The 72,089-nt window shown below is 43.1% G+C and overlaps 1 protein-coding gene, 1 long non-coding RNA gene and 1 pseudogene across 2 annotated transcripts; all 3 read right to left on the bottom strand.

The window, feature by feature from the left end:
- Window positions 1-10,776: 10,776 nt before the first annotated feature.
- LOC124700072 lies at window positions 10,777-12,176 on the bottom strand. Its single transcript, XR_007001615.1, has 3 exons — window positions 11,860-12,176; window positions 11,629-11,732; window positions 10,777-11,103 (listed from the first exon to the last, which is right to left on the bottom strand). It is a non-coding gene; the product is annotated as an uncharacterized LOC124700072 (long non-coding RNA).
- Window positions 12,177-38,161: 25,985 nt separating this feature from the next.
- LOC124697068 lies at window positions 38,162-43,767 on the bottom strand (annotated as a pseudogene).
- Window positions 43,768-56,441: 12,674 nt separating this feature from the next.
- On the bottom strand, window positions 56,442-58,144 carry LOC124700071 (non-specific phospholipase C4-like). Its single transcript, XM_047232262.1, is given in 2 exon segments — window positions 56,442-57,663; window positions 57,666-58,144. Coding segments are annotated over 2 exon segments (1,545 nt in total). The 5' UTR covers window positions 58,066-58,144; the 3' UTR covers window positions 56,442-56,518.
- Between the last annotated feature and the right edge of the window lie 13,945 nt (window positions 58,145-72,089).

Genomic DNA, 72,089 nt, shown 5'->3' with positions numbered 1-72,089 from the left:
ACAGTACTCAAAAAACTTCAATCCACTTTAGTTATGTAGTGACACATTGCAAGAACTTAATAAAACATTAGCTACAGCTCTCCACGTCTAGAAAGCCTTACTTAAAGTCCACAAGAGACAATGCAAAAAAACAGAGACAGAATCTGTCAAAACAGAACAGCCACTAAACATGAATTTTTTCTAGGTACTTCCGTTGCTCAAATCAGAAAACTCAAAACAAATGAAAGTTGCGTACATATCTGAGGAACACGCATGAAATTTTGCAGAATTTTTAGAGTCTCCTACAGAGAGATCTACTCAAATTCGTGACAGCTAAAAATCTGTTTCTGCGCAGAAATCCAAATCTAGCATCAACTTTATATTAGAGACTTTACTTGGCACAAAAATGCAATAAACATGATAAGGAGAGCTTGCTACAGTAGTAACAATTTCCAAGACACAACAAAACAGTAGCAAAATAAAAACATGGGTTATTTCCCAAGAAGTGCTTTCTTTATAGCCATTAAGATGGGCTCAGTAGATTTTAATGATGCTCACATGGAAATAAGAGTTGAAGCAAAAGAGAGCATCAAAAGTCAAATTCGAAACACATTTAAGTCTAACCCACTTCCTATGCATAGGAATCTTGTACACAAATAAATTCATGAAGAACAAAGTGACAAGCATAGGAAGATAAAACAAGAGTAACTTCAAAAGTTTCAGCATATAGAGAGCTGTTTTTGTTGGAGATATGCCCAAGAGGCAATAATAAATGGTTATTATAATATATCTTTGTGTTTATGATAATGTTTACATACCATGCTATAATTGTATTAACCGAAACATTGATACATGTGTGTTATGTAAACAACAAGGAGTCCCTAGTAAGCCTCTTGTATAAACTAGCTTGTTGATTAATAGATGATCATAGTTTCATGATCATGAACATTGGATGTTATTAATAACAAGGTTATATCATTATGTGAATGATGTAATAGACACACCCAATTAAGCGTAGCATAAGATCACGTCATTTAGTTCATTTGCTATAAGCTTTCTATACATAGTTACCTAATCCTTTCGACCATGAGATCATGTAAATCACTTATACCGGAAGGGTACTTTGATTACATCAAACGCCACTGCGTAAATGGGTGGTTATAAAGGTGGGATTAAGTATCTCGAAAGTATGAGTTGAGGCATATGGATCAACAGTGGGATTTGTCCATCCCGATGACGGATAGATATACCCTGGACCTCTCGGTGGAATGTTGTCTAATTAGCTTGCAAGCATATGAATGGTTCATAAGAGACAACATACCACGGTACGAGTAAAGAGTACTTGTCAGGAGACGAGGTTGAACAAGGTATAGAGATACCGATGATCAAACCTCGGACAAGTAAAATATTGCGTGACAAAGGGAATCGGTATCGTATGTAAATGGTTCAGTCGATCACTAAAGTCATCGTTGAATATATGGGAGCCATTATGGATCTCCAGATCTCGCTATTGGTTATTGGTCAGAGAGAGGTCTCAACCATGTCTGCATAGTTCGCGAACCGTAGGGTGACACACTTAAGGTTTGATGTCATTTAAGTAGATATGGAATATGGAATGGAGTTTGAAGTTTTGTTCGGAGTCTCGGATGGAATCCAGGACATCACGAGGAGGTCCGGAATGGTCCGGAGAATAAGATTCATATATAGGAAGTCATATTCCAAGTTTGGAAATGATCCGGTGCATTTATGGCGGGTTCTAGAAAGTTCTAGAAAAGTCCGGAAGAAATCACCATGGAAAGTGGAGTCCCGGAGGGACTCCACCTTGCATGGCCGGCCAAACCCTAAGGGGAGGAGTCCCAGGTGGGCTCCACCATAGGTGGCCGGCCAACCCACCACCTTGAGTAGGACTCCCCCCTTGAGTAGGTTTCCCACTTTTGGGAGTTTTTGTTGTTGGGGTCTTATTCGAAGACTTGGACTACAACTCTTGGGGATTTCCACCTATATAATGAGGAGCATAGGGGAGGGGCCGGCCACACCTTGCCACCCTTGGCCGCAGCCCCTAGTTGGCCGGCACCCAAGCCCCCTCTCCCCAAACCCTAGCTACCTCTCCTCCACATATAACTCCCGCATACGCTTAGGCGAAGCCCTGCCGGAGTTCTCCATCACCACCGCCACCACGCCGTCGTGCTGCCAGGATTCCGAGGAGGATCTACTACTTCCGCTTCCCGCTGGAACGAGGAGGAGGACGTCGTCTTCATCAACACCGTACGTGTGACCAAGTACGGAGGTGCTGCCCGATTGTGGCACCGTCAAGATCTTCTACGCGCTTTTGAAAGCGGCAAGTGATCATCTTCTGCAACAACGAGATCTAATCTCGTAGGCTTTGGAAATCTTCAAGGGTTAGTCTCGTTCATCCCCTCGTTGCTATCATCTTCTAGATTGCATCTTGGCTTGGATTGCGTTCTCGCGGTAGGAAATTTTTTGTTTTCTATGCTACGAATCCCATCAGTGGTATCAGAGCCGTGTCTATGCATAGATTGGTTGCACGAGTAGAACACAATTGTTTGTGGGCGTTGATGCTTTGTTATCTTTAGTTCGAGTACTTTGCATCTTTGTGGCATGGTGGGATGAAGCGGCTCGGGCTAACTTTACATGACCGCGTTCATGAGACTTGTTCCACGTTCGACATGCAACTTGTATTGCATAAGTGGCTTTGTGGGTGTCTGTCTCTCCCACCATAGTGAAGATTCAATTTACTCTTTCTATTGACAACACTAGTATCACCGTTGTGGTTCATGTTCGTAGGTAGATTGGATCTTACTCGAAAACTCTAAACCACGTAAAATATGCAAACCAAATTAGAGACGTCTAACTTGTTTTTGCAGGGTTTGGTGATGTGATATGGCCATGATGTGATGATGAATATGTATGAGATGATCATTATTGTATTGTGGCAACCGGCAGGAGCCTTATGGTTGTCTTTAAATTTCATGTTGAGTAGTATTTCAAAGTAGTTGTAATAGTTGCTACATGAGGTGAACAACCATGAAGACGGCGCCATGGACCTTGACGCTACGCCGACGATGATGGAGATCATGCCCGTTGATGATGGAGATCATGTCCGTGCTTTGGAGATGAAGATCGAAGGCGCAAAGACTAAAGGACCATATCATATCACATATGAATTGCATGTGATGTTAATCCTTTATGCATCTTATTTTGCTTAGAACGCGATGGTAGCATTATAAGATGATCCCTCACATTAATATCAAGATAATAAAGTGTTCTCCCCTCGTATGCACCGTTGATATAGTTCGTCGTTTCGAAGCATCTCGTGATGATCGGATGTGATAGACTCAACGATTACATACAATGTGTGTAAGCCATGTTGCACACACGGAATACTTGGGTTTGCTTGATGAGCGTAGCATGTACAGACATGGCCTCGGGATAACGGAAACCGAAAGGTTGAACACGAGTCATATGGATGATATGATCAACATGTTGATGTTCACTATTGAAGCTACATCATCTCACGTGATGATTGGTTTTGGTGTAGTGGATTTGGATCGTGTAACACTTAACAACTATGAGGGATGTTGTATTAAGTGGGAGTTCATTAGTAATTAGATTAAAACATGAACTAATTATCATAAACATAGTCTGAGTAGTATTTTGAATTAATTTTGTAGTATTGGCATCCATTTTCTACCATGCGCTAGTCTTGTAATTGAGATTGATATACTGTTAAGTCTGACAAGAAACTTTATGGACTGGTACCGTATTGTTAAAGAATCAAGAAATGATTAAGTCCTATTGCGAACTTTTAGTAAACCTCACATTGTTGATTCAAAGAGTTGTCGTTTCAATTGGTACCTAAAGTTATCTTGTCTCCATGAAACTTGAAGTTCAAATCTGTTTGAAAAAGTAAGGAGCTGAAAATTTAGTTTTCAGAAATAAGCAAGGTATGAGATATATGTGATATCGAAGACCTTATTGCAAGATGATAGAATCTAATCTAGTGAGACTACATAAACTCATAAGTTTTATGGGAATGTACGAAGGTTGAAGACGCCCAGCGTCTGATACGTCTCAAACGTATCTATAATTTCTTATGTTCCATGCTACTTTTATGATGATACTCACATGTTTTATACACACTTTATGTCATTATTACGCATTTTCCGGCACTAACCTATTGACGAGATGCCGAAGAGCCAGTTGTTGTTTTCTGCTGTTTTTGGTTTCAGAAATCCTACAAAGGAAATATTCTCGGAATTGGACGAAATCAACGCCCAGGGTCTTATTTTTCCACAAAGCTTCCAGAAGACCGAAAGGGAAACGAAGTGGGGCGACGGGGCACCGACCCCATAGGCCGGCGTGGCCAAGGGGGGGCCCGCGCCGCCCTATGGTGTGGCCCCCCTATCAGCCCTCCGACTCCGCCCTTCCGCCTACTTAAAGCCTTCGTCGCGAAAACCCCAGTATCGAGAGCCACGATACGGAAAACCTTCCAGAGACGCCGCCGCCACCAATCCCATCTCGGGGGATTCAGGAGATCGCCTCCGGCACCCTGCCGGAGAGGGGAATCATCTCCCGGAGGTCTCTTCATCACCATGATCGCCTCCGGATCGATGTGTGAGCAGTTCACCCCTGGACTATGGGTCCATAGCAGTAGCTAGATGGTTGTATTCTCCTCATTGTGCTATCATGTTAGATCTTGTGAGCTGCCTATCATGATCAAGATCATCTATTTGTAATGCTACTCGTTGTGTTTGTTGGGATCCGATGAATATTGAATACTATGTCAAGTTGATTATCAATCTATCATATATGTTGTTTATGTTCTTGCATGCTCTCCGTTGCTAGTAGAGGCTCTGGCCAAGTTGATACTTGTGACTCCAAGAGGGAGTATTTATGCTCGATAGTGGGTTCATGCCTCCATTGAATCTGGGACAGTGACAGAAAGTTCTAAGGTTGTGGATGTGCTGTTGCCACTAGGGATAAAACATCAATGCTTTGCCTAAGGATATTTGTGTTGATTACATTACGCACCATACTTAATGCAATTGTTTGTTGTTTGCAACTTAATACTGGAAGGGGTTCGGATGATAACTTGAAGGTGGACTTTCTAGGCATAGATGCATGCTGGATAGCGGTCTATGTACATTGTCGTAATGCCCTGATTAATCTCATAGTACTCATCATGATATATGTATGTGCATTGTTATGCCTTCTTTATTTGTCAATTGCCCAACTGTAATTTGTTCACCCAACATGCATCTATCTTATGGGAGAGACACCACTAGTGAACTGTGGACCCCGGTCCATTCTTTACATCTGAAATACAATCTACTGCAAACATTGTTCTTTACTGTTCTTCGCAAACAAACATCATCTTCCACACTATACATTTAATCCTTTGTTTACAGCAAGCCGGTGAGATTGATAACCTCACTGTTACGTTGGGGCAAAGTACTTTGATTGTGTTGTGCGGGTTCCACGTTGGCGCCGGAATCCCCGGTGTTGCGCCGCACTACACTCCTCCACCAACAACCTTCACGTGTTCCTTGACTCCTACTCGGTTCGATAACCTTGGTTTCTTATCGAGGGAAAACTTGTCGCTGTACACATCACACCTTCCTCTTGGGGTTCCCAACGGACGTGTGTCTTACACGCCATCAAGACAGTTTTCTGGCGCCGTTGCCGAGGAACTGAAGAAAAGTTACACCACAAAGATTGCCAACTCCCACGGCAACAGCAGTTTTCTGGCGCCGTTGCCGGGGAGATCAAGACACGCTGCAAGGGGAGTCTCCCACACCCAATCTCTTTAGTTTGTTTTTGTCTTGCTTTATTTTATTTACTGCTTTGTTGCTCTTATATCAAAAATACAAAAAAATTAGTTGCTAGCTTTACTTTATTTACTGTCTTGTTCTCCATATTGAAAACACACAAAAAATAGTTACTTGCATTTACTTTATTTACTACTGCTAAAATGAATACTCCTGAAAATACTAAGTTGTGTGACTTCACTAGCACGAATAATAATGATTTCCTATGCACACCTATTGCTCCACCTGCTACTACAGCAGAATTCTTTGAAATTAAACCTGCTTTACTAAATCTTGTTATGAGAGAGCAATTTTCTGGTGTTAGTTCTGATGATGTTGCTGCCCATCTTAATAATTTTGTTGAACTTTGTGAAATGCAAAAGTATAAGGATGTAGATGGTGACATTATAAAATTAAAATTGTTTCCTTTCTCCTTAAGAGGAAGAGCTAAAGATTGGTTGCTATCTTTCCCTAAGAATAGTATTGATTCATGGACTAAATGTAAGGATGCTTTTATTGGTAGATATTATCCTCCCGCTAAAATTATATCTTTGAGAAGTAGCATAATGAATTTTAAGCAATTGGATAATGAACATGTTGGTCAAGCATGGGAGAGAATGAAATCTTTGGTAAAGAATTGCCCTACCCATGGACTGACTACTTGGATGATCATCCAAACCTTCTATGCAGGATTGAATTTTTCTTCGCGGAACCTATTGGATTCAGCTGCAGGAGGTACCTTTATGTCCATTACTTGTGAATGGTAGATCTAATGTTGATCCTAATAATGTTCCTTTAGCTTCATTGGTTGCCCAAGAAGAACATGTTGATGTGAACTTCATTAAAAATAATAATTTCAACAACAATGCTTATAGGAATAATTTTGGTAACAACTATAGGCCATATCCTTCTGCTAATGGTAATAGTTATGGTAATTCTTATGGGAATTCTTACAACAATAATAGGAGTGTACCCCCTGGTCTTGAAGCCATGCTTAAAGAATTTATTAGTACACAAACTGCTTTTAACAAATCTGTTGAAGAAAAGCTTGCTAAAATTGATATTCTTGCTTCTAAGGTTGATAGACTTGCCTCTGATGTTGATCTTTTAAAATTGAAAGTTATGCCTAATGATAATATAATTGTTACTACAGCAAACACCATCCAAGTTTGAATTAATGAGAATATTAGATTGATGGCTGAATTGCATGCTAGGTGGGAAAGAGAAGAAAACGAAAAACTAGCTAAAGAGAATAATGTAGCTAAAGTTTGGACTATCACCACCACTAGTAATGATAATGTTTCACATGTTGCTACACCCCTACTATCAATGGTAAAATAATTGGTGTTGGCAATGTTTCTACTCCTAGTGCAAAGCATGCAAAACTGCCTGAAACTGCTAAAACTGCTGAAACTGTTTGTGATAAAACTGCTGAAATTTTTCAGAATGTTGGGGACAATGATCCCATTGCTGTAGATCATAATGGTTTAGATTTTTATGATTTTCACATCTCTGAAGTTATAAAGTTCTTACAAAAACTTGCTAAAAGTCCCAATGCTAGTGCTATAAATTTGGCCTTTACAAAACATATTACAAATGCTCTCATAAAAGCTAGAGAAGAGAAACTAAAACTTGAAACTTCTATTCCTAGGAAGTTGGAAGATGGTTGGGAGCCCATCATTAAGATGAGGGTCAATGATTTTGATTGTAATGCTTTATGTGATCTTGGTGCAAGTATTTCCGTAATGCCTAAGAAAATCTATGATCTCGCTTGACTTGCCACCATTGAAAAATTGTTATTTGGATGTTAATCTTGCTGATCATTCTATAAAGAAACCTTTGGGGAGGATTGATAATGTTCGCATTATGGTTAACAATAACCTTGTCCCCGTTGATTTTGTTGTCTTGGATATTGAATGCAATGCATCTTGTCCCATTATATTGGGAAGACCTTTTCTTCGAACTGTTGGTGCTACCATTGATATGAAGGAAGGTAATATTAAATATCAATTTCCTCTTAAGAAAGGTACGGAACACTTCCGTAGAAAGAGAATGAAGTTACCTTATGATTCTATTATTAGAACAAATTATGATGTTGATGCTTCGTCTCTTGATAATACTTGATTCACACTTTCTGCGCCTAGCTGAAAGGCGTTAAAGAAAAGCGCTTATGGGAGACAACCCATTATTTTACTTCTGCACTTTGTTTTATATTTGAGTCTTGGAAGTTGTTACTACTGTAGCAACCTCTCCTTATCTTTATTTTATTGCATTGTTGTGTCGAGTAAAGTCTTTGATAGTAAAGTCAATACTAGATTTGGATTACTGCGCAGAAACAGATTTCTTGCTGTCACGAAATTGAGCAGCCCCTGCTGTAGAAAATTTAGAAAAATCTGCCAATTTACGTGCGTGATCCTCAGATATGTACGCAACTTTCATTCAATTTGAGCATTTTCATCTGAGCAAGTTAAGTGCCCCTGAAAAATTCGTCCTTACGGACTGTTCTGTTTTGACAGATTCTGCCTTTTATTTCGCATTGCCTGTTTTGCTTTGTTGGATGGATTTCTTTGTTCCATTAACTTTCAGTAGCTTTGTGCAATGTCCAGAAGTGTTAAGAATGATTATGTCACCTCTGAATATATGAATTTTCAATTATGCACTAACCCTCTGATGAGTTTGTTTTGAGTTTGGTGTGGAGGAAGTTTTCAAGGATCAAGAGAGGAGGATGATACAATATGATCAAGAAGAGTGAAAAGTCTAAGCTTGGGGATGCCCCCGTGGTTCATCCCTGCATATTTTAAGAAGACTCAAGCATCTAAACTTTGGGATGCCCAAGGCATCCCTTCTTCATCGACAACTTATCAGGTCACCTCTAGTGAAACTATATGTTTATTCCGTCACATCTTATGTGCTTTACTTGGAGCGTCTGTTTGTTTTTGTTTTTGTTTGAATAAAATCGGATCCTAGCATTCCTTGTTTGGGAGAGAGACACGCTCCGCTGTTTCGTATGAACATATATGTTCTTAGCTTTACTTTTAATGTTCATGGCGAAGGTTGAAACTGCTTCGTTCATTGTTATATTGTTGGAAACAGAAAATGCTGCATGTGGTAATTGGTATAATGTCTTGAATAATTTGATACTTGGCAATTGTTGTGCTCATATAGATCATGTTTAAGCTCTTACATCATGTACTTTGCACCTATTAATGAAGAACTACATAGAGCTTGTTAAAATTTGGTTTGCATGATTGATCTCTAGAGTCTAGATATTTTCTGGTTAAGGTGTTTCAACAACAAGGAAGACGATGTAAAGTCTTATAATGCTTACAATATGTGCATATGTAAGCTTTGCTGCACCGTTTTATACTTGAGTTTGCTTCAAACAACCTTGCTAGCCTAGCCTTGTATTGAGAGGAATTCTTCTCGTGCATCCAAATCCTTGAGCCAAATACTATGCCATTTGTGTCCACTATACCTACCTACTACATGGTATTTCTCTTCCATTCCAAAGTACATTACTTGAGTGCTACCTTTAAAAATTCTATCATTTGTCTTTGCAATATATAGCTCATGGGAAAATAGCCTTAAAAACTATTGTGGTGAAGAATATGCAGCTATGTATCTTATTTCTTAATAAGTTGCTCGTTGAGCGGTAACCATGTTTCTGGGGACGCCATCAACTATTACACCTTTGTTGAATATCATGTGAGTTGCTATGCATGTTCGTCTTGTCTGAAGTCACTACAACAAAACCCCTCCTACAACAACGCATATATCTGTATCTAAATACCAATATAGGCGTTGCTAGTGCCTCTACCAACGGATAATAATGCGTTGCGTTTTTTGGTGTTGCAAGGGTACAATGCAACGCATGTAGGTCCGTTGGTAACGGGGGCGTTGCTACGCAGCAACATATAGAATCATGGGTGGGCAACACTTACATATGTTGGTGCTTGCACTGCCCAATTGAATTCATGACCGGATAATATTTGTTTTATCAATTAAATATTTGCAAGCTTGTAAGCGATGGTCTACATATAGCATCCAGATTTTTTTTGCAATTACCCTGAATTGGGTCCAAGCCGTGATTTGTAGACATACGTGAATTGAGAAAATTCAATATCACTATTTATATAGAAGAGAGACATGTTATTGAATTAAAATCGTTGCATTACAAGAGGAACACCATCGATGTGGTACATATATAATTACTATGTTTACAACATCACTACTCTCCCACAAATAAATAAAATAGAGAGATGTGAAGTAGACTATCTAGAAGCAGCATTGTCCTCCTTCCGTTCAACTTGTCTCCCATATCATCATCAATTTATCTTTTGAATCTACAGTAAAAAGGCCAAACTGTTAAAACAATAGTGGTAGTAGAAGAAACAGGACACACTGAGTTACTCTTTGCTTGTCACCATGTAGGGGGTTTGTTTTCTGGTTCTGAATTGTAATACGTCAATAAATACCGATAAAAATGTGATACTTCAAAGTTCAAAATCTTGCTGATCCCTAGAGAAATTCAACAAAAAGTAGTACCATTATATATACGCACACAACTTATAGACCATCCACAAGACCAAAGCAATAGCAGTTTATTTACAGATATTTCAAAATTTCAACAACCATAGTAATTAACCACTTAGGCATCTTTTAACAACTGCAGAGGTAACTTGGTTATTTAGAATTATGGAGTAGACATGCATAATTGCATATTCATGACTGTTAGCTACAGTATCAGTAGCAGCCTACTCAAATTTCAACAGTTACTCTTCTCAAAATAACATACGATTACTCAGACTTAAGGGTGTCAAGTGGGATCCCACTTTTATCCCACTTGTAGTATAATTTGATTTTTTTAGTACAAATTTTGACATCAAAATTTGAACTACATAGTACAAAATGACATCCCACTGGGATCCCACCTTGACACCCTACTCAGACTTACAATGGCAACTTACAGAAGAAAAAATACAAAAGGCCAAATTTTAATTATAGGAATTGGAGGAAACAGGGGAGGAGGGAAACTTACATGTGGTCAGCACCGTCAGTGGAATCATTTCAACAACATAAAAATGCTCATCATGGGCTCATGGCCGCAATTTGAAAATCTTATTCTGTACACATATATATCCTAGAAATATAAGGTGATCCGAATTGTACCTCAAGCATGAAACTATATGCATTTTCGAATTTTATCAAGAAAAGATGGCAACCTAAAGATGAAAAAAATACCTGTACATTCAAAAAACTCAGTGACCTGATTGCAAAATTCCTTTGCCCAATTGAACTGCAGATGGGTAGAGTATAATTGTAAGTCAATTTAGCAATCAATATTAGTGTCTAGGACTGCATGATCAGAAAATAAGAAGTGCAAGAATTCCTCCGTCCTATTAGGAAAATTTGCAGCAATTAACCGATCAAAAAACACTTGCTAGTCTGCTACTAACTAATCGACATCTAGCAAAACCATGGCAAGAAAGCCTGATATTCAGTCTATACCTGTGGCAACAACAAACAATTTAGGACAGAAGAGCCCGTACCTAGACATGTTACAAGATGCTTTACTAAAATCTGGTAAATAATAAATAAATAACTTTCTGAAAGTACGGCAAATAACAGACTAGCACAAGCTACTGTATCTCACACAACACACGCACTCGCTCACTCCAGTGCTTGTTGGAACACGAATCCACCCAGTACTTATTTTAAGTAGGTGATAAAAGCTTGCATATTGTAAGTATAAAGAGCGCAAATTTGTTGCAGATAGTGGTCATCGCATCTCTTTCTCGTACTGAATACCAAAAGTACTTACTGTGGGTGATCTGGTCTATGCAGTATGCACCAGGAGTATCCAGGGCTAACGTATACATGTAATCAATAGCGATTGATCTCTTCAACGATGCAGGAAAACATGAACTGTAGATTATCAGCGGCCAATGGCCATGCGATGCGGCAAGGATGCCCAAAAATTCTAGAAAGATTATTAACGGGTCAATGATGGGGAAAACGAGAGGAATTTAGAAAGGGGGAAGAGAAGTTGCACCTGGATTGCCCCTGGTCCGACGTTCCCCATGTGTTTCACCTTGCTGCTGCACTCCGTTTCCTTGCCCCGCGTTGCCGCATCGTTCAGTTCGTGGTCGCCGATCAGAAAGGGCCTGAAGAGCGCCAGATAGCCTCGCAAGAGATAGGCGCCGCGCCATCAAGAAGCCTGCGGAGATCCCCGGAAAGTGGAAGCCATGTCGAGGGAAGGAATCGCGAATAGCTCTCGCTCGACGACCTGATTTCCGGCGGCGCGTTGGTCCTGTTGCTAGGGTTAAGATTTGATTTATGAATGGGGATCGAGAGTTTTTTAGATGGGGGAGTAGTTAGGATGTGGCTACGTTTGTGGCTGCAGAGGTGGGAGGATAGGTAAATATTAAAAAGGACCCAGTCGCTCGGTCGTGGGGAAGATCGTGGATGGTAGATACATATAACGTCACCGTTGCAGCGTATGTGTAGCTGTATGCCTATGCGTGTTGTAGTGAGTAAGGGCGATTTTCATGATTAAATGGTCTGAGTATGCATATTGTTAGAGAAGAACATTGGGCCGCTAACTAAAGCCATGATCCATGGTGGAAGTTTCAGTTTGGACAATCAATTCTCAATCTCTTATGAGAATATTATCTGTTGTTCAATGCTTATACATTAAAGAGGAGTCCATTATCTGTTGTCTATGTTGTCCCGGTATGGATGTCTAAGTTGAGAATAATCAAAAACGAGAAATCAAATGCGATCTTTCTCCTTAGACCTTTGTACAGGCGGCATAGAGGTAACCCTTTGTGACACTTGGTTGAAACATATGCTATGCAATGATAATCCATGTTAATCCAAGCTAATTAGGACAAGGTGCGAGCACTATTGGTATACTATGCATGAGGCTTGCAACTTATAGGATATCTTATACATAACACATACGATTTATTACTACCATTGACAAAATTGTTTCTATGTTTTCAAAATGAAAAGCTCTAGCACAAATATAGTAATCCATGCTTCCCTCTGCGAAGGGGCCATTCTTCTACTTTATTGTTGAGTCAGTTTACCTACTTCTTTCTATCTTAGAAGCAAACACTTGTGTGAACTATGTGCATTGATTCTTACATGTTTACCTATTGCACTTGTTATATTACTTTGTGTTGACAATTATCCATGAGATAAATATGTTGAAGTTGAAAGCAACCGCTGAAACTTATATCTTCCTTTGTGTTGTTTCAAAGCTTTCTACTAAGAATTTATTGCTTTATGAGTAACTCTTATGCAAGTCTTATTGATGCTTGTCTTGAAAGTACTATTCATGAAAAGTCTTTGCTATATGATTCATTTGTTTACTCATTGTATTCACCATTGCTTCGAATCGCTGCATTCATCTCATATGCTTTACAATAGTATTGATCAAGATTATGATAGCATGTCACTTCAGAAATTATCCTTGTTACCGTTTACCTACTCGAGGGCGAGTAGGAACTAAGCTTGGGGATGCTTGATACGTCTCAAACGTATCTATAATTTCTTATGTTCCATGCTACTTTTATGATGATACTCACATGTTTTATACACACTTTATGTCATTATTACGCATTTTCCGGCACTAACCTATTGACGAGATGCCGAAGAGCCAGTTGATGTTCTCTGCTGTTTTTGGTTTCAGAAATCCTACAAAGGAAATATTCTCGGAATTGGACGAAATCAACGCCCAGGGTCTTATTTTTCCACGAAGCTTCCAGAAGGCCAAAAGGGAAACGAAGTGGGGCGACGGGGCGTCGACCCCATAGGCCGGCGCGGCCAAGGGGGGGCCAGCGCTGCCCTATGGTGTGGCCCCCCTGTCAGCCCTCCGACTCCGCCCTTCCGCCTACTTAAAGCCTTCGTCGCGAAAACCCCAGTACCGAGAGCCACGATACGGAAAACCTTCCAGAGACGCCGCCGCCACCAATCCCATCTCGGGGGATTCAGGAGATCGCCTCCGGCACCCTATCGGAGAGGGGAATCATCTCCCGGAGGTCTCTTCATCACCATGATCGCCTCCGGATCGATGTGTGAGTAGTTCACCCCTGGACTATAGGTCCATAGCAGTAGCTAGATGGTTGTCTTCTCCTCATTGTGCTATCATGTTAGATCTTGTGAGATGCCTATCATGATCAAGATCATCTATTTGTAATGCTACATGTTGTGTTTGTTGGGATCCGATGAATATTGAATACTATGTCAAGTTGATTATCAATCTATCATATATGTTGTTTATGTTCTTGCATGCTCTCTGTTGCTAGTAGAGGCTCTGGCCAAGTTGATACTTGTGACTCCAAGAGGGAGTATTTATGCTCGATAGTGGGTTCATGCCTCCATTGAATGCGGGACGAGTGACAGAAAGTTCTAAGGTTGTGGATGTGCTATTGCCACTAGGGATAAAACATCGATGCTTTGTCTAAGGATATTTGTGTTGATTACATTACGCTCCATACTTAATGCAATTGTCTGTTGTTTGCAACTTAATACTGGAAGGGGTTCGGATGATAACCTGAAGGTGGACTTTTTGCATGCTGGATAGCGGTCTATGTACTTTGTCGTAATGCCCTGATTAAATCTCATAGTACTCATCATGATATATGTATGTGCATTGTTATGCCTTCTTTATTTGTCAATTGCCCAACTGTAATTTGTTCACCCAACATGCATTTATCTTATGGGAGACACCACTAGTGAACTGTGGACCCCGGTCCATTCTTTACATCTGAAATACAATCTACTGCAATACTTGTTCTTTACTGTTCTTCGCAAACAAACATCATCTTCCACACTATACATCTAATCCTTTGTTTACAGCAAGCCGGTGAGATTGACAACCTCACCGTTATGTTGGGGCAAAGTACTTTGATTGTGTTGTGCAGGTTCCACGTTGGCGCCGGAATCCCTGGTGTTGCGCCGCACTACACTCCGCCACCAACAACCTTCACGTGTTCCTTGACTCCTACTGGTTCGATAACCTTGGTTTCTTACTGAGGGAAAACTTGTCGCTGTACACATCACACCTTCCTCTTGGGGTTTCCAACGGACGTGTGTCTTACACGCCATCAGCGTCCCAATCCTCCAACAAAGTTGGACACTAAAGATATTCGCATATCTATGAAGTGATCGTCCTTAGTATGCACCGTTGCTAAGACTCGTCGTTTCGAAGCATCTCGTGAAGATCGGGTGTTATAGATTCTACGAGTGCATGTAACGGGTGCAAGTCAGATTTGCACATGCGAATACTGAGGTTAAACTTTACGAGCCTAGCATGTACAGACATGGTCTCAGAAAGTCATCATGATAAAATGGATAAAATTATGAGTGAAATTGTTCATCATATTACAAGGTTACTAATAGTGAAATCCGGAACACTTGTCATATGATGATCAACTTCAAAGTAAGAACCTCAAGGTTATTGGTATTTGACCAACAAACCTAGAAGTTATTGATGTTGAAGTGTTTTTCTGAATAATGAGGAAAGCTAAAAGAGAAACTACAAAAGATTATTGGCGAAAAGAAAGAAAAGACTAGAAAGTCTAGCTCAGGTATATATAAATGATATACATGTTATGGATGTATTCCTCGTTTGGTCACACAATGAAATTCTTGGGTATTTGTACCATATTGGTTGGTATGAAGTGTCATACAAAACAACGCAATACAAAAATACAATGGCCTAAGTGACTGACAAGGAATATGATAGGAATGCACGTCTGGAACAAAAATAAAGTGTTATTATGTTCATCGTTGGCATTCTATCTAGCCCTTAGAATTTATAATAAGGAACTTAATAATTGTTATTTTGCTCTAGTCAAATGAAAACAATAAGTTGTTCAAATTATGACATTACTCCATGTACGATGGATAAGTTATTATAAATCTTAATGGTGAATCACACATACATAATACTGACGCTAAAATGCCATAAGGCAAATGATTTGAATTCCACTTATTTGTGGAACCGCCATTTAGGTCATGTTAGAAAGGAATGCATGAAGGAACTCCATGCAAATGGATTTTTGGAGTCATTTGATTTTTGAATCGTTTGGCGCTTGCAAATCTTTTCTAAAGAGAATGACTAAAATACCGTTCATAGGCCAAGAGTTGAACGGGCAACTAACTTAGTGAAAACATACATGATGATATATGTGGTTCATCGGGCATAGTTGTGTGCGGGAGATTCTTCTACTTCATGAAAACTTCCAACAATGAATTGAGTATATATATGTGGATATATTCGATAAGGAAGAAGTTTGAAACATTTGAATGGATTCAAATAAATTTCAGCATGAAGTGGAAATCATCGTAATAGAAAAGTCAAATATCTATGATTGGATCATTGGGAAAATATTTGAATTACGAGTTTTAGTGAACATCTAAGAGATATATGAAATTGTTCCACAACTCACATTTCTTGGAGTATCATAGTGATGATATAGTATCCGAGAGATGTATCCAAATCTTGTTGGGTTAATGATGAGATAAAAATAAAATGATGCTATTATATTTTCGTGGATTATGCTTTAGTGACTACCGCTTTTACACTGAATAGAGCATCATCATGATCCGTTGAAATGACACCATACGAGTTATGGCATGGGTATGAACCCTAATAGTTCTTTCTTTAAATTTTGGTCTAAGAGTTTACAACCAAAAATGGATGACTGTCTTTGTTGGTTATCCCAAAGTATTGATTGGGAATTCTTTCCACTATGGATACGAAGACAAAAGTGTTTGTCGATGTTTCTTATTTATTTCCAAGAAATTGTTTTCTAGCAAAGTATTTGAGTGGGAGGACAATAGAATTTGATAAGGTTTATGAACCTAAGCATAATGATCAGAGTAGCGCAGCATCGGAATTGGTTCCGGAAGCGGCCACGACGATTATGGCTCCCATGACTACAAAATGTTTTAGCCATGGAGATCAAAGTACCTATTGAACCTTGTAGGTATGATTTACTTTGTGATCAAATAAATGATTTGTGGACAAAGGATTGTTTTTGAACAATGATAAATCAACTACATACAAAGAAGTTATGATGGGCCCTGACTCCGTTAAAATGGCTATACGCCATGAAATCCAAGATAGATGAATATTTTTTGAAAGTAAATGGATCTATAAAATTGATGGACTTGGATGGAATATCCTTGAAGAAGCTTGACTTGTCGAAAAGTTGTTTACGACAAAGTTCAAAGAGTTGACTACGATAAGATTAGATCTTTCGTAGCAATGCTTAGTCTATGTGGATTATTCTAGTAATCGCTACATATTTCTTTTATGAGATATGCTAGTAGGATGGCAAAATACATTACTTAACAGAAGTGTGTATTAAAGGTGTATACAAGATACAACCAATTGTTTTTGCTAGTCCGTGGAATACTAGATAGGTATACGAACTTCAATTGGATGAAGTGAGTATCACGGAGTTAGAATCTTCACCGGATAAAATAGTCAAAGAGTTTTTGATTTCATCAGAAACGATGAAGAGGCTTGCATTTGCTAGAAATTAAGTGGGAGCGCTAAGACATATTTATAATACTTTATGTAGATGACATATAGTTGGTTATAAATGATGTAATTATATACTTGATTAAAAGGTTTCATTGAGAAATTAACTTCAATGAAAGGATATAGACTGAAACAAATTTAGTGTCAAGATCTATGAAGATAGATTGAAACACATAATAAGTTTAAGTCAAAGTACATAGAATGGATATTGAAGTAGTTCAATATAGAAATATTAAGAAAATGTTCTTGTCATGTGAAGGTTTAACAAGATTTGAGTGTATCTGACACTAAATAAGTAAAAACACATGAGTGATAATGGATCACGAATAATATGTACACAATCAGATGTCCTGTGCTCTAAAGTGTAATGAGCATGTACCAGAATGATTCATGTGATGATCATTGAAAAACAGTAAGAATATTCTTGAGTACTTAAGAAGAACCACGGATATATATATATATAGTTTTGTATGGAGAAATGACAAACAAATCGCTGTAAGATGTTGCACCGATATTGGTTTTGTCACATATAAAAATAAAAATTCAATCTCAAATTGGACTAAGTGTTGTTTAAAAGGTAGCACAATGAGCTAGAAGTTGTCTATGCTAGATTTAGATGAATTCTAAATATTGTGACGGATTCTACAAATGAAGGCAGAGTATGTCATTGTTTTGACAATGACTGAGGATGTTAAGTCAAGAGGTTCTTTTAGAACTTGGTGTAGTTCCGATAGTGTCAGAACTTTGAAGCTATATTGTGTGTGACAATATTAGTGACATATTTCAGACCGCGGAATTAAGGTTCCACCAGAAGACCAAACATATTTAATGCCGACTCATTTGGAAAATGAGTAATGCGTTGAGACGCAAATGAATTGCAAAATACATACGTTTCTGAGCTTGTCAGATCCGTTGACTAAAACTTCTCCCGTGAGCAAAACATGATAAAGCACCGGAAGGCCAAGGTGTTATATCTTTACATATTTAAACTAGATTATTGACTCTAGTGCAAGTGGGAGACATGCCCAAGAGGAAATAATAAATGGTTATTATAATATATCTTTGTGTTTATGATAATGTTTACATACCATGCTATAATTGTATTAACCGAAACATTGATACATGTGTGTTATGTAAACAACAAGGAGTCCCTAGTAAGCCTCTTGTATAAACTAGCTTGTTGATTAATAGATGATCATAGTTTCATGATCATGAACATTGGATGTTATTAATAACAAGGTTATATCATTATGTGAATGATGTAATAGACACACCCAATTAAGCGTAGCATAAGATCACGTCATTTAGTTCATTTGCTATAAGCTTTCTATACATAGTTACCTAATCCTTTCGACCATGAGATCATGTAAATCACTTATACCGGAAGGGTACTTTGATTACATCAAACGCCACTGCGTAAATGGGTGGTTATAAAGGTGGGATTAAATATCCAGAAAGTATGAGTTGAGGCATATGGATCAACAGTGGGATTTGTCCATCCCGAAGACGGATAGATATACTCTGGGCCCTCTCGGTGGAATGTTGTCTAATTAGCATGCAAGCATATGAATGGTTCATAAGAGACAACATACCACAGTACGAGTAAAGAGTACTTGTCAGGAGACGAGGTTGAACAAGGTATAGAGATACCGATGATCAAACCTCGGACAAGTAAAATATCGCGTGACAAAGGGAATCGGTATCGTATGTAAATGGTTCGATCGATCACTAAAGTCATCGTTGAATATGTGGGAGCCATTATGGATCTCCAGATCCCGCTATTGGTTATTGGTCGGAGAGAGGTCTCAACCATGTCCGCATAGTTCGCGAACCGTAGGGTGACACACTTAAGGTTTGATGTCGTTTAAGTAGATAAGGAATATGGAATGGAGTTCGAAGTTTTGTTCGGAGTCTCGGATGGAATCCAGGACATCACGAGGAGTTCCGGAATGGTCCGGAGAATAAGATTCATATATAGGAAGTCATATTCCAAGTTTGGAAATGATCCGGTGCATTTATGGCAGGTTCTAGAAAGTTCTAGAAAAGTCCGGAAGAAATCACCATGGAAAGTGGAGTCCCGGAGGGACTCCACCTTGCATGGCCGGCCAAACCCTAAGGGAGGAGTCCCAGGTGGGCTCCACCATAGGTGGCCGGCCAACCCACTCAAGGAAAGGTGGGAGCCCCACCTTGAGTAGGACTCCCCCCTTGAGTAGGTTTCCCACTTTTGGGAGTTTTTGTTGTTGGGGTCTTATTCGAAGACTTGGACTACAACTCTTGGGGATTTCCACCTATATAATGAGGAGCATAGGGGAGGGGGCGGCCACACCTTGCCACCCTTGGCCGCAGCCCCTTGTTGGCCGGCACCCAAGCCCCCTCTCCCCAAACCCTAGCTACCTCTCCTCCACATATAACTCCCGCATATGCTTAGGCGAAGCCCTGCCGGAGTTCTCCATCACCACCGCCACCACGCCGTCGTGCTGCTGGGATTCCGAGTAGGATCTACTACTTCCGCTTCCCACTGGAACGGGGAGGAGGACGTCGTCTTCATCAACACCGTACGTGTGACCAAGTACGGAGGTGCTGCCCGATTGTGGCACCGTCAAGATCTTCTACGCGCTTTTGAAAGCGGCAAGTGATCATCTTACGCAACAACGAGATCTAATCTCGTAGGCTTTGGAAATCTTCAAGGGTTAGTCTCGTTCATCCCCTCGTTGCTATCATCTTCTAGATTGCATCTTGGCTTGGATTGCGTTCTCGCGGTAGGAAATTTTTTGTTTTCTATGCTACGAATCCCATCAGTTTTAGTACCATGCAAATTTCTACAACCATATTTTTCTCTCTCATAATAATTTTCGGTAGCTTCATGAATAAACTCAACAATATAACTATCACATAAAGCATGTTTTTACATGATCTATAAACACATAATTTTTATCAAGCTCAAAAATAATAGGATTAAAACTTTCAAACCCACTTTTATCAATAATATAACAAGATGATTGATTAATCTCAAAAAATATGGGACTCCTAGATAAATTCAAGATCTCTCCAATCCCATTTTCATTAGTAGTACAATTAATATTATCAAGTAACATAGGACCATCATCTAGAGCTTTATCATAAACATTTGCTAAGCAAAACTCTTTAGTACCATGCATTTTGATATCAGGCACAAACAAAGCATTATCATAAGATTTATTAAAATAGCATGGATTATCGTAGATAACAGTAGCATAATTATTCTCACAAGTTTTACTCATAGGGAATATTTCAAGAGAATCCACAGGAACATAACATTCATCCTCTTTTGGTAAGCATGGAGGACAAATAGTGTAAGAGATAAAGAGTTACTCTCATTAGAAGGTTGGCATGGGTAGCTAATCCATTCTTCCTCCTTTTGTTCATCACTCTCCTCCTCTTTTTCATCCAATGAGCTTTCAGGTTCATCAATTTCTTCTTTCACGGGTTCCTGCAAATTGTGAGTGCGTTCCTGTGCATGAATGAGTCTCTCTTTATAATCAATGATATAAGGATTATTGTTGTAATGTTCTATGCAAAAATCAAGGATAGAAGAGACATAATCTTTAAGGTCCTTACAAGCAACACAGGTTTCATAATTTTTAGACATGAAGGATTCTATTTCAGAAGCTCCCATAAATAAAACAAATTGTTCTACTTCTTCGAACCCAAGATGAATATAGTTATTCCACTGATAGTTCATAATTAAAACTTCTTCACTAAAGCCACATTGGAATTTAAGATGTTTAGTTTCCTGCTTAGAGCAACAATTTATATCATGGCGTTTAAGCAAGATTTTAGCAATTGTATTCAATTTTTCTAACACGGCACTCATGACTTTACCCTTTCTTGATTCTTTATAATTCATATATAATTCAATAAGCTCCATATAGGTTGTGGGTTCTTCCATAACAACAGTTTTTAATTTTTCGGTTTTTCAAATTTTTATGGATTTTCGGGTATATAGGGAAAATAAAACTAGACAAAAACAAACTAGACAAAAGTAAACTAAGCAAAATAATACTAGACAGAAATAAACTAAGCACAAATAAACTAGACAAAAGTAAACTAAGCAAAACAAAACAAAATAAAAACAGAAAGAGACGTAGAGTGTACTCCCCAGGTGAACTTATGAGTAGAGCTATGCCTCCCCGGCAACGACGCCAGAAAATAGTCTTGATAACCCACAAGTATAGGGGATCGCAACAGTCTTCGAGGGAAGTAAAACCCAAATTTATTGATTCGACACAAGGGGAGACAAAGAATACTTATAAGCCTTAACAACTGAGTTGTCAATTCAGCTACACCTGGAAAATCACTAGTAACAGGGGTGATGTGAAAGCAGCGGTAATATGAGAGCAATAGTAATAGTAACACAGCAGCAGTAGCAGTAACACAGAGGCAATGGCACCAGAAAATAGTTGATACTACTTCTAATGGCATATAGGACCGAGTGAATATTTGATGATGAAAGATGGACCGGGGTTCCCAGCTATCTACACTAGTGGTAACTCTCCAATAACAAGTGTTGGGTGAACAAATTACAGTTGGGAAATTGATAGGATTGAAATAGCATTAAGACAGAACATCAAGTCTATTAATCATGTACGCATGTTTCCCATATATAGTCGTACGTGCTCGCAATGAGAAACTTGCATAACATCTTTTGTCCTACCAGCTGGTGGCAGCCGGGCCTCAAGGGAATCTACTGGTAATTAAGGTACTCATTTTAATAGAACACCGGCGCAAAGCATTAACACTTGGTGAAAACATGTGATCCTCATATCTAAGCCATCCCCTCCAGTTATCCCAGTTGCTGTCACTCTGGGGCCTCGGGTTCCGGACATAGATATGTGCAAACAACTTGTAGATACAATCTAAGCAATAATTATAGAGCTTAACTCTAAGATCATGCCACTCGTGCACTAGTGACAAGCATTAAACACAACAAGATTGCAGCAACAATAACTTCACAAACTTTATAGATAGACTGATCATAATGTAACAATTCATCGGATCCCAACAAACACAACACCGATTACATCAGATGGATCTCAATCATGTAAGGCAGCTCATGAGATCATTGTATTGACGTACATGGGAGAGAAAATACCAACTAGCTACTGCTAGAACCCGTAGTCCATGGGGGAACTACTCACGGAGCATGATGGAGGTGGTGGCGTCGACGGAGAAGCCTTCCGGGGGCACTTCCCCGTCCCGGCGGCGTGCCGGAACAGAGATTCTGTCCCCCGAAACGGAGTTTCGCGATGGCGGCGGTGCCCCTGGAGTCTTTCTGGAATATTATTGATTGATATAGGGTTTTCGCGTCGCGAGGAATATATAGGCGAAAGGGCGGCGCGAGGGGGTGCCCGGGGGGCCCACCCCATAGTTGGGCGCGCCCCCCTCTTGGCCGCGCCGCCAGGTGGTGTGGGGCCCCCTTGGCCCCTCTCCGTCTCTCCTTCGGTGTTGTGGGTCCGTCTCGGTAAAATAGGAGGTTTGGCTTTTGTTTCGTCGAATTCCGAGAATATTGCCCGAACAGCTTTTCTGGAACCAAAAACAGCAGAAAACAGGAACTGGCACCTTGGCATCTCGTTAGTAGGTTAGTGCCGGAAAATGCATAAAATCATTATAAAGTGTGAGCAAAACATGTAGGTATTGTCATAAAACTAGCATGGAACATCAGAAATTATAGATACGTTGGAGATGTATCAGGTCATTAGGGTCATAAGAGGACCAATCGATGTCGGAGGATTCGTCCTCAGTGGCGGCCACCTCCCTGCAGCATTCCATCTCGGCGTCGAACGTCGCGTGGGCCGTCTGCTCCTCCTCTGCTTCCCGCTCCACATCAGCCATGAACCTCGTGTGCCTGGCCGCGTTGAGGACGTTGTTCGTGCTTTCGTCCTCCTCCAACTCCTCCTCGGAGCTCTCGACAGGGGGAGGTGGAGTCGGAGGTGGAGGCGTAGTAGCCTGGAGGCGCCCGACGCTGCTCATGGCATAGGCCGAGGGATGTGTGGAAGTGGCGCTACGATGGAGGTTGTGCAACTGCTAGGGTTTTGTGTGGGAGGAGATGAGATGCGCGCGCCATCTTTATATACGTCGGAGGCAGGTGACGGGCTCGCCATGCGTGGCATCGCCATTACTTCGTTGGTAGAGGTGGGCGGCAGCCGCTCGGTAGGCGAGGCATCGCCATTAACATGGTCGCAGACTGCCGAAGCGACACCTTGGCGCCAGTCACTGGCACGCTTGACAAGACACATCAAGCCTGGGTCACTGGTAGGCGGGCCCGACGAAACGTCCGCCAGACGCAAGCGGCCACTTTACGCGTCCGAGGCGCATATTTCGGCTAGGTTTGCGTCGTTGCGGACGGTCCGGTCACTATGCGTCGCCCCACTGGAGCAGGGTCCAAACGCATTTTTTGACCGCGCGGACGCAAACGGTCATTCTACGTCCGTTTGCGTCGCCCTGTTGGAGATGCCCGGCAACACGAGTGGCATCCACGCACTGTTTTGCTATCCGGCACACACCGCCTTCTCCAGGGTGTTCGGCGACCTAAGAGCATCTCCAGCCGCGTCTCCCAAAGCGGCCCCCAAAGGGATTTGGGGCGCACCGGACAAAATTTTGTTCCCAGCTGCGCCCCAAAGCCTCCTTCCGTCCGGCGGGATCCAATACGGTGTCCGGCGCCCGAGCTCGTCCCTGCTCCACAGGGGACGCTCCGGGCACGCCAGACACAACGAAATACGAGGCGAGGAGACTCGGGCCCGGCGCGTCAGCGGCACATTCCAGTTTAACCTAATTGTCGCCTACCTCGCGACGGTAGTTATTGGCGCGTAGCGACGGTGCATTTTTCGCAGAGGCGTAGCGAAGCGTCTCGTCGTGCCTAGCTGCCCGTGTCTGCGTTAATGAGCGCCACCGCTCTCCGCATCCCTCCGGCCTATAAAAAGGAGTACTCTCGCATCGTCCATCACACATTAACCCTAGCGCCTCTCTCCCCTATCCTAGCCGCCACCATCTCAAGAGTCGACGCCATGGCTGGTAGAGCAATGGCCGAGGTCGCGGCCGTGGTCGTGGTCGTGGCCGCGGAAGAGCTGCAAGGTCGCCGTCGCCTGCGACATCGTCGTCTTCATCGTTGGACCTGCAGGAAGAGAACCAGGTGTTGTTTGAGTTTGTCCTCGTCCTCAAGGTCGACCCACTCGGCATCCAGAGGCTGCCGGACAAGTTCGTTGAGTTCGTCGCCGGCTACGAGTTGGCCGCGCTGCATCCACGGGAGACTGGATGCGACTGCTGCCGGTGGCCGGTGGACGTGCTCTTCGACGGGCGCGACAAGATGACCTCCACACCGGTTGGGAGAAGTTCGCGCGCTATCACGATCTCGAAGCTGGCTACGTGCTCACATTTTCAAAAATGGAATTATATGTAAAAAAAGTTAAATTGTTTGATTCATATTGAAAGTAAATTTTCAAGGTTTCTTTTTTTGTCACAGTTCATTGCTGGTTGACCAAATTTACGGTCAAACTCTCGAATCGATGACATAAATAAGACCAAGGGGTAGTAAACATAAATTTGTCTCAACTTCGCATGATACCTTGCTATTTATTAATGGGCATCAAACCTGAATGCAAAGTCCATGTATGCTATTTACAAAGTACTTTTTTTGTGGAGAAGAGGAGACCTAGCTCTCGAAGGTGACTCGCATGTGACTAGAGTTTCTTTCCTCCTTTGCCCAAATTTGTTCAGCTGGGGAATCATTTTATTTTACGGTTAGGGTCTCTCTCTTGCGTTTTCTAGGACATCAGAACAAAAACTTTGGGATTACTTCTCTTGAGTAAGTTGATCTCATCGCCTAATCCCCGCTAGGGTTTGAACTGCAAGGTTCAGTCATGTCCACGAGTTTAGCTTAAAGTTTTGTAGATCATGCCAGTGGATTGTAGAAGAAGAAATCTGAGGGACTCGATGACATACTTTAGCGCTTGGGTATTGAGGAAGGCGAGGCCGATGATCTGATTTCCGAGGACGAATCTCATATTTTGAAAGAGGCATCAAGTAGATGCCGTGCGAGAGTTCATACACAGACAGACTGTTGGCCTCATCACGGCGATTAACAACGGGTCTCAAAACCTCTCCTCCATCAGGCCATTATCTCTGAAATCAAACTACTAGCTAATGGCACTAGAAATGTATCCTTTGTAAAAGTGGATCGTTCGCAGAATATGGTTAGCCACTGTCTTGCAAATTTTGCAAGAACAGAATCTAGAACTATGATTTGGATCGGTTCGACTGTTTGCTCTGGTTCACGATCAAGATGTAATCCCTGCTGCTTAATATATCCTCTTTTACCTGCAAAAAAAACTTCCGTCCGCATATATTCGAGCAACATATGCGAATTGCGTGTAGCCCTGGCAAAGAGGTGAAATTTCAACCTTTGTAAGAGAACCTATTCACTATCCAGTGTTGGCGTGCGCTTCCATAGATCCCAAGGCTGAAACGCTTTCCTGAGTGAAACACAAGGGTGGCTAAGATTAAATGATAGTATATATTTGGGATGAGAGGTAGGGTGACTGAGATTAAAAAATACCACGATGTCTCTTGAGGTTTACACTCTTTTGAGATTTGGTGGTAAGCATGAGCAGTGTCTCCGTCTTGGAGATCGTCTCAAGGCAGAACAAGGAGAGCCCTGGATATTTTGTCTTCACATATTGTTGTTATAAACGTGACAAGCAAATAACGAAGAACGATAAAAGAAAACGCAGCGGAGACACGAGATTTAACGTGAAAAACCCCTTCCAACACAGAAGGGGAAAAAACCACGGATGCCAGCCAGCAAAACTTCACTCTATCGGGGAGTGTTTACAAACACCGTTGGTTATCTTATAATCTGATATACCCTAGCTGGCGGCTTACAAGATGTATATATAGGCGGTAGAAACGATCCGTACGCTTCGGCCCAAGCCTACCGACGACGGATCTCGCTCCGCTCGTCAGAAATTAGCCTCCTTTTAGTATATGAATTTGGATCACAATATAACAAACTCCACCTTGAGACAAATTCCATCTTGTAGCATGAATTTTAACAATCTCCTGAACAACAAAGAAAAACACTTGCTGGCGCCGACAACCACTTGGGCTAAACAGTTATACCAACCAAGCTTGAGCAAAGCTCAAACTTGGAAACAGGAAGTGGCTTTGTCATCATATCAGCAGGATTATCATGAGTACTTATCTTGCATACCTTCAGTTTACCTTGAGCAACAATGTTGCGGACATAATGGTACTTGATATCAATGTGCTTTGTCCTCTCATGGAACATTTGATCTTTAGTAAGGTATATTGCACTTTGACTGTTAGAAAACAAGTTAATGCAAGAATCATCTCCACAAAGCTCCGCATACAAACCTTTCAACCAGACAGACTCTTTGAAAGCTTCAGAAATAGCCATATATTCTGCTTCGGTTGTAGATTTGGCAGCAACATGTTGTAACGTTGCCTTCTAACTCACAGAACATCCACCAACAGTGAACACATAACCTGTGAGGGATCTTCTTTTATCCAAATCGGCAGTAAAATCTGAATCCACATAGCCTATGAGTCCCTCGCCGGTATTGCCAAATTTCAAGCAAGCTTTGGATGCCACGAAGGTACCTGAAAATCCACTGAACAGCTTTCCAATGTTCTTTACCAGGATTAGCCATGTATCGACTGACCAAACTCATAGCATATGACAAATCAGGGAGAGAACAGACCATGGCATACATCAAGGAACCAATAGCACTAGAATATGAAACTCGTGACATGTACTCAATATCTCCATCGGTACTAGGATATTGCAATGCTGACAACTTAAAGTGAGGAGCAATAGGTGTACTAACAAACTTTGCATCATGCATATTAAAACGATGAAGAACTTTCTGAATGTAATTTTGCTGACTAAGAAATAACACACTAGATTTTCTGTCTCTTGTAATTTCCATACCTAGTATTTTCCTAGCAGCATCAAAATCCTTCATCTCAAACTCACTACTTAATTGTGACTTTAAAGTAGTGATCTCTTTCTTGCTCTTGGCAACAATCAACATATCATCAACATATAACAGCAAGTATATTGGTGATCCATTAACAAACTTTATATAAACACAACTATCATACTGTGATATCTTAAACTTATGTGCAATCATAAAAGAATCAAACCTTTTATACCACTGTCTTGGAGACTGTTTCAAACCATAAAGGAACCTCTTCAACATGCAAACAAGATCCTCCTTTCCAGGCACAACAAAACCTTCAGGTTGGTCCATGTATATCTTATCCTCAAGCTCTCCATGCAGAAAAGCAGTCTTCACATCTAACTGCTCAAACTCAAGATCATGCATAGCCACAATACCAAAAAATACACGAATGGAACTATGCTTCACAATCGGAGAGAATACATCATTATCAATACCTGGAATTTGGCTGAAACCTTTTGCTACTAACCTTGCATTAAACCTCGGAGGCTCATTGGGAGACAAACCTTCCTTTCTTTTAAATATCCACTTACAGCGCACAACCTTCTTTTGTTTAGGCAAGGGCACACCATCCCATGTGCCATTCTTGTCAAGCGATTGCATCTCCTCTTGCATAACAGTAATCCACTTCACGCGGTCAACGGATGCAATAACCTCAGTATATGTAGCAGGTTTAGTATCATGTTCCACCTGTTTAGCACAACTCAAAGCATGGTGAACAAGATTACATTCTTCAATTAAACGAGAACGTGAACCTTTGTTACGCATCGGTCTATCAACAGCAATGGAACTATTTGTTTGCTGCAAAACAGGTGGTGAGTGCTGAACAACAATGTTATCAATTTCAGCAACATCATTTTCTTTCTCCTCCACGTGCTCCACCTGCACGCTGATCCTCTGTTGCTCATCATCAGAATTATTAGAAAAATCAACAGCATCAGTAACATCTGTAGATAAACTCTTATAAAACATGACAGCCTCATTGAAGAAAACATTCCTGCTATGCAAAACTTTCTTAGTTTCAGGATTCCATAACTTATATGCCTTAACTCCTGAACCATAACCAAGAAACACACATTTAACAACCCTAGGCTCTAGCTTTCCATTATCAACATGAGCATAAGATGTGCAACCGAAAACTCTCAACTGTGAATAATCAGCAGGTGAACCAGACCATATCTCAATAGGAGTTTTCTTATCAAGCGGAATGCAAGGTGACCTGTTTATCAAGTAACAAGTGATGGAAGCTGCTTCAGCCCAAAATCGTCTATGCATACCAGCATTGGACAACATGCAACGAGCCTTGGAGATGATGGTTCTGTTCATCCTCTCCGCCACACCATTGTGCTGAGAAGTATATGGGATGGTGTGGTGCCTGACAATGCCTTCGTCGCTGCAATAATCATTGAAAATAGTAGAACAAAACTCCATTCCATTGTCAGTACGGATCAATTTAACTTTCTTTTCTTTTTGCTTCTCTACCATAACTTTTCACTTTCTAAAAGCATCAAACACATCAGATTTATGTTTCAGAAAGAAAGACCACACTTTTCTAGAGTAATCATATATGATAGTAAACATGTAATTTGCACCACCAAGAGAAGTCTTGCGGGAAGGTCCCCACACATCAGCATGCACATAATCTAAAATGCCTTTAGTGGTACAAACGGAAGCATTGAATTTAACTCTCTTATGCTTACCAAAAATATAGTGCTCACAGAACTCGAACTTACTCAAATTGCAGCCATCTAGCAGGTCTCTCCTGTGCAGTTCTGCCATGCCATGTTCACTCATATGTCCAAGACGCATATGCCACAGATTAGTTTTACTAGGTTCATCAGGAATAACAGCAGCAACAATACCAGACAAAGTGCTACCTCTAAGAACATATATTTTTTGCAGAATTCATATCACCAATCATGTGAACGAGAGAACATTTTGATACCTTCACAACTCCGCGAGAACCGGAGTGTTTGTACCCTTCAACATCAAGGGTACTGAGAGAGATCAGAGTTCAGGCCATGCCAGGTATGTGTCTCACATCTGTCAGAGTGCGTGTCATGCCATCATGCATCTTGATCTGAACGGAGCCAATGCCCACGATCTCACGTGGGTTGTTATCTCCCATACGCATCTCCACTCTGCACAAACTCATAAGAATCGAACCAGTCTTTGTTACAGCAAATATGAATCGAACATGCAGAATCAAGGATTCACTCATCATTACAAGAAACACAACCAGCAAACACAACTAGGCAATCGCCATCAGAATTATCACTAGAAACAACAGCAGCCTTACCATCACCATCAGTTTGTTTTTCAGTTGGTAAGTACCGTTTCTTTTTTCTTTGTTCTGCAACTTCCAGCAATCATCAATATTGTGGTTAGTTTTCTTACAATACTTGCAGAACTTGCCATCTCGTCCTTTGAACTTTGAGCGACCTTTGTCGGTCTTGCTCTTATCTCTGTTGTAGTTGTTGTAGTTGTTGTGTTTCTGTTCTCGGTCCTGCCTCGGACCTGCAGTGCTTCTGCCTTAGATGACAAACCCTTTGCCTGCAGCATAGATTTCATCTTTTCCCTCTGCTGGAGGGCCTCATAAACTTCGACAATGGTTAGTTCATCACGGCTGTATAACAAGGTGTCTCGAAAATTCGCAAAAGAATTAGGCAATGAGACTAACAGTATAAGAGCGAGATCCTCATCCTCATAACTTACTTCCATGGACAGCAAATCAGAAACGATATCTCTAAAGATCGACAAGTGATTCATCATTGATGCACCTTCTTGCAGCTTGTGCGAGAACAACTTCATCTTCACGTGCATCTTACTGGTTAGATCTTTGGTCATGCAGATCGATTCCAGTTTCAACCACAGCGCCGCTGCAGATTTCTCAGACAACACTTCCTGCAAGATATTTTTGGATAGATGAAGCTGAATTAAATAAAAAATCTTACGGTCTTTCCTCTTTTCGTCGTTGGTCCAGGTCTTGGCATCTTTCTCGCCAAATCCATCAAGAGCTTCATCCAGATAAGAAGATTGGGTAAGGATCGTCCTCATCTTCACTTTCCATAGAAAAAATCTCGTGGTATAATCCAGTTGCGGTAGATCGAACTTCAAGGAAGACATGTCGCAAACCCTAGATTGAAACACGAGCTCTAAGACCACTTGTTATAAACGCGGCAAGCAAATAACGAAGAACGATAAAAGAAAACGCAGCGGAGACACGAAATTTAACGTGGAAAACCCCTTCCAACACAGAAGGGAAAAAACCCACGGACGCCAGCCAACAAAAGTTCACTATATCGGGTAGTGTTTACAAATGCCGTGGGTTATTTTATAATCTGATAAACCCTAACCGGCGGCTTACAATATGTATATATATAGGCGGTAGCAACGATCCGTACGCTTCGACCCAAGCCTACCGGCGACGGGCCTCGCTCCGCTCATCAGAAGTTAGCCTCCCTTTAGTATATGAATTTGGATCATAATATAACAGTTGTTATAATTGAAAAGCATGATGGCTTGGTCTCCCATAGGCCCGTGCTCCATATATTTGAACTCGATCGTTGTTTGGATTCAAAACCATAAACTACTGGTAGGCTACATGAATAAAGCTTTGATCTCACGGAGACAAAAATTAGCGGAGCTCTGAAGGTAGATCTGAAGTACCCGGTATTTGTAACTTCATGCGTGTTTGAGTGAAGATTGATGTCATGAAACATTTGTGTCATGTTAATTGCCACGGTCTGGAGGGGTGGACAGGGAGAATTGTGCAAATTCAGTATGAGAAGGCGCCATTTTTTTTTTGGTGCACGTGGTTTCTTAGGACACAGTCGAGGAACACTCACCTCGAGTGTGAATCTCTAAGGGCATCTCCAACGGGGCGACGCATTTCGGACGTTTAAATTGTTCGTTTGCGTTCGTTTGCGTTGCCTAACGAACGCAAAAATGACCGCGAGGCACAAATTATCCGTTTGCGTCGGGGGCACTCCCAGCGGTTCGACGCATTTTGGACACCCCGTTGTTTTGTTTTCGTGTTTCTTCTTTTCTTTTTTGAAGAACTCTCCAATTTCTACATCGGTTGTAACGAATCGTTGAAAGAGTAAGTTCAAACGCGAAAACAAGTGGTACTGATTATAAACCAATTCTCGAATCGAACAAGTTCAAACATATTTAACATACAAACTAGAGAACAAATTTGAAAACAAACAAATTATAAATTAATTCTTGGCCTTCTTGTTAGAAGGCCCCGCCTCGTCATCCTCACGGACGCGCCTCCTGCTTGCCACCTCCTCCTACGAAGAGGTACTGCCGGACGATGCGTCCGTTGAGCTTGAGTTCCAGTAGGACGACTGGTCAGTGGGGTCTTCGTCGTCGTCGGTGAACGGACGACGACACTCCGCCTGTGCCCGCTCCTGCGCCCTCGCCCGGGCCCTTGCCTCCTTCCTTGCCGCCGTCGCGTTGTTCGCCGCCTCCAGCGCCTCTAGCCGTGCCCACTTGGCGTCGGAGTGCTCCTCCTTCTACACCACCTCCTCCTCATGGCCATCGATGCCAACGGCACCTCCCCCCTCCTCGACCTCCCTCGGCGGGGAGCTAGGATCGCTGGGCGTCGCAGCACTATCCCACCAATGCCGCCATCCCGGCGGCTTCCCCTCGCTGTCCGTGTCCGACGACAACGACAAGTTGCTCATGGTGGCTAGCCGGTGTTGGAGAAGAAGAAGAAGAAGAAGAATGGCAGCCGGTTTTTGGACGTGAATTACAGCAGGCGCAAGAGTTATATTCAGCGGGGATTAATGGCGGCGCGTATAACGAAGAGGCATGCGGTTGCTCTTCCGCTGCGGTTCGACGCTCCATCCTGGCGGTTGGCCGGTTGATCGGCGCGGTTGCCACTCCGGCGGTTGACCTCCCCGGCAGTTGCTGTGCTATAATTCGCGCCGATCAAGCCAGGGTCGCTGCCAGGCGGGCCCGTGGGGGAAGCGAGCGGACTCTCGGCGCAGCATCCGCGGAGACGCAAACGTGCCGCATATTTGCGCCGCATTTGCGTCGCTACCAACGCCCCGGACACAATGCGTCGCCCGGCTGAAGCAGGGTGCAGGCGCATTTCCGATCCGCACGGACACAAATGGTCGCGCAACATCCGTTTGCGTCACCCCGTTGGAGATGGCCTAAAGCATGAGGTGGACAGAGATTGGTTTAAGCTCGATTGGAAGATGTTGCGTGAAAAAGTGTTCATATCTTTTATCCATCAATTGTTGTGCATCCCATCACCTAGGCGTGTTTGGTTGCCTGTGAGCCCCTTGGCTCGCATCGGACCAGCAATTTTCGGTCTGTTTGGTTGCCTGGGCCGAGCCGCGTTCTTGCAGGAACCGGTTCTCAAAGCAGCGTCGAGCCAGGCCCTGGAGGAACGTCCGGTTCGGTAGTTTCTCCAGGACAGGTCGTTCTCGCGCCACTTTGGCTCCAGCGATGCAACGGCTGCACGAGCTGTTGCTTAGGCTCACTCTCCCTTACACTACTCCACAGACCCTCTCTCAAATCAACACAAACATAGTCCCAATCGTAAAAAAGATGTACACGAAAAAGATGCGTGTCGATGATACGAACCAATTTTCACAATCGGTTTCGAGTTTCGTCGCTCGTAAATCATCAATTTCGTGTATGAAGTTTTAAGCGAATTTTGTTAAATTCGTCGCACACGCTTAACCGTTTGAGATTTCCTTTCCGTAGTAGGTTCACCTCACCATTCCGCATGACTTTCATGTTGACAGGTTTTTGTTTCGGTGTACATACGCTGATACAAGTATACTGCAATCTGCACGTATGTGTGACTAAGGTTTGAAGTACTTTTGCTCAACTTCTCGCTCCCCATTTTCATGGACGACGATGTGGTGATGATAGGTGAGAAGTGAGAGGTGATAATCCATGGTGGTGGAGTCATGGTGGTGTTCTTCTTCGTGGTCGGTGACGTGCCCATGCTTGTGACCGGCGTGACTGACGGTGTCCTGGTGGTGTTCGTCTTCGTGGACGGCGAGATGGTGCTGCTTGTGACCGGCGTCACCGACGGTGTCATGGTGGTGTTCTACTTCGTGGTCGGTGACGTGCTCATGCTTGTGACCGGCTTGACCGACGGTGTCCTGGTGGTGTTCGTCTTCGTGGACGGCGAGATGGTGCTGCTTGTGACCGGCGTCACCGACGGTATCATGGTGGTGTTCGTCTTCGTGGTCGGTGATGTGCCCATGCTTGTGACCGGCGTGACAGACGGTGTCCTGGTGGTGTTCGTCTTCGTGGATGGTGAGATGGTGCTGCTTGTGACCGGCGTCACCGACGGTATCATGGTGGTGTTCGTCTTTGTGGTCGGCGACGTGCCCATGCGTGTGACCGGCGTCACCGATGGTGTCATGGTGGTCTTCGTCTTCGTGGTCAGCGACGTGGTGATGCTTTTGACCGGCGTGACCGGCGGTGCCATCACCGATGTGCCGAAGCTTGTGAACGGCAGTGCCATGGTGGTCTTGTGATAGATGAGGTAAGGTCACCATATTGCCGTATAGGTGAGGCTACGAAAATCATGCGACCAACCAATCAAAGTGTCACTTGGGTGCCACCCGATGCAACACAGCCTACCAAATGATGTGACAATAGTGAATGTGAGCTCGTCCGGAATGAAATGGGAGTCCCTGCCATTGTCAAGGGCATCTCCACGAAGTGAATAATTGATGAGAGAGTGGCATCACAAACTCGTTCACTCACGAGATAGTCGGGCTGCAATATTTCCTCTTCTGGCATGGGAGCGTAGCAACTTTACCCATCACCTTGCCCAAAACCATCAAAGAAACCACGTTGGGATTACAGGCTCTTTCCCCTCCCACTCCCCACTCCACGGCGACGCAGGCGGCAGCGGCGGACCGGGCACTGACGCGTGCGGCGGCGATCGATGGACGGCTCTAACCCAGGTAACCACGACCTAGATCCTTCTTGATTCCTAGGCAAGGGTTCACCTTGGTCACTTCGCTCCCATGTACGGGGAGAAAGTAAAAACCGTCTCCTTTTCTTGATTTCTGACCGCTGTTTGTGGTCTGGTCGCCGAGAAAATTATCAGGGAGCGGCGGCGGTGGAGGCTGCGAGATGGACGACGACGGCCGTTGCGAGGTTTGCGCGATGTGGAGAGACCTAGCTAACCACACGAGCGACGGCGGGAAGCAGCTCCTCGTCGTGGCCTCCGACGGTTGCAGAGACAGCTTGGTGAGTGAGAGCTAGCCCCCTTTCCTCCCGCATTGATTCAGTTTCTTCCAAACCACCCTGCTTGCTTCCGGTGCTGCTCCTGGAAAAAGGTTTTGGGGTTTTTTAGGGTGTTCAAAATCTCACTGAAAAGTCATTACCAGAATAGCGAGAGATGCTGCTTCAGAACACACCCTTCTTGATTAAAGGGGTACACTTTGGGATTTTTCTTCCAATACTAATTTCGTTCTTAGCTATGTGCCTGATAATAAAATTTGCCTGGAATAGATGGCACATAGATGCCAGAACTGTTTCAGGGTATTTTCCTAAAAATTGTTTCACGGCATTTAAAAGGGTAGCAGGAAAGCACTCTGTACATGCATGAAAAACACTATTTACTACTCTTGCAAGCATTATTGCAAGCGAAGCTCTTCAAATCATTAATTTACCCTGCTTTTTTCCTGTAAAAACTTCATGGAAAGATGATGCTCAAAACTGAAAACTCCTAGACCACAAGCTTTCCTATCTAAAGAATAAACAGGAGAAACTTTTTTCCTTTTAGAGAAAAACACACCCATTTGGTCGGAATTTTTTTTTGGAAAATTGGTCAATTTGGTCCAGAATGCTGGCAGCAATGAGCTACCTTATATATAGCACTACCCTTGTCAAAAGTCAAAACTAACTCTGAACTAAGTCTTTCCAACAAAAGGCCAGTACCTTTGGTCTGAGGTAATTCAGTTCTACACATGAGAAAGACAAAAAAACATGATTTTGTATCTTGTTAGATCACGTATAGATGATACAAAAAAAATTAGGGTAATTTCCTTTGAAAAAATGTTTCAGAACATATCAAAGGTAGCAGGAAAATACTCTGTACATGCATGAAAACTATTTACTAATACCGCAAGCAGGATTGCAAGTAAAGCTCTTGTGAAGATCATGAGATTGCTATTTTATTAATATAGTCATAGGAAATATGTGTGTGAAGCTCGTATGAAGATAATTAGTAAAATGCTAGTGTACTACCATGAGTGTGCTCATATTCAGGTCATCAGGTGGGAAAAATCTTACCACTACTGACTTCAAAATGATGTGTGTTTTGGACATATATATTTTTTGTTTCATTTGTTTTCCATGTCCTTTGGTAGTCATGCCATCTGAATTATGTCTTCATTTCCTGCAAATAGCACAAAACTAAATGCTCACAAACCGTAATACTTATAACCCTAACCAAAGTGTGCATACCGCTGAAGGTTGGAGGTCACGAGAAGTCTTCCTCCTGTCCTCAAGCAACTTCTGGGATATTTGGAGCCGCTCCTCCTTGTGCTCATCATTTGTTGAATGGTACAATGAATTTGAATGTTAAAGTCAAATGTTTTTGATGTGCTTTTCTAATCATTGTAACAATGTACTTGATCTACAGAACAAGTGGTGCCTGATCCTGAACATTTTCATACCTCGAATGACATTGTCTACACCACGTTACCTGGGTGCTGTCTGACGAAAGCACAAGATGAGAAAGTACAAGAAATAGCTCGTAGCAAGAAGCCTGATATCCCTCTGCATGTGGCAGCCATGAACAAAAGAAATGTAGACTTGAAGGACTCCTATGTTGTAAGTTTCATCCTTTCCCAGATAATTTCTTGTCCATATGGCATGTTCGTGCTGTTCAAGGCTCTATATTCTTAATCTCTTTTTTTCTTATTTTTCTGATCCTGCAGCACATACCGTTGCAACTTGCACTGGGCCATTTCAAGGACAGAAAAACTAAATCTACAATTCAACTCGAAGCTCCTGACAAGAAGATATACAGTGTTGGAGCAAGTAAGCTTAATGATGATCAGATAGTCCTCGATTCTGAGTGGAATAGTTTTGTAGCCTCCCACCACATACAAGAGAAGGACCTCCTTATTTTCAGAAGCACAGAGAATAGTCGCCTCGAAGTTCTCATCATTGACCCAAGCGGCCATGAAAAGACCTCTTCAAGTTTTCTCATGGGAAATTCCTCCAGTACCAAAGAAACGTCTGGAGATTCTGTTCACAGTGTTGATCCACTTCCTCATGCAGCAGAAAATTCTTCCAGTACCAAAGAAATGTCTGGAGATTCTGTTCACATTGTTGATCCACCCCCTCATGAAGTTATTGAATTGAGCAGTTCTGATGACGATGACATCGTGAGAAAAGGCACGAGAGAATCTTGCAGGGTGCAAAAGCGGGTGACACGTAGTTCTGCGAACGCTCAGAAGATGAATTCAACATCCTCCCCTTCTACTGAATCAGGTCCATCCTATTCTTGTTGCCTATGCATATTTTTTTATTGTACCATATTTCACCTAAATTCTGTTCATTCTATGCTCACCCAAAGAAAGTATGGTACAGGATACGATGATCGCAAGCCGCATCATCAAGCACCAGCGAATCTTGGAGTCGTTTCGGAACCTCGTTCTACCAATCTTGGGGGGGCTTCCCAGCGGTCATACATTTTAGCCCAGGGGGCAACTCTAGCTTTGCAAGTGGAGAGGAAAGTTGAGGAGAAAGTCCATGCAATTCGATCTGAGCTTCCTATTTATGTGAAAGTGATGACCACATCCAATGTTTATCGCATTGGCATGATGCCATGCAAAATTGTGAGTTTACACTTCTTTATATACAACTGGAAGTACGCGAACTGTTTCTACTTAATTAATCATCGATCTGAATTTCAAGAACCTGACACTTGTGCACCTTTTGAATAGGCTTTCTGCACGGAATATGCTTCGGCGGCGCGTCTCCCAGGCATGAAACAAGCTCTCATCCTTCAGATGGAGGGGGAGACGAAGCTGTGGGACGCTACATTGTGCGTTCTGAGCAACAACGTGAGGCGGATTCACAAAGGCTGGAAGGAGTTCGCCCTGCAGAATGGCCTGGAGGTGGGCGACATCTGCCTCTTCAAACTAGCAGATGGCGACACCAAGAGTCTCAAGATGATGGTCTATGTGATCCGCAAGTCGGAGATAGAGCTGTAGCTACGTGTAGCGTTCGGTCTATCTATGCTCTGTGTGGCTTTAATTAACTCTCTTATACCCTGACATGGGATGAGAGAGCTGAGTAGCTGACCGATGAACAATTTGTGCGTTGTCATCCTTGCCAATATTCTCTGGCTCTACATCACCACTACCCATGTCACTTGAGTTTGGTGATGCAGAAGCTCTATAGTATACAACAAGCAGTTCCATTGAAATCAAAAAAATGATAGAACAGCCATCTGCATGCAAATCCACTTGATAACCTTCAAGTCTTCTGAATTATGCCTTGGCAAGAAGCACATTTGTCTTCTTTTTTTCCAGAAATATCAACCAGTTTCATGAAACGTGTCATTTTCGTTACAAAAGAGCTAGATAGTGCAACCCACCAACAATTACAAAGTATATACAGTATGTCCAGTGCAACAGCTAGCTGATAGGCCAAGAAAACAAAAGAACACACCCTTTCTCATCAACCAACCTACCACAACAACATCAAACTCCCCTCACCCAGACTCCAACCATGAATGGCGAAGAAGCGGAGCATAGGGCCTCGAGCCCGCTTCACGGCAGCTGCCGGGCATCCCCAAGACTGAGACCATGATACCAGGACTGCGCTGGTGAACCACCACCATAGCGCCTAGGGAGGGAGGGCTGATCTAGAAGTAGACCGAGCCCTTGTCGGCAGGCAGAAGGCGTGACCCTTGTGCTTCTTGTCTGTATCAGCTCATTCTCGTTGAACCGAAGCCTCTCAATGAGCTCAAACCCCAGACAACATCCTTTCACTGCACGATCTTCAGACCCCGACCTTGTCCTTCTGGATATGGCCATTGACACCAGACTCGGGAACTGAAGGCCAACCCTTGCACTCACTGTATCAGCAGCTCTTGCCAAACTTGTGAATCCTGCAGTACCGTCACCATTCATGCCACAGATAAAGTGCCAAACAATATCTCCAAGAGCCCATACACATTGTCCCTGCTGCGGAGAACGCACGTTATTCCTGTTTCATGAGGTAACTAGTGCGTTACCTTCTGAATGCTGAACACCAGAGAAGTGGCTTCCCATCTGGAAAACATTCCCAGATGGAAGCATAAAGCTATATAATCAGGAATTGTAACATGGTTAGCGCTTGATATAAGTCCAGAGATTAACCACCTTTGCTTGATTGTAGAGAAGGTGCCACAGGTAATGTTTCTATCCCTAAGTACTCTTCAGCAAAAACCTCACCGTTTTCTGAAAATATGGCTGCCAGACTGAAGTCTATTATTCTGCCCTTAATTACCCCAAAACCATGGTTTTGTCTTCTCCAGAGACTAGCTGAAGTACCTAGGATATTCCACAATCGCTTTCAGAGTCATCTTCATGGTTCGTAACAGAAACTCAACTTTTGGTTTCATAGCAAGCTCGATACCGTAACCCAGAAGTGGGGAGAATCTTGAGATCATTGAGCAGCGTTGAAAGAGTTAAGACAGCATATTAGTGTATATCTTTGACTAGTGAACTTAGCTAAACATCAAACAGTAAAACCAGAAATTGAGTACCATGAATAGGAGATTGACTCCAAAGTAGATTAGGCTATGACTACAATCAGACCACACTGAAACAGATTGAATCGCGTGAGGCTCGATGGCTCTCCTCGTCTCAACATACACGTATATATATTGATGGATCAACGTGAGTTACAAGTTAACGTGAGAGTCAAGACTAAACCCTAACCGCCACAATCTGGCCTAATGGGCCGACTAGGTCGGTTGCCTAACAAGCCCCCGCAGTCTGAACTAGGAGGGTAGTCGACGTGAAGACTGGATCTGAATTCCTGGAACAATGATGTAGGGATCCCCTTGGTGAATATATCTGCGTACTGAGAGCTGGAGGGTACATGAAGAACACGGACTGCTCCAATGGCCACCTTCTCCCGCACAAAGTGTATGTCCAGCTCAATGTGCTTTGTCCTGCGATGCTGAACCGGGTTTGCTGATAAATATACTGCACTGACATTGTCGCAATAAACAATAGTAGCAGTGTGCACTGGACGATGAAGCTCCTGTAGAAGATGTCGCAGCCAACAGGTTTCAGCAACGACAGAGGCGACGCCACGGTATTCAGCCTCAGCACTCGAGCGTGAAACCGTGGGTTGCCGGCGAGAGGACCAAGACACCAAGTTATCACCCAAATATACACAAAACCCTGAAGTAGACCGTCGTGTATCCGGGCATCCAGCCCAATCGGCATCCGAGTAGGCAACCAGTTGGTGTGAGGAAGTGGAGTGAAGAACAAGATCGAGATCTATTGTGCCCTTTAGGTATCGAAGAATTCGTTTAATGAGTTGGAAGTGAGAATCACGGGGGTCATGCATATGAAGGCAGATTTGTTGTACAGCATATGAAATTTCTGGTCGAGTGAGAGTAATGTATTGAAGAGCCCCGGCAAGGCTGCGATAGTGAAAAGGATCGGAAAAGGTGTTGCCGCTAGAGGCAGCGAGTTTAGGTTTAGTGTCGATGGGAGTAAAGGAGGGTTGGCAATCACGCATTCCGGCGCGAGATAAGATGTCTAGTATGTATTGACGTTGGGAGAGATGTAAGGTGGTCGCACGGCGACGGGATCGAGCCAGGAATAACAAAGAGTATGAGAGGAATTAGGAGTCGGTCCACAGATTAGAAAAACAGGGATGGAGAGAGCTGGCCAATTCTAAGGGATCACTTGATTCAGCATATTTAGAGTATATTCTCTTGAGTGGATGATACCATCCCTCACAGTTTATAACCAAACGCATATAAAAAGGGGATCATCCCATCCCATCCCTCCTCTGGTTTGAAACCAAACGCACACTAACACACACAAGCAATTCATCCTATCTTGTAAAAAGCGCAATTCAACTGCTTTACAAATAGTAATTTACTGGTGGCACACTTTCTTTGCTAGTAGTTTCAATAGCAGGTCTTCACCAGCAAGGATCGATAAGAAGTGGATAGCCAGAGCAGTATGGCTGGTTAAAGTTTTCGAGCTGTTAGGTACATTTCACAGAGTAGTGCAATGTATTTATTTATTTGCAAGACTTGTATAAAGTTTGCCCAAATTTAGGTAAAATACATGTTAGTTGCGCAGGATTTGAGTTCTAAGGACTATATCTGGTGCAGGGTACATAGCCTGCCTAGTATATCTACTAGTACCTAGAGGAGCAGCGAGATGAAGACATTTACAAGTCTGCAAGAAGTAAACACATATCAGCTGCATTGACTAAACCTTTGTAGTAAAACCATTTTTGCGTGTTCATACCTGGGGAGCAATGTGCGATTTATGTCCAACAACAAAAGATCTTGATACTTCCTAATGATATGAGAAAGATGACACTCAGAAACACCTAAGTCAATAGAAATCTATTTTCTTCTTGAGAGTATAGTCAACATCGGAAGCAGATTATTTCTAGAGATCTACATATGATTTTTGCTACTGCTTTCTTATGAAAAGTTCAGAACCCATATCCTCGAAAAAGATAACAACCTGAGACAATAGGAAAACGAGTTAGTACCAACAAGGTATCAGCTATTAGAGGATATAGACACGGGTGAAAAGCAAATGACTGAAGATCATCCCAATTTTGGATCTCCATGTGAGTAAAAGACTTTGCTCCGTGGATACTATTGCAGACTGACACGAAAGTATGCAATACATGTATATCAGACGGTGAGGTTGGCCACCGCATTCATGCCTCCTAAGTTCCAATCCTAGGAAAAATTATCTTGATTAGTTGGGAACAATGTGAAATTGCAAAACTCAAGAAGATAATGATGAAATCTGTTACCGATGGAAACTTAAAGGAACCACTATAATAGTGTCTAACAAAATATCCCTTTTTAGTGACAGTTGGTTAGTGTTTCCAAAATAGGGAAAGGAGAGCTAAAACTAAGTAAAAGTAGATTTTCCATCATTAACAGTGGTTGTGGAAAGCAAAGCCTATGAATATCTACACACCTGCAGAATTTCATTTGGTTTTCTCATCAGCAACTGTGGACTTGATGTAAGAACTGGGACCGACATTTTCTTACTGACGCCTAGATCCTCAAACAGCATCAGAACTGAGTTCATTCTTCTTGTTGAACAACCCAGAATATGAGACCAACTTTTCACAGCAATACCAAGGACTGTACTGGAAATCTGAAAGAAAAAAACCAGATTTACTAACACATTTTCCAATTATGTTAAACTACAAACAAACACATCATACAATAGGATCTAAAGCCATGTTTATTATAATAGGAAAATGACCTGTTTTCTTTTAAGAAACAAGCATATGCGCATAGTTTTCAATGACACTTGTTGAAAGAATCCATGGATACTTCAGCAACATCTTACCAATATATTCTTGTCCAATGCCAGCCTACAAGATTTTCATATAGGATAACATTACATTATTAAACTTATTGTCTAGAGATACACCAATATTGCAGGGTCCAGAAGTTATCAGAAACATAATGTTTCAGTTGAGAATTATGTACGTTTACTATACCTTCTCCCTGCAATATCAGAAAGGATGATAGGAAGAAATGACAGCAGAACTGATGCTATCTTTGGCTTCGGAATTCCAATGCACCCAGGAAAATCAATTAATGGCTTGAGATGACTGGCCTCTGAGCAGAGAAGATGCATTGGAAACGATTCAATGAGATAGGGAAAGGACAGAACCCCTTGTGCCAACATATGCTCAGACCACCAGACATGGTCTTCATCTGCAACTATTTGGTTAGAGAAAGATTAAATTTCAAGAGATATATACCACAGTGGAACTTTTATGAGGGGCCATAACGGGGCTCTGAGACATACTTTTTGGAAAAATGATAACGTACTTTGGAGTGCCTTGTCGGTAGGTATTGATAAGTGCATCATCTTGCGCTTAGCATTCTGTCTTATTAGAGTTTCATAACAACTTCTTGAAAATAACACCTCTTTCAAGAACCTAACCTATACATGAATAAACCACAAGGAACACATCAACCTACTGAACAGAAGATGGTGCTGATAATTGCGAATTAACCGTACCAACCACAGTCATAATCCATACTGTCCGATCTTTACAGCGTGTTGGTTCCTAGCAGATTGTACCACCCCTCTTGAAACTGAACTTCGGGCATGCGCTGAAGGTTTGGAGTTGGCAGTTCATCGTAGCCAGCTACCGATTATTATCAAGACTGACTGCTCTCAGCTCGTTGAAGCCGTCAACTCTACTTCACAAGACAGATCTCCCCATGTCCACTGGATTGCTGAGATCAAATCTTTATTTAGTCAAAGTCGTGATTCGATTATTGCAAAAGTGTAACGATCGCAGGTTAGGGTTAGTCACAGTTTGGCAAATATTGCCAAGCTAGAAAACCGCACTGAAATATGGTTAGATTCTGGACCTGAAGCTGTTCTTCAGATCCTAGAGCAAGATCATCTTGTAACCCCACCTGATTAGTAAAGTTCCTTTTTTACCCGCAAAAAAAAATACTACAGATGTGTGACACCACCATTTACTATTGCAATTTTTTTTGTACACTCTAATGATTTGACTAGCATTAAATGGTTCCACCAAATAGTTTGAATTTTATCAAACATGCTCGAATAATGGTGCTTGTTGGTGGCGCCGCGGGTGGCAAATGCAGCGCAGACTTTCAACAATGTTCTGTTCTATCTGACTAGTGGAACCTGGGGTTGTGTGGCTCGTATTATAGAGAAAAAAAAGCGGAACAAATGAGCAGAGAAATAACATTATCAAGCTCAAGTTCTGCGGGAGACTAGAAGCTTGATGATCTGTGTTGCAGGCTTGTAGCTAAGAACAACACTGTCCGAGCAATTATTTTCGTTATCACTTTGAGTTTCCCTTTCTAATTAGCTAGATTAGAATAATCTCCAAAAGACATCTAATAAGAGGTGACGGACCTCCTTGATTGTGCAGGTTCTAAGAATTTTCAAGCATACAGTCAAGTAAATTAAGTTTCTACAGGGCAGAAATAGGACCAGTTTCTCACCCTGTGGATGAGCACGGAGAGGCCCTCGGCCGCGACCTAGGGTGCGATGAGCTTGGCGGAGGAGAGGCGCACACTGAGACTCTCGACGAGTGGCGCCAACCGGCCGGCGCGCTCGCTCCTCCCCATGAAGTACGCCTTCCTGCCGAACCCGAGCGCGCCCATCCCGGAGCTGGGCCCCGTGGAATTCGTAGGCGAAGGCGGAGGAGGAGAGGGGGAGGGGGAACATTGGAGTAGGTGGGTGCCCGGCTGCCTGCGGAATGGAGGAGCTGGAGGTGTGGGAGTGGAGAAGAGAGGAGTGCGGTGGTGGCCATGGCCATGACGGAGGCGGAACGGGTAGGTTGGGGGATGGACGGATAGCCGGAGAAGAGAACGGGAATGGAAGTCCCGAAGAAACGGTTTAACTTGTTCAAAAAAAAAAAAACGGTTTAAACCCTCGTTATCCTCCACCCGCGGGGGTTAAACGGTCAAACCAGGGTTTATCTCCTCCTCGTCCCAACTCAAGGGTTCAAATAATTCTGGTTTGAACTCACACGAGAGAAATAATTTTGGCCTTGAGTTCAAGTAATTCTGCGAATCATTTGTACTCCATCCCTTGAGTTCAGATAATTTTGGCAGGTTTTTATCAAAATGATTTCCGAACAATAGGAGTATCAAAATGAGGAGTACATATTTTTGTGTGGAGACCGTTTCGGCCTTTTTTTTCATCAAAATGATTCTGTTGGCTCATGTGATAAATACAAAATGAACCTGACAAATACAAAATGGCGGCAAGGGAGAGAAAGTAGGGAGTTTTGTGGCGGGCCATGGCGTGGGAAGCTTCTGGAATCTGTGCTCCTCATGACGATTCCTTAGCGGCGGTATCGTTTCGCCGGTGCTATCCTCGGTCAGAAGGCTAGCCACACCTTTCTCGGCAGCAGCTGCTGCTCGAGATTCATCTTCTTGCAGCGGAAGACCTACTTGCACCTTGGCATAGCGTTCCATGCTCTTCCAAGTGGCCGAGTACCCAATGGGTGCAGGAGTGGCCATGGCAGGAGGCGATTCGTCGTCGGCGAGCTTGGATCCGATCGCGTTTTCCAAGGTCGTTTTAGGCTGCCAAAGTACTAGACTAAGTTGTAATTCTTTCTATCTGTGAGGTTATTTTTGTAATTGTTCGCCCACTAGTTGACGACACTTCAAAAAAATCATATTACAAGATGGTTAGTTTATCGCAACTAGTAAAAATAAGAGGACTGCATGCACGAGTTTTTCACTTTGTTCATTCTTTTCATTTTCTTTGGTTGACTCCAAAATGGGGTCAAAATTGCTGGCATGACCATTCATAGAAAAGGGTTGAATATTTCAAATTTCATTGCATATACTACATACAATCCTAGTTGGATACCTTAAAATGATTTTTGGAAATTTTTAGGACAAAACTATAACACACTTGTAGTTCAAATTTGGTCTATTTCTAGAAATTTGATCAAAACTTGATAATAGCCAAAAGGTACCTAGAAACGAGAATATTCATTAAACCTGGGGATTGAGCATCGTATGTGAGTGGTGTCATTTCCCCCAATTTTTATAGTTGGTTCAGATAAAACACATTTTTGCCAGTAGTAAGCAGAAAATCATAGTTCGACAAGTTTGAATGAGAGTGCTAGGAAAACCCTAGTTCACATATTTGTATCAGGAAAAATCCTTTTTTAAAGTGTTTGAATGAGAGTAATAGGAAAAATCCTAGCCCAAAACTTTTGAATTGAATTTGTATTAGGAAAATCCTAGTTCAAAAAACATGAACTAGATTTGTACTAGGACAAAATCTAGTTAAAAACATTAAAATAGTTTTGTACTAGGCAAAACCCTAGTTCAAAAACTAGATTTGCACTAGGTAATTAATAATTGAGAAAAGAAGTGAAGAGCTAGAAGAGGCGAGTAGGAAGAATAAATGGGGACATCGATAGAGTAATGTAGCCTCGAGAGGATTTGAAGATGTGCGATGTCAGATCAAGCCTAGCGGTGTTGGAGCAAGGATATCGTGACACAAGACACCGAGTCCACGTAGTAATGTAATGTCTCTCCTCGTAAGAGGCGCAAGGCAAATTACCATCCATCGCCCCTCTCTCCTCTAGACCGCACCAAGATTCTCTGTCTCGCCCTGGTGAGGGTGGTATTACGGTAACAGATGGCCTAGTGTGTTAGGGCAAGGTTCCTCCGACATATGTACATGCATCTAGAAACGAGACAAACCAAAGCTTACATGTGCCATTTTTAGTTAAGAGGTCACCCCCGATTTCCTTGGACCTCCAAAAGAAAATCAAGCAAGCAACAAGCTCTATACAATCTACAAGCGGTGAGAAGTTGGTGTGGGAGTTAATAGGACACTAAATATATATCTTAAAAATGGACCGGCCTTTCTTCCATCCAAGAACACCCAACCCGGAATTGCTTACTCTATCTCTTTGTGCTTTCCTCCAAAATGTCGCACATTATTTCTCTTCGGAACATGTCAATGGACCAGGCGAACGAGAAGGGCTTTGAAACTCCACCTGGTAGCCTAGACTCGGTCAACCTTTTGTGGCTTCCGCTGTCACCCCCTACTTACATCCAGTGACTCCAACAAGAAGAATGACGAGGAGGAGGAGGAGCTAAGGCTGATGAGGAGGACGACAATGACGCCGAAGTCTCGTCATTCCCTCTGAAGAATCATGCATGCGAGCAAGATGGCCGGCAGAAGAAGGAAGGGGTGCAATGAACACGAACAAAGTGTAGCTAGGTAGAAGTTAAATTTAGTTTTAACTTTGTAATTTCCAGTCAAACTTATACAATAGTGTGACGAGTTTGTCTGATATGAGATTTAATATTATAACATCGAGCTTAATAATATCTTAATAGTTAAATAGTTCAAATGATTTTCATACACTCCTAGATCAACATACAAGTTTGTATGCACATGTGGGTTGGGTGCTCCGTGATGGCGTGTATTTCACACGTTCGTTGGGGAACCCCAAGAGGAAGGTATGATGCGCACAACAGCAAGTTTTCCCTCAGAAAGAAACCAAGGTTTATCGAACCAGGAGGAGCCAAGAAGCACGTTGAAGGTTGATGGCGGCGGGATGTAGTGCGGCGCAACACCGGAGATTCCGGCGCCAACGTGGAACTCTGCACAACACAATCCAAAGTACTTTGCCCCAACGAAACGAGTGAGGTTGTCAATCTCACCGGCTTGCTGTAACAAAGGATTAACCGTATTGTGTGGAAGATGATTGTTTGCAGAGAAAATAGTAAAACAAGTATTGCAGCAGATTTGTATTTCAGTATTAAAGAATGGACCGGGGTCCACAGTTCACTAGAGGTGTCTCTCCCATAAGATAAAAGCATGTTGGGTGAACAAATTACAGTCGGGCAATTGACAAATAGAGAGGGCATAACAATGCACATACATGTCATGATAAGTACAGTGAGATTTAATTGGGCATTACGACAAAGTACATAGACCGCCATCCAACTGCATCTATGCCTAAAAAGTCCACCTTCAGGTTATCGTCCGAACCCCTTCCAGTATTAAGTTGCAAGCAACAGACAATTGCATTAAGTATGGTGCGTAATGTAATCAATAACTACATCCTCGGACATAGCATCAATGTTTTATCCCTAGTGGCAACAACACAACACAACCTTAGAACTTTCTGTCACTTGTCCCAGTGTCAATGCGGGCATGAACCCACTATCGAGCATAAATACTCCCTCTTGGAGTTAAGAGCAAAAACTTGGCCAGAGCCTCTACTAATAACGGAGAGCATGCAAGATCATAAACAACACATATGTAATAACTTGATAATTAACATAACATGATATTCTCTATCCATCGGATCCCGACAAACACAACATAGAGTATTACAGATAGATGATCTTGATCATGTTAGGCAGCTCACAAGATCCAACAATGAAGCACAATGAGGAGAAGACAACCATCTAGCTACTGATATGGACCCATAGTCCAGGGGTGAACTACTCACTCATCACTCCGGAGGCGACCATGAAGGTGTAGAGTCCTCCGGGAGATGAATCCCCTCTCCGGCAGGGTGCCGGAGGAGATCTCCGTAATCCCCCGAGATGGGATTGGCGGCGGCGGCGTCTCCGGAAGGTTTTCCGTATCGTGGTTTTTCGCATCGGGGTTTCGCGACGAAGGCTTTAAGTAGGCGGAAGGGCGAGTCGGAGGGCCGACGAGGGGCCCACAACACGGGGCGGCGCGGGCCCCCTTGGCCGCGCCGCCTTGTGGTTTGGCCACCTCGTGGCCCCACTTCGTATGCTCTTCCGTCTTCTGGAAGGTTCGTGGCAAAATAGGCCCCCGGGTCTTCGTTTCGTCCAATTCCGAGAATATTTCGTTACTAGGATTTCTGAAACCAAAAACAGCAGAAAACAAAGAATCGGCACTTCGGCATCTTGTTAATAGATTATTTCCGAAAATGCACGAATATGACATAAAGTGTGCATAAAACATGTAGGTATCATCAATAATATGGCATAGAACATAAGAAATTATCGATACGTCGGAGACGTATCAAGCATCCCCAAGCTTAGTTCTGCTCGTCCCGAGCGGGTAAAACGATAACAAAGATAATTTCTGAAGTGACATGCCATCATAACCTTGATCATACTATTTGTAAACATATGTAGTGGATGCAGCGATCAAAACAATGATAATGACATGAGTAAACAAGTGAATCATAAAGCAAAGACTTTTCATGAATAGTACTTCAAGACAAGTATTAATAAGTCTTGCATAAGAGTTAACTCATAAAGCAAATAAATCAAAGTAAAGGTATTGAAGCAACACAAAGGAAGATTAAGTTTCAGCGGTTGCTTTCAACTTGTAACATGTATATCTCATGGATAATTGTCAACATAGAGTAATATAACAAGTGCAATATGCAAATATGTAAGAATCAATGCATAGTTCACACAAGTGTTTGCTTCTTGAGGTGGAGAGAGATAGGTGAACTGACTCAACATAAAAGTAAAAAGAATGGTCCTTCAAAGAGGAAAGCATCGATTGCTATATTTGTGCTAGAGCTTTTATTTTGAAAACATGAAACAATTTTGTCAACGGTAGTAATAAAGCATATGAGTTATGTAAATTATATCTTACAAGTTGCAAGCCTCATGCATAGTATACTAATAGTGCCCGCACCTTGTCCTAATTAGCTTGGACTACCGGATCTTTGCAATGCACATGTTTTAACCAAGTGTCACAATGGGGTACATCCATGCCGCCTGTACAAAGGTCTAAGGAGAAAGCTCGCATTTTGGATTTCTCGCTTTTGATTATTCTCAACTTAGACATCCATACCGGGACAACATGGACAACAGATAATGGACTCCTCTTTAATGCATAAGCATGTGGCAACAATTATTATTCTCATATGAGATTGAGGATATGTGTCCAAAACTGAAACTTCCACCATGATTCATGGCTTTAGTTAGCGGCCCAATGTTCTTCTCTAACAATATGCATGCTCCAACCATAAAGGTGGTAGATCTCTCTTACTTCGAGACAAGACGGACATGCATAGCAACTCACATGATATTCAACAAAGAATAGTTGATGGCGTCCCCGAAGCATGGTTATCGCACAACAAGCAACTTAATAAGAGATAAAGTGCATAAGTACATATTCAATACCACAATAGTTTTTAAGCTATTTGTCCCATGAGCTATATATTGCAAAGGTGAATGATGGAATTTTAAAGGTAGCACTCAAGCAATTTACTTTGGAATGGCGGATAAATACCATGTAGTAGGTAGATATGGTGGACACAAATGGCATAGTGGTTGGCTCAAGGATTTTGTATGCATGAGAAGTATTCCCTCTCGATACAAGGTTTAGGCTAGCAAGGTTATTTGAAACAAACACAAGGATGAACGGTGCAGCAAAACTCACATAAAAGACATATTGTAAACATTATAAGACTCTACACCGTCTTCCTTGTTGTTCAAAACTCAATACTAGATGTTATCTAGACTCTAGAGAAACCAAATATGCAAACCAAATTAGCAAGCTCTAAGTGTTTCTTCATTAATGGGTGCAAAGTATATGATGCAAGAGCTTAAACATGAGCACAACAATTGCCAAGTATCAAATTATCCAAGACATTTTAGAATTAGTACATGTAGTATTTTCCAATTCCAACCATATAACAATTTAACGAAGAAGAAACTTCGCCATGAATACTATGAGTAAAGCCTAAGGACATATTTGTCCATATGCTACAGCGGAGCGTGTCTTTCTCCCATAAAGTGAATGCTAGGATCCATTTTATTCAAACAAAACAAAAACAAAAACAAACCGACGCTCCAAGCAAAGTGCATAAGATGTGACGGAATAAAAATATAGTTTCGGGGAGGAACCCGATAATGTTGTCGATGAAGAAGGGGATGCCTTGGGCATCCCCAAGCTTAGACGCTTGAGTCTTCTTAAAATATGCAGGGGTGAACCACCGGGGCATCCCCAAGCTTAGAGCTTTCACTCTCCTTGATCATATTGCATCATACTCCTCTCTTGATCCTTGAAAACTTCCTCCACACCAAACTCGAAACAACTCATTAGAGGGTTAGTGCATAATAAAAATTCACATGTTCAGAGGTGACACAATCATTCTTAACACTTCTGGACATTTCATAAAGCTACTGGACATTAATGGATCAAAGAAATTCATCCAACATAGCAAAAGAGGCAATGCGAAATAAAAAGGCAGAATCTGTCAAAACAGAACAGTCCGTAAAGATGGATTTTATTAGGCCACCAGACTTGCTCAAATGAAAATGCTCAAATTGAATGAAAGTTGCGTACATATCTGAGGATCATGCACGTAAATTGGCTTAATTTTCTGAGCTACCTACAGGGAGGTAGACCCAGATTCGTGACAGCAAAGAAATCTGGAACTGCGCAGTAATCCAAATCTAGTACTTACTTTACTACTCCCTCCGGTTCAAAATAATAGCCCAAAAGTTGATGTATCTAGACATGTTTTAGTGTGTAGATACATCCATTTTGAGGCAATTAATTTGAACCGGAGGGAGTATCAAAGAACAAAACTCAAAACTAAGATAAGGAGAGGTTGCTACAGTAGTAAACAACTTCCAAGACACAAATATAAAACAAAAATACTGTAGTAAAAACATGGGTTGTGTCCCATAAGCGCTTTTCTTTAACGCCTTTCAGCTAGGCGCAGAAAGTGTATATCAAGTGTTATCGAGAGATGAAGCATCAACATCATAATTTGTTCTAATAATAGAATCATAAGGTAACTTCATTCTCTTTCTAGGGAAGTGTTCCATACCTTTCTTGAGAGGAAATTGATATTTAATATTACCTTCCTTCATATCAATAGTAGCACCAATGGTTCGAAGAAAAGGTCTTCCCAATATAATGGGGCAAGATGCATTGCATTCAATATCCAAGACAACAAAATCAACGGGGACAAGGTTATTGTTAACCATAATATGAACATTATCAACTTTCCCCAAAGGTTTCTTTTTAGCATTATCAGCGAGATTAACATTCAGATAACAGTTTTTCAATGGTGGCAAGTCAAGCATATCATAGACTTTTCTAGGCATAACAGAAATACTTGCACCAAGATCACATAAAGCATTACAATCAAAATCTTTGACTCTCATTTTAATGATGGGCTCCCAACCATCCTCTAGCTTTCTAGGAATAGAAGTGTCAAGTTTTAGTTTCTCTTCTCTAGCTTTTATGAGAGCATTTGTAATATGTTTTGTGAAAGCCAAGTTTACAGCGCTAGCATTGGGACTCTTAGCAAGTTTTTGTAAGAACTTTATAACTTCAGAGATGTGGCAATCATCAAAATCTAAATCATTACAATCTAAAGCAATGGGATTATCATCCCCAAGGTTGGAAAAAATTTCAGCGGTTTTATCACGAGCAGTTTCAGCAGTTTTAGCAGTTTCAGGTAATTTTGCGCGCTTTGCACTAGGAGTAGAAGCATTACCAACACCAATTATTTTACCATTGATAGTAGGAGGTGCAGCAACATATGAATCATTAGCATTGCTAGTGGTGGTAATAGTCCAAACTTTAGCTACATTTTCCTCTTTAGCTAGTTTTTCATTTTCTTCTCTATCCCACCTAGCACGCAGTTCAGCCATTAATCTTATATTCTCATTAATTCTAACTTGGATGGCATTTGCTGTAGTAACAATTTTATTTTCAATATCCCTATTAGGCATAACTTTCGATTTCAAAAGATCAACATCAGAGGCAAGACTATCAACTCTAGAAGCAAGAATATCAATTTTATTGAGCTTTTCCTCAACAGATTTGTTAAAGGCAGTTTGTGTACTAATAAATTGTTTAAGCATAGCTTCAAGTCCAGGGGGTGTATTCCTATTATTGTTGTAAGAATTCCCATAAGAATTAGCATAACCGTTACCATTATTATAAGGATATGGCCTATAGTTATTACTAGAATTGTTCCGATAAGCATTGTTGTTGAAATTATTATTTTTAATGAAGTTTACATCAACATGTTCTTCTTGGGCAATTAATGAAGCTAATGGAACATTATTAGGATCAACAATAGTCCTATCATTCGCAAGCATAGACATAATAGCATCAATCTTATCATTCAAGGAAGAGGATTCTTCAACAGAATTTACCTTCTTACCTTGTGGAGCTCTTTCCGTGTGCCATTCAGAGTAATTAACCATCATATTATCAAGAAGCTTTGTTGCTTCACCAAGAGTGATGGACATAAAGGTACCTCCAGCAGCTGAATCCAATAAATTCCGCGAAGAAAAATTTAGTCCTGCATAGAAGGTTTGGATGATCATCCAAGTAGTCGATCCATGGGTTGGGCAATTTTTAACCAGAGATTTCATTCTTTCCCAAGCTTGAGCAACATGTTCATTATCCAATTGTTTAAAATTCATTATGCTACTCCTCAAAGATATAATTTTAGCAGGGGGATAATATCTACCAATAAAAGCATCCTTGCATTTAGTCCAGGAATCAATACTATTCTTAGGCAGAGATAGCAACCAATCTTTAGCTCTTCCTCTTAATGAGAAAGGAAACAATTTTAATTTTATAATGTCACCATCTACATCTTTATATTTTTGCATTTCACACAATTCAACAAAATTATTGAGATGGGCAGCAGCATCATCAGAACTAACACCAGAAAATTGCTCTCTCATAACAAGATTAAGTAAAGCAAGGTTTAATTTCAAAGAATTCTGCTGTAGTAGCAGGTGGAGCAATAGGTGTGCATAGGAAATCATTATTATTTGTGCTAGTGAAGTCACACAACTTAGTATTTTCAGGGGTAGCCATTTTAGCAGTAGTAAATAAAGCAAACTAGATAAAGTAAATGCAAGTATACTAATTTTTTTGTGTTTTTGATATAGAGTGCAAGACGAGTAAATAAAGTAAAACTAGCAACTAATTTTTTTGTGTTTTGATATAATGCAGCAAACAAAGTAGTAAATAAAATAAAGCAAGACAAAAACAAAGTAAAGAGATTGAGAAGTGGAGACTCCCCTTGCAGCGTGTCTTGATCTCCCCGGCAACGGCGCCAGAAAAAGAGCTTGATGGCGTGTATTTCACACGTTCGTTGGGGAACCCCAAGAGGAAGGTATGATGCGCACAGCAGCAAGTTTTCCCTCAGAAAGAAACCAAGGTTTATCGAACCAGGAGGAGCCAAGAAGCACGTTGAAGGTTGATGGCGGCGGGATGTAGTGCGGCGCAACACCAGAGATTCCGGCGCCAACGTGGAACCTGCACAACACAATCCAAAGTACTTTGCCCCAACGAAACAGTGAGGTTGTCAATCTCACCGGCTTGCTGTAACAAAGGATTAACCGTATTGTGTGGAAGATGATTGTTTGCAGAGAAAATAGTAAAACAAGTATTGCAGCAGATTTGTATTTCAGTATTAAAGAATGGACCGGGGTCCACAGTTCACTAGAGGTGTCTCTCCCATAAGATAAAAGCATGTTGGGTGAACAAATTACAGTCGGGCAATTGACAAATAGAGAGGGCATAACAATGCACATACATGTCATGATAAGTACAGGGAGATTTAATTGGGCATTACGACAAAGTACATAGACCGCCATCCAACTGCATCTATGCCTAAAAAGTCCACCTTCAGGTTATCGTCCGAACCCCTTCCAGTATTAAGTTGCAAGCAACAGACAATTGCATTAAGTATGGTGCGTAATGTAATCAATAAATACATCCTCGGACATAGCATCAATGTTTTATCCCTAGTGGCAACAACACAACACAATCTTAGAACTTTCTCATCACTTGTCCCGGTGTCAATGCGGGCATGAACCCACTATCGAGCATAAATACTCCCTCTTGGAGTTAAGAGCAAAAACTTGGCCAGAGCCTCTACTAATAACGGAGAGCATGCAAGATCATAAACAACACATATGTAATAACTTGATAATTAACATAACATGGTATTCTCTATCCATCGGATCCCGACAAACACAACATAGAGTATTACGGATAGATGATCTTGATCATGTTAGGCAGCTCACAAGATCCAACAATGAAGCACAATGAGGAGAAGACAACCATCTAGCTACTGCTATGGACCCATAGTCCAGGGGTGAACTACTCACTCATCACTCCGGAGGCGACCATGGCGGTGTAGAGTCCTCCGGGAGATGAATCCCCTCTCCGGCAGGGTGCCGGAGGAGATCTCCAGAATCCCCCGAGATGGGATTGGCGGCGGCGGCGTCTCTGGAAGGTTTTCCGTATCGTGGTTTTTCGCATCAGGGGTTTCGCGACGAAGGCTTTAAGTAGGCGGAAGGGCAGAGTCGGAGGGCTGACGAGGGGCCCACACCACAGGCGGCGCGGCCCCCTTGGCCGCGCCGCCTTGTGGTTTGGCCACCTCGTGGCCCCACTTCGTATGCTCTTCGGTCTTCCGGAAGGTTCGTGGCAAAATAGGCCCCTGGGTCTTCGTTTCGTCCAATTCCGAGAATATTTCGTTACTAGGATTTCGAAACCAAAAACAGCGAGAACAACAGAATTGGCACTTCGGCATCTTGTTAATAGGTTAGTTCCAGAAAATGCACGAATATGACATAAAGTGTGCATAAAACATGTAGGTATCATCAATAATATGGCATAGAACATAAGAAATTATCGATACGTCGGAGACGTATCACTCCGCGTGCTCCGCGTCTAGGGAGGCGTCCCTGGATGTGCGGCGGCGGCTCCTCCTCCACGGCCTCCGACGATGGATGGTGGTGGCGGCGGCTATTGGATCTTGTGCCCGCCGAGATCCATCGTCGGCTTCTGCTGGCGGTGCGAGGAAGGGGGCGGCGATGTGCGGGGCGAGGATGGTGTGTTGCGGCTTCCGCCTCCACCAAATTCTCCTTCGTCATCGTTGGTCAGCGGATGGCGGCGTGGGGGCCTGTTCGTCTGCTTTGGGTTTGAAGGTGGTGGTCCTAGGGTTCTTCTTCTGCGAAGATGAAGACCTACCGGATGCTGATCCTTTTCATCTAGCCGGAGTGTTGAGTTCCGGAAGGCTCCGTCGGCAAATGCATCAGCGCATCTTTTGCCTGTAGTTTGCTAGATCGGGTGGTATTCGGTCGCGCGCACCCATGCTTTTATTCCGACCGTTTGGTTCTGGAGGGAGCGGCGCGAAGCTCTTTTTCTGTGTTGACATCAAGTGACTATGGATTCATGATGAAAGTCGGAAGAAGAGAATTTCATGAAGGCTGGATGGGAGGACTAGCTAAAGGAGGTTCAAGTCTCCGCGCTGTTGAGGGACTTGCTTGGTGTTTTGGGCTTCACAACAGCGGTATGAAAGTGGGGGCGACAACACAGGCGAAGTTCAGAGTCCTACCTTTCAGGGTGAAAACCCAAGGTCTGGCCTTAACTGGTTGTGCCTGGCAATGACCTTGTTGGAGGCATTGTTTAGAGAGCGGAGACTATCTTCAGGGTGAAAACCTAAGATCTTTGATCGGGCGATGACGGTGTTAGAGCATTGTTCTCTTCTTGAAGGCGTCGTTTTTGGAGAGTCTGTATTTCAGGTATTGTCTTGGTGGTGGATGTATTGTTGTTGTTAGGCTTGAGATACTGTAGCGGGACTTTTGTTTCTTAGTTTTCTTTTCTACTTTTGGTTGTGTGCATCCGTAGTGCTATTAGGATGGTGCGTTGTTGCAGAGGCTGAGTGTAATTGGTATCTTTTAATATTAATATATTCTCTTTATCGAAAAAATGTGGGTTGGGAGCGACACAAATTTGCTCACTTTAAGTTAGGTTACTTTGAGTCATGAATATATTGACCCAGGAATGCAGGATCCACCTGTCAATGTGAGAAGTGGTTGGAAGCTACATAAAACATAGAGTACTTTATGAATATGCTATTCTAAGCGGTCTATCACACAGTAGTATTTCAGTTTGTATCTAATTTTTTTAAACGCCAAGTATTCATTTTAATCAATCGAATATAGCAAAAGAAAATCTAAAAATTAGAATGTTTCAATAGTAGGCCTCCAACATGGTCTAAGTTTTGTGGAAATTGCAAACATATCCGGTTTGCCTTATGATTTGTGCAGATTTGCTATTTCTCAGTCACCAAAAAAAGTACAACAACATTTTTTTAAAATAAGCGCAAGCCATTTCCAGTTGCATTTTTACTGCCAGTGTGCAACTGCAATGAGTTGCACTTTTTCTTGGAACTACGGTTACACTTTTCTTGGGTGAGTAACATTGGGAAAATCTGAGTCGACTGCGATATAGACAAGCCCCGTTCTTGATTCAAAAGGCAGTCCTTTTCAACATCATCAATCTTAACAATCGTGAAGCAAGCAACCGACCAGTCCTGATCACTGTCCAACTCCAACAAACAATCCAACGAGGCGTCTAAATCGCGCGCGACGCCTACGAACGGCCACACGCAAAGCAAGCCAGCATCTTGGAAGGGAAGCTACTCTTCTTCTTCGCCGGCGGCGACGGTGTCGGTGGCAGGGCGGGGATGTGGGACCCGTCCATGCCGCACTTCTTGCAGCGGTCGCACTCGTCCAGGAAGGCCCTGAAGGCGTCGTTGCAGTATTTGGCCGCGTCACTCACCGTCATGCCTTCCACCAGCTTGTGCGGGTACACGTCCTTGGCGTGGTCGCCGTTGAGCGCCGCGCCGAGCTGCACCAGCTCCGCCTGGAACTCAGAGATCTGCGCCTGCTCTGCCGCCTCCGTCGCTCGCAGCTTTACCGCCTCCGGCAGCGTGGCGGGGCAGTCCGTGCGCGGCGTGTCGCGCGTGAGGACGGTGTCGAACGTGCCGGCCCACGCGTCGCGCTTGGTCAGGAAGCTCGGGAGGTTGAAGATTTTCTTCACGGTGGCTGGGATGGAGGAGTGCTCGAACTGCGACGTCGGCTGCGGCCCCGACGGCCTGTGCACCACCGTCCCAGGCTCGATCCAGGGGGAGATGAAGAACGCCGGCACGCGGACACCGAGGCGGTCGAAGTTGAAGAAGAATGGCGCGGCGCTGACGATGCCGTCGGGGCTGGGGACGCCCACGGCGGGGGTGGGGACGTGGTCGTAGAAGCCGCCGTGCTCGTCGTAGGTGACGACGAGGAGCATCTCTTCCCACTGCGGCCCCGATCGCAGCGCCTCGTAAACCTCCTTCACGAACCTCTGCCCCTCGGACACGTCGTGCGACGGGTGGTCGTCGTTGCCGGGGAGGATCTTGAGGTCGAAGTAGCGCTGCTCAATGACCACGTAGTTGGGCAGCTTGCCCTCCCGGCAATGGCGCCGGAACTCGAGGTCGAACGGGTGGAAGTTGCCGACGTACTTGAGCTGGCGGAGGTTCCGGTATAAGAGCACCGCCGGTGGGTACTGGTAGTAGACTCCGAAGGAGTAGCCGGCGTCGTGGAGTGAGTCGAAGATGGTGGTCTGCGGCAAGCCGGCGACCAGCGTCTTGGTGTCATTGCTGACCAGACCGTGCGACGTGGCCGAGTGCACGAACAGCCGGTTGGGCTGCGTGGACGCCGGGTTGGACGCGAACCAGCGGTCGCACACGGCGAACTCCGCGCCAGCTCGCGGTACACCGGCACGGCGTCCGGCCTGAACCCGTTCATGACGGTCTCCGCCATGCCCGGCTTCTCCTTCTCGGCCTGCTGCGCGAAGCCGCTCATCGGCGGCGAGGGGACGTCAGGCCGGGTCATCGGCGTGGTCTGGTTGTCGACGAAGGGCGTGCCGTAGACCTGCTCGTAGATAGCCTGCGCAGAGTGTCCCGGGTCCGGGTCCACGTACTCAGCTCGGTCGGCGAAGGTGACGGTCTTGGAGGAAGGGTCGGCGACGACGACGCGGTTGGTCTCGGCGCCGGTGACACCGTCGATGTCCGGGTTGAGGGATTTCATCCAGCCGAGCATGTGGTCGAAGGATCGGTTCTCCTGCACCACTACCACCACCGTCTTGATCTTTCCCGCCATTTTTAACGGATAGCAGGTTATAGTTGCTTTTGAACTCTCTATCTCTTGCGATCGCTAGCTTCGCTTGCTTGGATTAATCTGCAGCTTGCTAGCTAGCGCCGAGATGGAGAGAATTGGGAGACGAACAATGTGTATAAATATGAGTATATATACATAGAGAGAGTAGCTAGCTACCCCACCAGTCCCTGAGAGTGGAGTTGAGTATGGAGATGGAAGAGTTCCAAAAGAGTCTCAATCGTGTTGGAGCGGGATATTCCTTGCAGAAGAGCACATGAACAATAAAGAAGATGACAGGAGCAGGACAACGCTTGCCACCTGACTTCACTTCCTCGCAGAAGAAGAAAAAAACGGAGAGGCTTGGCTGCCAAGTGTTCGAAACAGGGATTGCGCTGTGCTAGCTAATTTAGCATTTGAGTATATTCCACGGCACATTTTCTGATTTGCATGTTCAGGGAGTATTTTTTGAACATAAAGCCTTAGCCCAGCTTTAAATTAACGGTATAAGACGCTGAGGAAATCAGCTTACACAACCAAGAAACTACAAGCAAATAAAATAGAGGAAGCTCCAAGGCGAAGAAAGCCGCAACGAACGCTGATCATCAGTGAAGCAAACGCCTTGTCCAGATGTCGAAGATCACCGCTGAAGAGAGCCTCCAGCTGTCTACCATAGCACGCCCGCCAAGTTGTCGAGTCACCGCCCGTCTCCACTTCCGAAGGGGTCCCTGCTCCCTCGCTCCGGTTCGAAGAGCATCGTACCGTCGAAAAATGGAGAAGCTCACCCTAGAGCACGGAAGGTAACGAGACCACAGGAGAGTACGGGAGGGAGAACAAAAGAATACACCACTCAACTAGAGCCAAGACACCATATTTGAAATCATATTGGCTAAATGGGCCGCACTGGGGGTGACCATCCCTATTGGTAGCTTCTCCATCGGGAAGCTGCCCCGACCCCCAGCTGCTGTGGCGAGCGTTTGGCAGGCTGGGACCGCAGTGCTGCTCTGGCAGATTTGGAAACCCAAAATGATTTGGTTTTCAACAACAACACCGCCACCCCGCAGGTTGTTCTTTTCGTTGGGCCGCGTATGATCTTCTCGTTTGGCGATGGCGCTTTGCGGTTGGAGACCGTGAGGCTGTGGATTCGCTCCGTTCTTTCTTCCTTTCTGTTATGTGATACTCTCGTGTACCCCCTATACCCTCCCTCTCTTATCCGAGATCTTGTACTTGACTGACTGCCAAGTCGTTTCGAGTAATATAAATAAGTGGATGATTTTTTTCCCGCTAAATGCATCACACAAAACCAAGCATGCCATTCGTGCTCGCAGTCCCAGCCCACAAGCATAGAAATTACAAATTAACAAGTCTAGAGATGCTCATGCATGCATATACATGCTCCCCAGCCTACTTGAGTGAGTAGAAGCAATTAACATGATCTGGCTCCTCCATACTGAATTCGACAAGAAATTAAGGAATTGTGAAATTTAGCAAAAACGATTTATTTTTTCAGAGGGGTAGGGCATGCATGGCGAGATGATTGCGCCATTAATTTTACCAGTTTCCCTAGTACTAACTAAAAATAGAGCCCAGTTTCACACAACGAATGTAAATTTAGTTTTGTTCACCTATTTGACTTTACCACGATAAACTTTTCGAAACGAGTAATATTCAATACTCCCTCCATCCATAAAAAATATCGAAGATTTATCCAAAATTTTATTTGTGTAAAGATCAGTATCTGCGGTTTTGCCCAAAAGTTATTCTACTTTCTCTTTTTGTGTGGAACATGCAAGGGACCCACCTTCTCGGTTCTCAACGAACGTAGACGGCTCAACCATCTCGCGTCAAGATACGTAGAAAAGTTTTATATAGTGTCGAGCCTGACGTTAGAGCTCATGCATCCATCCATGAGACGTAATCTGCCTATGTACGACATCATGAACTTTCAATTATCGATCCATATTTCTTTGGCATGTATGTATAGCTAGCACGCGTGTCTCGTCATGTCTTTTGAGATTTCCTTTGGCTTTGCTTTCCAACTTCCCAAACTTACCAACTAGAGATACAATATGTAGATGCCTGAGAAGAACAGCAACGCCTACGACACCAACTAGTTAACTAACTAAACCAACTTGGTCTCTAGCACCTTTGAATTCCGTCGCCCACTATATTTCCGATGGAGAGAAGTTGTTCACGTGCAAAATTTGTAAGGCAATGTAACGTAAGGTTAGCGATTGGCCGATTGTTTAAGCGTCCAAGATATGCACATTACTCCGTATTGTTCCATCGGTTTATAAGTTCCGGCCCATTGGTTAAGCGTTAGTTAATGTCAGAGTCTCAAAGATCGCCGAGTTAACAAGGCATGGATGCAAAGTGATATCTCCGCTAAGAGCATCTCCACTCGTCTCCCCACAGAGCCCCCCACGGCCACTTTTTTTCATCCGGACGGCGAAAAACGGCCCAGTCAGGCCCCCGGTTCCTCGTTTTGGTCCGGATTTGAGCCTATTTTCGTCCGGACTCCCCACGCCATCCCCGGCCCCCCGGGGGTCTCCCGGGGACTCCGGATGAAGCTAAACCAACCGCCCACGTCCACGTGTCTCCTCTTTCGTCCGGATTCCCCGAGCCATCCTCTTTTTCCCCGAGAAACGCCGCTTGGGGAGCACACGACTGGGAAACTACTCCTCCCCACGCCAAATCTTCCTCCAATCCGGACGAAAATTTCGCCGGATTTGGGCGTGGGGAGCGCCAACGAGTGGGGATGCTCTAACACGTGCGAGAAGCATCACTTCCGGAGATCCAAACCATTTGTGTAAACGCTATTAGAGTTAAACCTGATATAATCGAATATGGTGGAATATAAAAGAATATAAACCATATTCGGAATATAGTTCCTAGAGATATTCTAGGACTCCTAGAGACACAAATCTTGATGTACCCGGATACCTCATATATATATAGACTATGCGGGCTCGATGGTGATCACCGGGTAACACGCTTCATACATTTTTACATGGTATCAGAGCAGGCCTCTTCCAATACATCTACCAAAAACCCTAGATCGAAAACTCCCACCCTCCACCCATGGCTTCGTCCTCCTCCATCGCAGTTCCAAACCTTGGGCCGACACCGGCGGACAAGCTCATGCGCGAGAACTACACCCTCTGGAAGGCTCAGATTCTACTGGCGGTCCGTGGTGCGCGTTTGATGGGGTTCCTGGATGGTACGGCGAAGGCGCCGCCGGAAACAATTCCGGCCGCCGATCCAAAGGAACCTGAGACGCCGAATCCGGCTTATGATCTCTTGTTGGCGCGCGATCAGGTGGTACTGAGCCACCTCACGAATTCGTTGCCGCCCAACATCCTGATGCACGTCCATACTCATGAGCATGCTTTTGAAGTTTGGGCGGCCCTCGCTGAGATGTTTGCCTCTCAAGCTCGCTGGCGGACTACAAATCTACGCATTGCTCTTGGCAACACCAAGAAGCTGGAGATGACAACAGATGCATACTTCAACAAGATGAAGAAATTTGCTGATGAGCTTGCCGCTGCTGGCGAGCCTCTTGAGGATGCCCAGATGGTGTCCTACTAAGTCGTTGGTCTTGATCACGGCTACAATTCGGTGGTGGCTGCTATCAACGCCTTGCCTAAATTGTTGAAACTGACGGTTGCAGATGTCTATTAGCAGATCGTCGATTATGATGAGCGCCAGGAGATGCTTGGTGCTGGCGGTGGGGGCTTCAACTCCTCTGCCAATGCTGCTTCCCGTGGAAAAACTCCCTACCGAGGCAAAGACCTCTTATCGCGGTGGCAAGGCTCCTTCTCGTGGCTGTGGCCAGGGAGGGGATCGCACCTCCCACAACCAGCGAGGCGGGCGCGGCAATCCCTCAGGCGGTCGTGGCCGTGGCCGCGGCCGTGCACGCATCTCTCGTTGGGAAGACACGACGTGCCAGATCTGCAAGAAAGAAGGACACGCTGCTCGCAATTGCTGGTGGCATTATGAGGATGATGATGACGAGTACGATGAAAAGGAGGCTCACCATGCCTCCTACGGTGTCGATACCAACTGGTATTCTGACACAGGAGCTACACACCACTTTACAGGCGAGCTGGACAAGATGACGATGCGCGAACAATACCGCGGCAGAGATCATGTCCACACCGCTGATGGATCAGGTATGGAGATTAGGCATGAAGATCATGCAATTGTTTCTACTCCTGTTAAAAATCTCCACCTCAAAGAAATTCTCCATGTTCCTAGTGACATAGGCATCCCCAATGGGCCTGCCGAAGATAGTACCCGGGGTTTACTGAAGGCCCACTACTCGAAGAATAAGAAGATTCGGAAGCCCAAGATATTGTTAAGGAAAGCTAGAGTTGTAATAGGAAGTAATATTTGTAATCTTGCGGGAGGAGTTAGAAACCTACCCGGACTCTGTAACCTGTACAATACGAATCCCTCGGCACCACCTCCTATATAAGGGGGGGTCGAGGGACAAAGAGATCATCGAATCATTGTTTCTCAAACCCTAGTTTCATAATCGTCGAGTACTTTTCGGCTGAAACCTTCGAGATCTACTTGCCCTCTACTTCCAACTAAACCCTAGTCTACAACTCGTAGGCATTGATAAGTTAATACCTTGTCACCTAGTGCCTCTAGAAACTTACTATTTGTTCATCGTCTAGCACTAGACAACAACATCTTTATTGAATTTCACCCTTTCTATTTTCTTATAAAGGATCAGGTCACCAGGAGAATTCTTCATAGGGGGCGATGTGTCGGTGGTCTCTACCCCCTCATATCATCGTCATCACACATGTCCGTGAAGCAAGCCTTCCTCGCCTCCAAGCCCTCTCAAGCAAGGTGGCATGGTCGGCTTGGTCATCCTTCATCAGTCATAGTTAGGAAAATTCTTAGCCAGAATAAAATTCCCTTTGTAATGGATTTAAATCCTGAGTCTATTTGTGATTCATGTCAATTAGCAAAAAGTCATCAATTGCCCTATCCCATATCTACAAGTGTGTCTATTGCTCCTTTGAAATTAATTTTCTCTGATGTTTGGGGTCCAGTACCAAAATCTGTTCGATGTCATGAATATTATGTGAGCTTTATAAATGACTATAGCAAATTTGCATGGATATATCTCTTAAAGAAACATTCTGATGTGTTTCAAGCATTCAAGAACTATCAAAAACTTGTTGAAAGACAGCTTGATAGAAAAATCATTGCTGTCTAATCAGATTGGCGGGGTGAATATGAAAAACTCAACTCCTTCTTCCAAACTCAAGGGATTTCACATCATGTGTCATATGCCCTCATGCCCATCAATAGAATGGTTCAGCAGAACGAAAACATCGTCATATAGTTGAGGTTGGCTTAGCTCTTCTTGCTCATGCTTCCATGCCCTTAAAATTCTGGGATCAAGCCTTCCTCACTGCTACCTACCTCATCAACATGCTCCCCAGTAAAGTCATAAATTTTGACATGCCAGTTAAACGTCTCCTAGATGTTTCTCCTGATTATTCAGCTCTCAGAGTTTTTGGTTGTGTTTGCTGGCCAAATTTGTGCCCATATAACAAGCGCAAACTTGCTTTCCGTTCCAATAAATCTGTGTTTCTTGGATATAGTCCACGTCACAAAGGAGTAAAATGCTTAGAAGTTAAAACCGGCAGAGTTTATATTTCCAGAGATGTTGTATTTGATCAGACAGTCTTTCAGTTTCAGTTTTCCTTCTCACATACAAAATCCTAACAATGGGAGTGAACTTTGCAGTGATTTTATGCCTAACCCTACCACTGCAGAAATTGTTGATAATGACTAGGCACATGCAGCAGCTCGGTCAGGAGAACCTGATGCTGAAAACGGTGGTCAAAAGCGGTGCTCCACGCGCTGAAAACGGTGCTCCACACCGTGCTGAGATCGATGCCCCAGCCCATGCACGTCGCGACACGCATGGTGCGGCAGCTGAGGACGATTCGGCCCCGCCTGCACCCCTCGGGATCAGCGCAATCATTGGCGCCATCATCACCCGGATCCACCTCGGGTTCCCACACCACGCCGACCCGCACGCGCGTCCAACCGACGCACGCCGCGTCACCAACATCGACGCCCGACAGCGCTGCGTCGTTGTCCCCTGCTGCGTCTTCCACGAGCTGCAGCTTCCTCTGGTGCAGCCAATCCTGCACAATCTGATGTGTCATCCTCTGGATCTTCTGCGGCAATCCATGCTGCTTCGCCGCCTGTGCAACCTGCATCGACTGGACCAGTTACACGTCGACAGAAAGGTATCGTTAAGCCCAGAACATATCAAGATGGTACTATACGATGGTGTATGTCTTGTTCTACAGGAGAACACACAAATCATCGTGATGCACTTGCTGATCCTAAATGGAAGCAAGCTATGGATGAAGAGTATTGTGCTCTTATGAAAAACAAAACATGGCATCTAGTTCCTGAAAAGTGTGGCACAAATGTGATTGATTGCAGATGGGTGTTGAAAATCAAGAAAAAGTCAGATGGGTCTGTGGACGGATACAAGGCTCGACTAGTAGCTAAAGGCTTCAAACAACGTTATGGTCTCGAATATGAAGACACATTCAGTTCTGTTGTTAAAGCTGCTACTGTCAGATTGGTTCTTTCACTTGCAGTCTCCAGGGGATGGAATCTTCGACAATTGGATGCAAAAAAATGCGTTCTTACATGGTGTTCTAGAAGAGGAGATCTATATGAAGCAACCCTTGGCTTTGAAAACTCATCCATGTCACATTTTGTCTGCAAGTTGGACAAGGCCCTGTATGGACTCAAACAAGCTCCAAGAGCATGGTACTCTGGCCTCAACTCTAAACTTCTATCACTGGGCTTTGTTATGTCCAAATCAGACACATCTCTGTTCATCTACAATAAGTCACCTGTCACTATTTACATGCTCATATATGTTGATGACATCATAGTTGCAAGTTCCTCTCAAGATGCTAAAAATGCCCTCTTGAAGGATCTTCATACCGAGTTTGCTTTTAAAGATTTGGGAGATCTCAGTTTCTTTCTTCGCATTGAAGTTCAGAAGGTTTCAGGTGGTCTTGTTCTTAGTCAAGTCAAATATGTAGCTGATATTCTGAAACGAGTTGGTATGAAGGATTGAAAATCTTTCTCTATGTTGTTGTCCTCTTCTGAACAGATTTCCTCACAAGGAGGAGAACCTCTCGTCCTTGATGACAGCACCAAGTACAGAAGTATTATTGGTGCTCTCCAATATTTAATTATCACAAGACCTGATATTTCCTTTGCAGTAAATAAAGTTTTTCAATTTTTGCATGCTCCTACTATTGTTCATTGGACTGCTGCTAAAAGGATTCTGAGATATGTTCAGAACACTGTGAGTACTGGATTGACCTTCATCAAGTCACGGTCAACTCTTGTGAGTGCTTTCTCAGATGCTGAGTGGGCCAGATGTCTAGATGACAGGCGTTTAACTGGTGGATCTGCTGTTTATTTTGGACCAAATTTGATCTCCTGGAGTGCTAAGAAGCAGCCAACAGTGTCACGCTCAAGCACCAAGTCAGAATACAAGGCTCTTGCAAATGCTAATGCTGAAATAATCTGGATGGAATCTCTTCTTGATGAGCTTGGTGTTCGGCGCCGTCCCACTTGTTGTTTGTGGTGTGATAATCTTGGAGCTACCTATCTCTCTGCTAATCCTGTGTTTCATGCTAGAGCTAAGCACATAGAAGTTGATTTTCATTTTGTTAGAGAACGAGTAGCTCGGAAGAAACTTGATATCAGGTTCATACCTTCTAGAGATCAAGTCGCCGACGGCTTTACCAAGGCTCTTCATGTTAAAGAGTTTGAGAAATTCAAGAATAATCTCAACTTGTCCAAGTTGTGATTAAGAGAGGGTATTAGAGATAGACCTGATGTAACCGAATATGGTGGAATATAAACCATATTCGGAATATAGTTCCTAGAGATATTCGAGGACTCCTAGAGACACAAATCTTGATGTACCCGGATACCTCATATATATACAGACTATGCGGGCTTGATGGTGATCATCGGGTAACACGCTTCATACATTTTTACAAACGCCTCCTATACAAACGGTCTACGCCGAGCCAAATGTTTAGTGCTAAACATCTCTCAACTCTGTCTGGAGTGATAAATTCTTCCAAAGGTGACGCATGTGTTAGATATATAATCGAATCATGTTTGCATAGGGCTAGGTTATCTGTCTAATTCCTTGTACATAATTTTTCTCCATACTTGTACGTTGCTTGTAATCCCCTCTCTCTATAAACACACGAGCAACACAAGCGATATATATGTGACACGTGGTTAATCCCCAAATTACATGGTACCAGAGAGTAATCATGGAACACAAGAAAGATGTCGAAATGTTTGACATTTAGCTCGGAGGGGATATAACCAAACAAAATGAGTATAATCATAGAGAACTATGAGATAATTTTTGAAACATGAACACTCACTCCCAATTGGCAGGGACAGAGCTGGGATTTTTACATGGGGGCGGTGAAGAAGACAAAAAAAATCTCAAGGCTCACGTAAATGTATGTCATTTTGGTATTAGAAGGGAAATAATGGAGATAAAACGTCACAATATATTATGTCTCACTATATCGTATTGTTGATATAGTGACCAACTAGCATAGTGGCCCTCGCAAATGCGAGGGCGATGTTTCCTCCATTAAAAGTTTTTTTTTCTATAAATTTAAGTTTGCATATATCTTCATGTTACGGGATGGAACATCAACACTTTGATTCTATAGCCCCTATCTATAATATATTTAATATAATATCATAACCATGGGAACATACATATGTGGACTAATGATAGTTGTCTGATTTATAAAATAAACATATACGCTCTCTTTTTCAAATTGTTGTCGCAAATTTGCCTAGATTCGCATGTATCTATACGACACTTATTTTGGACCGGATGGAGAATACTAATTACTTATTGTATGGTCATTACCACATGGTATGAATAACCAAATCCGTGAGTTAGCTAGTATATAAATGGCATTTGACCTATACACAAATATAAAGTTAGAATTAGCGTAAATATAAGCATGGCGTAGTGAAATAAAATTGAAGGAGATATGCCCTAGAGGCAATAATAAAGTGGTTATTATTTATATCTTTATGTTTATGATAAATGTTTATATATCATGCTAGAATTGTATTAACCGAAACATTAGTACATGTGTGATATGTAGACAAACAAGAAGTCCCTAGTATGCCTCTTAAACTAGCTTGTTGATTAATGGATGATTAGTTTCATAATCATGAACATTGGATGTTATTAATAACAAGGTTATATCATTGTGTGAATGATATAATGGACACACCCAATTAAGCGTAGCATAAGATCTCGTCATTAAGTTATTTGCTATAAGCTTTCGATACATAGTTACCTAGTCCTTATGACCATGAGATCATGTAAATCACTTATACCGGAAAGGTACTTTGATTACACCAAACACTACTGCGTAAATGGGTGGCTATAAAGGTGGGATTAAGTATCCGGAAAGTATGAGTTGAGGCATATGGATCAACAGTGGGATTTGTCCATCCCGATGACGGATAGATATACTCTGGGCCCTCTCGGTGGAATGTCGTCTAATGTCTTGCAAGCATATGAATGAGTTCATAAGAGACTACATACCACGGTACGAGTAAAGAGTACTTGTCGGGAGACGAGGTTGAACAAGGTATAGAGTGATACCGAAGATCAAACCTCGGACAAGTAAAATATCGCGAGACAAAGGGAATTGGTAATATATGTGAATGGTTCATTCGATCACTAAAGTCATCGTTGAATATGTGGGAGCCATTATGGATCTCCGGATCCCGCTATTGGTTATTGGTCGGAGTGAGTACTCAACCATGTCCGCATAGTTCGCGAACCGTAGGGTGACACACTTAAAGTTGGATGTTGAAATGGTAGAACTTGAATATGGAATGGAGTTGGAATATTTGTTCGGAGTCCCGGATGTGATCCCGGACATCACGAGGAGTTCCGGAATGGTCCGGAGAATAAGATTCATATATAGGATGTCATTTTATGTGAATAAAAATGTCGCGGAAGGTTCTATGGAAGGTTCTAGAAGGTTCTAGAAAAGTCCGGAAGAAACCACCAAGGAAGGTGGAGTCCACAAGGGACTCCACCTCCATGGCCGGCCAGCCCTAGATGGGGTGGAGTCCCAAGTGGACTCCACCATAGGGGGCCGGCCACCCCCCATGGGAGGTGGGAATCCCACCTTTGGGTGGGAGTCCTAGTTGGGCTAGGATTGCCCCCTCCTATGGAAGGTTTTGGTTTCGGGTCTTATTCGAAGACTTGGACACCACCTCTTGGGGTTCCACCTATATAATGAGGGGCCAAGGGGAGGGGGCCGGCCACCCAAGAACCACCAAGGTGGCCGCACCCCATAGTGGCCGGCGCCCCCCTCTCCCCAAACCCTAGCCGCCCGCTCCTCCACATCCCGCATAGCTTAGCGAAGCTCCGCCGGACTTCTACACCGCCACCGACACCACGCCGTCGTCGCTGTCGGATTCAAGAGGAGCTACTACTTCCGCTGCCCGCTGGAACGGGGAGGTGGACGTCGTCTTCATCAACAACCGAACGTGTGACCGAGTACGGAGGTGCTGCCCGTTCGTGGCGCCGGAACCGATCGTGATCAAGATCTTCTACGCGCTTTTGCAAGCGGCAAGTGAACGTCTACCGCAGCAACAAGAGCCTCATCTTGTAGGCTTTGGAATCTCTTCAAGGGTGAGACTCGATACCCCCTCGTTGCTACCGTCTTCTAGATTGCATCTTGGCTTGGATTGCGTGTTCGCGGTAGGAAAATTTTTGTTTTCTATGCAACGTTATCCTACGGTGGTATCGAGCCGTGTCTATGCATAGATGGTTGCACGAGTAGAACACAATGGTTTGTGGGCGTTGATGCTCTTGTTATCTTTAGTTGAGTACTTTGCATCTTTATGGCATAGTGGGATGAAGCGGCTCGGACTAACTTTACATGACCGCGTTCATGAGACTTGTTCCTCGTTCGACATGCAACTTGTATTGCATAAGAGGCTTTGCGGGTGTCTGTCTCTCCTACTATAGTAAAGATTCAATTTACTCTTCTATTGACAACATTAGTATCAACGTTGTGGTTCATGTTCGTAGGTAGATTAGATCTATATCGAAAACCCTAAACCACGTAAAATATGCAAACCAAATTAGAGAGCGTCTAACTTGTTTTTGCAGGGTTTGGTGATGTGATATGGCCATAATGTGATGATGAATATGTATGAGATGATCATTATTGTATTGTGGCAACCGGCAGGAGCCTTATGGTTGTCTTTAAATTTCATGTTGAGTAGTATTTCAAAGTAGTTGTAATAGTTGCTACATGGAGGACAATCATGAAGACGGCGCCATTGACCTTGGTGCTTCGCCGACGATGATGGAGATCATGCCCGAAGATGATGGAGATCATGTCCGTGCTTTGGAGATGAAGATCAAAGGCGCAAAGACAAAAGGGCCATATCATATCACATATGAACTGCATGTGATGTTAATCCTTTTATGCAGCTTATTTTGCTTAGATCGCGACGGTAGCATTATAAGATGATCCCTCACTAAAATCTCAAGATAATAAAGTGTTCATCCTTAGTAGCACCGTTATCAAGTCTTATCGTTTCGAAGCATCTCGTGATGATCGGGTGTGATAGATTCGATAATTACTTACAACGGGTGCAAGACAGTTTTGCACATGCGGATACTAAGGTGGCCTTGACGAGCCTAGCATGTACAGACATGGTCTCGGAACACGTGATACCGAAAGGTAGAGCATGAATCATATGATTGATATGATGAACACTTTGAGTGTTCGCCATTGAAATTACACCTTTTCTCGTGATGATCGATTTGAGGTGCGATGGATTTGGTTCGTGTGATCACTAAGACAATGCGAGGGATATTGTTTTGAGTGGGAGTTCACCTAGATTTTTAATTATGTTGAATTAAAATTTGAACTCAATTTGTCATAAACTTAGTCTAAACTATTGCAAATATATGTTGTAGAGATGGCGTCCTCAATCAATTTTAACCAGTTCCTAGAGAAAGAAAAGCTTAAGAGCAACGGTAGCAACTTCACCGATCTGGTTCCGTCATGTGAGGATCTTCCTCTCCGGCGGAAATCTGCAATATGTGCTTGATGCACCGCTAGGTGATCCTCCTGCGAAACTGAAACCGATGAAGTAAAAGCTGTTTACGAGACTCGGAAAACTCGGTACTCTCAAGTTCGGTGTGCCATCCTGTGCGATCCGGAATCCGATCTTCAAAAACGTTTTGAGCACCACGATCCTCATGAGTTGATGAATGAGCTGAAAGCTATTTTTGAGACTCATGCGGCCGTGGAATGCTATGAAGCATCGAAACATTTCTTCGAGCTGTATGATGGAAGAAGGCAGCTCCATTAGTGAGCACATGCTCGCCATGACCGGGCATGCGAAGAAACTCGGTGACTTGGGAATAGTGATTCCTAACAGATCCGGGGATTAATCGTGTCCTTCAATCACTGCCACCAAGTTACAAGAACTTTGTGATGAACTACAATATGCAGAACATGAACAAGGAGTTACCCGAACTCTTTGGCATGCTAAAAGCTGCTGAGATTGAGATCAAGAAAGAGCACCAAGTGTTGATGGTCAACAAGACCACCGGTTTCAAGAAACAGGGCAAGTCTAAGGGAAAATTCAAGAAGGGTGGCAAGAAAGCTGCCACGCCTCCTATGAAACCTAAGAACGGCCCTAAGCCCGATGCTTGAGTGCTATTACTTGCAAGGAGAAGGGACAACTGGAAGCGTAATTGCTCCAAGTATTTGGCGAGATCCGAAGAGCGGCCTTGTCAAGAAGAAGAAAGAAGGTATATCCGATATACATGTTATAGATGTTTATCTCACTAGTTCTCGTTCTAGTACCTGGGTATTTGATACTTGGTTCGGTTGCTCATATTTGTAACTCGAAACAGGAACTAAAGAATAAACGACAAGCTGCTGAAAGATGAAGTGACGATGCGCGTTGGAAACGGATCCAAGGTCAATGTGATCGCGGTCGGCACACTTCCTCTACATCTACCTTCGGGATTAGTTTTAAGCCTAAATAATTGTTATTATGTACTGCGTTGAGCATGAACATTATATCTGGATCTTGTTTAATGCAAGACGGTTATTCATTCAAGTCTGAGAATAATGGTTGTTCTATTTTTATGAATAATATCTTTTATGGTCGAGCACCACAAAAGAATGGCTTATTTCTATTAGATCTCGATAGTAGTGATACGCATATACATAACATTGATGCTAAGCGAATTAAATTGAATGATAATTCTACTTATATGTGGCATTGTCGTCTTGGTCATATTGGAGTGAAACGCATGAAGAAACTCCATACTTGATGGATTACTTGAATCACTTGACTTTGAGTCACTTGATAGATGCGAAGCATGTCTAATGGGAAAAATGACTAAGACTCCATTTTACGGTATGATGGAGCGAGCTACGACTTATTGGAAATCATACATACCGATGTGTGCGGACCAATGAGTGTAGCATCGCGCGGTGGTTATCGTTATGTTCTAACCTTCACAGATGATCTGAGTAGATATGGGTATATCTATTTCATGAAACATAAATCCGAAACTTTTGAGAAGTTTAAGGAATTCCAAAGTGAAGTAGAAAATCAACGTAACAAGAAGATTAAATTTCTACGATCTGATCGAGGAGGTGAATATCTGAGTTATGAGTTTGGCATGCATTTAAAGAAATGCGGAATACTTTCACAATTGACACCGCCGGGAACACCACAACGAAACGGTGTGTCCGAACGTCGTAATCGAACTCTCTTAGATATGGTTCGTTCTATGATGTCTCTTACTGATTTGCCGTTATCATTTTGGAGTTATGCATTAGAGACAGCCGCATTCACTTTAAATAGAGCACCATCAAAATCCGTAGAAACGACACCGTATG

Source organism: Lolium rigidum, chromosome 3 (genome assembly GCF_022539505.1).
Source record: "Lolium rigidum isolate FL_2022 chromosome 3, APGP_CSIRO_Lrig_0.1, whole genome shotgun sequence".
In the NCBI taxonomy this organism is placed as follows: domain Eukaryota; kingdom Viridiplantae; phylum Streptophyta; class Magnoliopsida; order Poales; family Poaceae; genus Lolium; species Lolium rigidum.
Note: the sequence above shows the minus strand (reverse complement) of the source record. Positions and strands in the feature narration are given on the sequence as shown.